Genomic DNA, 70303 nt, shown 5'->3' with positions numbered 1-70303 from the left:
GTTGTCTATAATTCCACCACTTAGCACACACTGGCATTTATTGAGAACTTACTTTGTGCTAGGATTGTTTTAAATACTTTATGCATGTTACATCATCACCTAGGAAGTAGGCAATATTTTTCCAGGCAACTGAGATCCAGAAAAATTAATATCCTGCCCAGGATCACACAGCTAGTACAAGGCGGAAGTTAGCTTGAGATCTGAGTGGTCTGCTCCAGAGCCAGTCCTTAACGATTTTATGGAGCGGAATTTTCCTTTACTCCTCTAATCCATGCCCCAGAGATCATCGCTAGTAATACGCTGGTGTATGTTCATCTAGTCTTTTTCCTCTGGTCACACACAGGGACACAAATGCAAATGAGCTCATGCTGGGTGCATTATTTTGTGGGCTGCATTCTTTCATTTACTGCATCCCCAGAACATCTTTCCATATCAAACAGAGTTTCACTTCGCTTTTTGTAATGTCTACATAATATTCTTTGGTGTGAGTATAGCATGATTTATTTAATCAGCCTCCTATTAATGGAGATTGAGAGTTTCTAAGAACCGACTCTTGCAAATTGTGTCAAGCACAACTTACCTTTCCTTATATTAAAATATATGGAGAAAATACATTACTAGCATGGATTATTTTCACGTGACACTCACCAACATCTCTTAAAACATTAATGTTTTGTGGAGCCTTCGGAAGCAGATCTCAATACGTCACTAGCTGTAGTAAGTTCCAGCCTGCGGTCCTCTCCCTTTGTGCTCCAAGGCTACGGTCTAAAGAAGCCACCTTTAGTACCTCCTGCCCCGTATCTCCAAACCATCCCCACAACCTCGAATATCTCGACTCCTAAAAGACAAGACCTGAAACATCAGGGACCAGAGGGATGTGGAGGATCCGTACTTCCTAAGTTTTTGGCTGAGGGGACATGGCTTCTTCAGGGCAGACTCTAATGACCACTGGTGGGTGACAAAGGACTAACGAGCCAGGAAGACTGGCTCAAGGAGAGATGTGGTTGGGGGATGTGAGTGAGAAGGTAGCTGCCAGGTATTGCCAGCCAGATAAATGCGGACTTTGAAAATGTGCTCTTGTGTGTCTCCCTGAGGGACACAGGAAAGTTTCAGATGATTTTGATGACCTTCTTTTGGTGTCAGCCTGGATTTCCTCTAACGAAACTCCTTAAAAGACAGAAACATCAAGATGTCCAGCTTGTATGCTGGTTACACATGTGTCAGCTGCAGGAGGTGGAAGGAGGGACTTGTTCTCAGAAATCCAGCAAGGATTCCGGAGAGAAAGAAGCTCAGGCAGGAGAAGAGGTGGTAGCAGTTAGCAAAGAGAAGACAGGCCAAACTTCTGAACCCTAGAGAAGTGGCCCCAAGACTTAGAATTTGCAGTAAGAACTTTTTATTTTTAATTTTTATTGAGATTATGATAGTTTACAACCTTGTGAACTTTCAGTTGTACATTATTGTTTGTCAGTCGTGTTGTAGGTGCACCGCTTCACCCTCTGTGCCCACCCCCTACCCCCCTTCCCTGGAAGCCACTAATCTGTCCTCTTTGTCTACATGTTTAACTTCCACACATGAGTGGAGTCATACAGAGATTGTCCTTCTCTATCTGGCTTATTTCACTTAACATAATACCCTCAAGGCCCATCCATGTTGTTGTGAATGGGATGATTTTATTCTTTTTTTATGGCTGAGTGGTATTCCATTGTATATATATACCATATCTTCTTTATCCAATCATCAGTTGATGGGCACTTAGATTGCTTCCACGTCTTGGCTATTGTAAATAATGCTGCGATGAACATAGAGGTGCCTGGGACTTTTGCAATTGCTGATTTCAAGTTCTTTGGATAGATACCCAGTAGTGGGATGGCTGGGTCGTATGGTATTTCTATTTTTAATTTTTTGAGAAATCTCCATACTGTTTTCCATAGTGGCTGCACCAGTTTGCATTCCCACCAGCAGTGTATGAGGGTTTCTTCTTCTCCACAACCTATCCAACATTTGTGGCTTTTTGTGTTGGTTATTTTTGCCATTCTAATGGGTGTAAGGTGATATCTTAGTATAGTTTTGATTTGCATTTCCCTGATGATCAGTGATGATGAACATCTTTTCATGTGCCTATTGGCCATCCGTATATCTTCTTTGGAGAAATGTCTGTTCATGTCTCCTGCCCACTTTTTGATCAGGTTGTTTGGTTTTTTGTTGTTGAGTTGTGTGAGTTCTTTATATATTATGGAGAGTAACCTTTTGTCGCATATATTACTTGCAGATATTTTTTCCTAATTAGTGAGTTGTTTCTTTGCTTCAATCCTGTTTTCCCTTGCCTTGAAGAAGCTCTTTAGTCTGATGAAGTCCCATTTGTTTATTCTTTCTATTGTTTCCCTTGTCTGAGAAGACATGGTATCCGAAAATGTCCTTTTAATACTAATGTCAAATAGTGTACTGCCTATATTTTCTTCTAGAAGCCTTATGGTTTCAGGTCTTACCTTTAGGTGCTTGATCCATTTTGAATTTATTATTGTGAATGGTGAAAAAGAAAGGTCAATATTCATTCTTTCACATGTGGCTGTCCAGTTTTCCCAGCACCGTTTATTGAAAAGACTTTCTTTCCTCCATTGTAGGCCCTCAGCTCCTTTGTCAAAGATTAGCTGTCCATAGATGTGTGGTTTTATTTCTGGGCTTTCCATTTTGTTCCATTGATCTCTGCACCTGTTTTTGTACCAGTACCATGCTGTTTTGATTACTATAGCTTTGTAGTATATTTTCAAGTCAGGGATTGTGATGCCTGCAGCTTTGTTCTTTTTTCCCATGATTGTTTTAGCAATTCGGGGTCTTTTGTTGCCCCATATGAATTTTAGGATTCTTTGTTCTATTTCTGTAAAGAATGTCATTGGGATACTGATTGGGATTGCATTGAATCTGTAGATTGCTTTAGGTATTATGGACATTTTAACTATGTTTATTCTTTCAATTCATGTGCATGGAATGTCTTTACAGCATTAAGAACTCTTATTTCACATGTCTTGATTCTTGGAAGGGACTAGATAGTTGTTCATCAAACTATTTCTCTCTGAGAGCACAGCCAGGCTGTCTCATCCAGCCTCTCTTGCATGAGAAGCAGCCAAGTGACTGGGTTCTGGAAGAAATGAAGTTTGCTCCTCCCAGGCCTGGCCCTTAAAGCTGCCTGTGCAACCTTCAGTGTTCTCTCTTCTCTTATTTGCTGCCCAGAGGGAGACAGTCCAGCGGAGGGCTCTGAGGCCCTAGAGGAGTTATATATATATATACATGTTTGGGTTTTTTAAAAAATAAAACATTACAGACATATTTGAAGCTCCCTACTGATACACTGAGTATAAATGTATCTAGTTGAGATCTGAATTCCTTTGATGGCTAATGACGTTGAACATTAGTGTCTTTCAACTTCCCTGTGTGGGATTTTTTTTTAACCTATAATTTGCCAATTAAAAATGGCTTATCCTTTTTTATTGATTTTTAAATTCTGGCTACTAATCCTTTATCAGTCCCGTGCATTACAAATGCCATCTGCCTGTCTGTGGCTCATTCTTCCACTTAATTTCTGGTGTCGTCCTTTGTCTTGAAGTTTCCATCTTAATACAGTCAAATGTCACGTTTCCCCTTTCTGATTGGTGCTTATGACGTCTGGCTGCAGAAATCTTCCTGTATCTTAAAGTCATAAAAACTCTTATGTTTTTGTCTAAACATTTTATTGTTTGGTTATTGACATCTAGGTTTATAATCCACCTGGAATTTATTTTCGCATAAGACAGAGGTAGGAATCTAATTTTCTTTTTCCCCGTGTGGGTAGACATTTGTGCCATGACACATTCTCTTCTTCCCCGAGACTCCAGTGCCTGCCCTGGCAAATACCAAGTTTCCCTCTGTACACGGGTCTGTTCCTTGCCTCTTGGTTCAGTGGCCCTGGCGGACTTTCTATTCCAGGATGTTAGAACCTCACAGTGAGGCTTGGGTTCTGGTCAGGTAAGTCATCCCCTTTCCCCATGGCTTTGAACTTCAAATTTGTCTTGGCTATTTGTTTTGATTGTTTATTGCCGCATGAAAAACTATCCACAAACTTAGTGGCTTAAAACAACAATCAAAAGATAAAATAGGCGAGTCGATGGATAAAATCTTTACCTACAGCGTCATGTGCATTAAGAGCGTGAGGGGCAAAGCGAAGGCAGGCCCCATGTTGTGCTGGGTGGGCAGCCCTCAGGGAGAAGGATGGTGCCCAAAGGGTGGGGAGCTCAGGCATATGCAATGGGGCCAAAGCCTGCTGGCGTCCAAAGGCCAAGGAGAAGCACCCCCTCCTGTGGGGCCCGCGTCTTGGGGTGGCTTGGTTGCCATGGCTGCCTCAGTGCTGAGATGCGGGGAAGATGTACATCCCTGAGGCCACAGCTCTGGAAGGTGCCTCCAGGCCTCTGCTGGCGGCCGAAGGGGCAGCCCTCTCCCTGGGCCAGGGCGGGCAGGAGGAGCTCAAGTCCTCTTATCTGGGGCCCCCAGTTAACTGGGAAACACTTCCCTTGGACTCCCTAGCCGAGTCAGCTGCACTCTTACTATCCTCTCGTGGCTCCTGGGGCTTCTATCAGAAAAGGTCGTGCATCCCGCCCATTCTCTCCTAGCACCATGAGCATTCCTCTAGCTGTAGCCATATTGCTTTGTACTGTCATTGGTTTTCATACATCTATCCAACACATGCACACATGTGCGCACACACACACACACACACACACAACAACGAGATCCTCACAGTAACGGGGACCAAGAATCATTGTGGTTAACACTTCAGGGTCTAGGATCCACCATCTACTAGCTGTGTGACTTTGGGAAATCACTTAATCTCTCTATGCCTCAATTTCTCCATCTATAAAATGGAGGCAAGTACTTAACTTAGAGGGATGTTTGAGCCATTAATGCATGTAGAGGAATGCGGCCCAGAAGAAGCACTCCATCAATGCTGGCTTACTCTGTTAACCTCTGATCCCCAACTCTGAGCAGTGCCTGGCAGTCAGGAGGCACCCATAAGTACTTGTCTAATGAAAATAACCCCAGGAGCTCTAGGCTGAGTAAATCCTTTGGGTTTTAACAGTTCACGAGGAAGCTGACCCCTGGGATGTCTCCTGGTACTGCAGCCAGAGCAATGCAGGCAGGAAGTCCAAGTTGGGGGGAACATGATAAAGACGGGCTTGCCCAGTGGGCAGGTAGGCTAAAATATAGACCGAGAGTGGAGGTGCTGTCAGATGCCTGGAACTATGAAGAACCAGAGGTCAAAGGAGGGCACAGGTCAGTGCCAATGACCTTCTCAGAGCAAGACCGAGTTGGGTGGGAGGTCAGGGTGCAGCAATTGCCCAGCCTCTGGAAGGAGAAGGACTCAGGCAGGAAGGCTGGGACAGACCCCTGAGGAGCCAGGATGATGCTCAGAGCATCCTGCTCCCTCCCTGCTCCTCGCCTCCCTCCACCCCAGTGTCTGGTCCTGCAGGTGTGCACCCATCAGTTGTGTCCCCATGGAGCTACAGACGGGACAGAACCAAATCCTCAACACTAGGAACCTGGGAGGTGGATGATGGCAGCAGAGATGTCACAAGTGACAGGCACTTCCTGCCACTTTCTTCCCAGAGGAAGACCTCATCCTTGCACACAAGCCTGCCAGACCTCAAACCATCCACCCCTCTCTCCAACTCCTCACTCTCTTTCTGGCCATGATGCAACTTGACCCTCAGGTCCCATCTGTGGGCAAGGCTGATGTCTCATTGTCACTGAGGGGAAGCAAGGTCCGTCTGACAAAAACATTCACAAACGAGCTGCCCGAGCAGGAGGTGGTGAGACCCCTGTCCTTCAGTTGTAGCAGAGACTTCATGACTCACCGGGGTTTCACAGAGGGGTTCTCACATGCCATTGGCAGTTGGATTCGATGACCTATAATGTCACTCCCTTGAGAAACGATGAATCCACAATTCCAAGGAACCTTGCCCACAATGGGGCAGGACACAAGCCTCCTGCCCACGTGGCCTGGAGTTCCCAGAGTTCAGAGTCGCTCCTTGGGGGCACACATTACCTTCTGTCTCCAGAAGGGCCCTGTGAAATTATGCTTCAGCCAGGCAGGAGGTGTCCCGCAGCCTCCTCTGCTGGACCGAGACACAGTTAGCAGAGTGGAGGATAGTTTCCGGGGAGGCAGAGGAGCCCAAGTCAGTTCTGATGGAGCCATGTGGGAGACAGAGGGAAGGAAGCTCCCCTGTGAGAGCCCGGCAAGGCCCAGGATGAGGAGTGACCCCTGAGTGGCGGGCACTGCCTATGTCCTGGCAGGGTCTTTAGTGAGGATTATTTAGAATTGGGAGACCAGGAAGGAGAGGGGGATCTGGGCTGGGAGAGACGGAACCTTCCAGCTTGGCTTAGAGGCCCTGAGAGGACAGTTAAGGGAGGGGACTCTCGCAGAGACAGCCACCAGTAGAGGAACTTGCACAATCTGTCAGGATTTCGTAGCCCCTGGTCAGGAAGGAAGTGAGTGTCGGAGAGGGAGGTGAGGCACTGGGTCCCAGACCCGGGGGAGGCGAGTGGGGAGGTGTCCCTAAACCCCATTTGTTGTCCCCACAGCCTGCCCCTTGAAGCCCTCACACTTAAAGCTTCTCCCCTCTGGGGTGACCAGGACTTTCCTTCCTTTGCTCCCCCTTCCTCACCTCCTTTACAGGAAGGGGTGACCTCTTGCAGGTTTGGGACCGTCTGTGCCACACTAAAGTCACCCCATTGCTGGTCGAGCAGCCCTGTGCCTCACAGGCATTTGATAGGTGCTCACTGCCCAGTGAATTCTGCCTTCAGGTCCTGTTCCCCCTCCAGGGCTGCGGACTCGGAGGGCTGGGGTCTGTTTCTAGCGATGCTGGCATATTCCACAGCCAGAAGGGGGTCAGGCGTGGGCTTCGGATTGGGGGCGGTATTGACATAGATGGAGTCCTCAAGGCCGAGGTGGTTCAGGTGGATAAGTGAGGCATAGCAGATCGTCCCGGTGTCCTCGCTGGAGCCCATCCGCTGATTGGAGCCCTGGGAAGCAAAGAAGACAGGTGTTCATTGTATGGATCACAGCTGGGAGTGGTCAGTGGCCCCCTGAGTCCCAGAGCTGAGTAGAGGGCAAGGACAGGGTTAAGGTGTGGGACAGGATATGGATCCTGCAGAGTCTCTGGGAATGGCAGAAGTCAGCAAGGGTGCCATCACTGAGCATGCTTGAGAATAAGGAAGGCTATTTAGAGTGTGGCCCATGGACCAGCAGCTCACCCAGAAGGTTGTTGAAAATGCACAGTCTCAGGCTCCGCCCCAGATCTATTAAAGCAAGGTCTCTGGAGTGGGGCCCAGGAAATTCTATTTTAACAAGCTCTCCGGGGGATTTTTGTGCACGCTCAAGTTTGAGTAGCGTTGAGCTGGAAGAGCTCTTGGTAGAGATGTTAGAGTCGATTCCAGCCATACAGAGGGTTGGACCAGACGACTTTAGATCCTCCCAATCCTGCAATTCTGTGATCTCAAGAGTCTCAGCCCCTTAATAAGACAGACCTACCCAAGGGAAACAGCCCAGTCTCCAGCCCCCAATGAGAAAGCACCCTCGGGAGCCATGTCTTTTATCACGCGAGACTTCCATGCAGCTCGTTGGACCAATGGCAGCCGAGCCATCAGCTGGCTAATAACCCACGAGATGGGCCCACGTGAAAAGCTGTAACTCGTGGGAGTCATGGTCAAAAGCTGAGTCAGTCAGTTCTCTTTCTGTCTACATGATTTGAATTGGGAAATAAGGGAAAGGACGCAGGCAGTGAGGCAGCAGGGGCGTGAGGAGTCAGGAGTGAGTCCAGGTTCAGGGGAAACAGAAACTATGAGCAAACACAAGCCAGGAAGTTAAATAAAAACAACGATGACAACCAAGTTACCCTGGAAAGCTGAGATTCCCTCTGTCCTGGTGACGGGTCCTTGCTACGCACAGGACACTCTGCCTCCTGGGCTGAAATGTTGTCATAGTTGTGGTGGGATTCATCCTCACCTGCGAGGAAAACAGTCAAGGTTGGGGGAGGGACCTCTCCCTACCCACCTCCCATGGAAATACGGGGTGGCTGGAGATCCCTAATGGGGACGGGCAGGGGCTTGGTCAAGACCTGCCATGGTGCCGGGGGACATCCCAAGCGGAAAGTACAGAGGAGTGTCCAGGGATGCAGGGAGCAATCACATTGACTGCCTGAAGCTAATGTGTCTAAGACCGGTAAACTCAATCAATTCCAGGTCGCTGAAAGTTCCAAATTTAAACATCAAGGTGAAGTATAATCTATGTGCTGGGGAAGTTATATATAATGTCTTTCAAAATTTTTGGACCAGGAACCACAATGAAAAACATTTTATCTTATTACCACATATACAAACACACACACTCACTCTCTCTCTCACACACACATACAAACACTCCTAAAATAAAAGTTCAATGAAAAAAATACTTATCCTTCCAATGTGCAAATAATTTTGAATTTTGTTTTATAAAAATACTATTGTGACCCACTAAATCGACTTTATGTGGTTTGAAAAATATATAAATAAAGTTTCACAATCCACTACTACTTTAGTATTTTTATAGCTTGAAAAATTAAAATCCATGAGGTCCAGTATAACTCTGACCCGCCCACTCCCACATTCCAATCTTGCTGTCAACAGACACATCCCTGGGTTATGTGGTTAGTAGACACCCAGCACTTACGTGCTGGACAGACTGACCAACAGAAACGAGGCAGGAATCACCAAAAGGCACTAATCTGAGAAATCTTGTGCAAAATGCTGTAGATTTTACATGTGATTAATGCTAGAAACTTAAAACTTAGAAGATTAAAAAGTCTTCCAACTGCTTTTAGGAAGACAAAATGTTAAAATGATAGCAACAATTAAAAAACAATACTGGTAACCTGAAAGTTCTTTAGATAAAGTTGTTAAAAAGTCCATAACTATGAAAAGATGGCAAAATAGGGGCTAGCCCCAGGGGATAGTGGTTACACTTCAACACGCCCTACTTCGGTGGCCCAGGTTCGCGGGTTTGGATCCCAGGTGTGGACCTACTCCACTCAACAGCCATGCCATGGTCGCGTCCCACATACAAAAATAAAGGGAGACTGGCGCAGATGTTGGCTCAGGGCTAATCTTCCTCAAGCAAAAAAAGAGGAAGATCGGCAACAAATGTTAGCTCAGAGCCAATCTTCCTCACACCCTCCCCCCCAAAAAAGATGGTAAAATAGATGATCCCTAATGGGTCCTAGAATACCAGCCTTGGGCAAATTGGCACTGAGATGAAGTGGCTTTCGGCAAGCTGACCTCGAAAGTCAGACTAAAAGAGAATTGGCCCGTCCTCAGCACTGTGGGCCCTGCCGCCCTGGCAAAGCAGGAGCGGAGCCATTGGAGAGCCCAGGGGATCTTGGCCACGTCACCTCTCGGCCTCAGTTTCCTTGTTGGTAAAAAAAATGGGCACAATAAGCCTTGACCCCATGGCTCGCGGGCGCTTTATCATGGCTAAGCACTCGCTGGTCTGCTTGGCCAGCGGGGGTTTACCTTTCCTGGCCCTTCCTCGGGCTTTCCTGAGGTACAGGATCAGGAAGAGAGTGAGCACCAGCAGCAGGACAGCCACCACCACGCCCGAGATGACGTCCCAGTAATCTGTGGGGCTTTGGAATAAGGACCAGCCAGGTGAGGAAGGTCAGAGCCAACCTTCTGCTGTGACACCACCCCGTCCCCATGCCTGTCCTGGGGACAGACTTTCCTGCTGAGCTGGCCGCAGGGCAGCCTCATGGTCAAGGGCTCTGCCCCATAAGCCATGCAGTGTCACTGTGTCCTTCGATCTCCGGCTTGTTTCCTTCCCTGTAAGATGGGAATGTTGACCGTGTCTCCAGTCTGCTCCTTTCCCCTTTCTGACTGCCGTCCCTCTACTGGCCTTCTGGGCCCTTGTTGTGGGATCTGTGCTCACTTTGCCTGATCCTTCCCTAGCTGTCCTTGGTCTGAGCCCCTTACCCTCAGCCCTTTGTTCTGAGCTGCACTTAATGCAGAGAATGCCGGTGTCATCTGGCAAACAGCTCTGCCACATAATCACTGAATTTTAACAGGTCCCATTTTAAGCCAAAGGAAGAGCACAAAGGTAGTCTTTCTTATACCATAGCAGGCTCCCCGGGAAGGTGCCTGGGGTGTCAAGGGTCAAAGGGGGTGAGGCAGTGGCTCTAGGACACCTTTCAGCTCCCTTGGCCAGCACCACCTGGTTTATGGTGCCATGCCTGGAAGAGGGAACTGTGGTTTGCAGGACCCCAAGGTTCACACCCACAGTGATGGTGGGTGGAGAGAGGGCAGAGGCAGGAAGAGAAACAGCTATCAGGCCAGTCCTGGGCGGGGGCCTGGAAACCTTCAGACAGGGGTAGAGGAAATCAGGCCATGGGCTGTAGCAACTACACAGTGCGCCCTTTCCCTGGACCCCGGTGGCCCTGGGACAGCTCCCCTTCTCGTACTGAGAGAGGAGGGCTAGAAGAGAGGAAGAGGAAAAAGAAGCAGCCTTGTGCACGTGCCTAGTACAGGGCCCTTCGAATCCTCAATTTCATTTAATCTTCGCAACAACCCTGGAAAGCAGTGGTGCCCAACCGGGGAAGTTGTGTCCCCAAGGCGAACTTGGTGATGTCTGGAGATCTCTACGGTTGCCACAACGGGGCGGTCTGGGGACGTTTGGGCTACTGCTCTCTAATGGGTAGAGGCTATTTAGAGGCAGCTAAATATCCTACAGTCACAGGACAGCCCCTCACGACAGAGAAGTATTCGGCCCCAAATATCAGCAGTGTGAAAGGTAAGAAACCCTAACGTAAGCTGGGAATGTTATTGGCCCCATTTTGCAGATGAGAGAACAGAGGCTCAAAGAGGTGAAGTGGCCGGAAGCAGCTGTCTGATTCCCATTCATCCTTTAAGGGCTGGGTGCCCGTGGGAACGTGGTAGATGGAGGCATTTGGCAGAGTCGGCAAAGGGCAGGAGGGGATGGGGCTCTGAGAGGACAGGGGAGGGGGTGACAGTACCTGTCAAGGACAGGGCTGATGGCAGAGGTCCAGGCTGTGGTCCTCCTGGTGCTCCTGGGGGTGGGCAGGGTTGAAGCTGTAAGAGACAATGAGGGGGGCACTCCTGTCTGTTAGCCCCCAGGCCAGGGCTTCCCACTTCTAGCCCCCAACCCTGGGAAGGAGGAGCCCACACATGGCCCTGGACCAGGTGAGGTCTCTGAGAAGCACCGTATGCCCTGCACACGCAGAGGCGTGCTGGATTTCCTTCATGTGGAGGTGCCACAGTGCATGTGGCTTTCGATTAGGTATCACACTGTCACTCGTATATTGGATATATTCTGCAGTCTCTTCTGTTTTCATTATTTTTGAACATGTCATGCACTTTCAATCTCTAATGCCTCCCTTCCAATCCTTCTTGCTCCCCTGGATAAATTCCTGCTCATCCAACAAGGCCCATGTGGTGTCACCTCCTCTGGGAAGTCCTCCAGGAGAGTCCAAACCTCTGTCCTTCTCCAGCAACCTGGTCTCTCCCTTCACTGGCCTCCATACCACATGCTTCCATTATGCCACCTGCCACCCTGCATCACAGTCCTTTATGGATGTGTCTGTCCTCCTGGCTGGCCTGTGGGCTCCTCCAGCACAGCATGAGGTCTCAAGGTTTTTGATTCTCCTCTCAGAGCCTGGCCCCATGCCCTACATAGAGTGGGCAATGAGCCAAGGTGGGGCGGTGGACGACAGGGCAGCTGATCTGGATCCTCCAGGTGCCCTGCTGACCAAGTGGCTGGGAAGGCTGGGCAGCAGGGCCAGGGGCCGGGAAGGCACAGTTCCAGCCCTGACCGTCATAGAGAAACGCAGGGGACTTGGCAATGTTGAAGTTTTCGGGAGGAATACGTGCGGCCGTCGGGAGAGGGGTAACCCCAAACTTCCCATTCTGAGACTTAAGGTCTCTCAACTATTAGGGGCAGGTCCAGGGTGAGGCCACAGACCCTCTGAGCCCTTGGCCACCACACCTCCCAGCCTCATCCCCGAAGTCTCATGTCTGCCTCACTAGCTGGCCATCTCCCGTCTGTCCCCACTTCTTGACCCCCATCCAGTTACTCATGACCCATCTTGAGCCCAGCCCTTTGAGAGAAGGTTGGGGGTTCGGTCAGGGGTAGGGATGTCTGGGATGGACCATTAAGCCAGTCTCACTGAAGCCTGAGGAAACTTTATGGCTACCACAAATCAGCGGAGGAGTTCTGTCAGCAGCAACAGAAATGTTCAAGGAAATGTGTGCGATGGGGAAGGAACAACAGCCGAAAGCCAGCAGGTCTGAGCTCTGGAGCTGGTTCTGCCCTGAACCCCGAGAGGCTCCAGTTTTCGGGTATGAGAAGGTTGAAGGAAATGATTTTTAGGAATCTTTCCAGCTCTAACACCTTGTGATTCAGAAAGTCTGAGAAGCACAGATAAGAAGGGAAAAACTCACCCTGAGATACCACCAGATGGATGGCTCTTAGAACAAAGATCCCGTAAGATTCTCTGATTCCACACCAATAGATTCCTGAGTCCTCCACCCTGAGTTCAGTCATGGTGACGAAGAAGAAGCCAGACCCGGGATAATCCTGGAGGGAGTGTCGAGCCCCTTTCTGGATCCTGGCATTGCTGACGATTATGTTACAAGTATATTCTCTTATTACCTTACACCAGTGTTTCATCTTGTTCCAACCTTGCTGGAGCTGGTACTGGCATGTCACGGTGATTGACTCGCCCTCCAGTTTATGCAGCATCTCTGGCTTCTGTTCCCAGGAGCCTGAGAATAAACCCTCAGGTCAGGGAGCCCCCCAGCTGCCACTGCACAGCCATGAGATGGGGCCTCCATCCTCGGGAGCCCCCTCCGTGTGTCTGCATTCAGAAGGTGCCCTCAAACCGGCCTCTGGCCACAACTCCAGCTGCCTTGTGCCCTTCCCCACAGGGCCCTCTCCACGCCCACCTCACCTAGCCATCTCCCCCTCCTCCTGCCCTGTTCCCCTCCCTCTGCCTACCTCGCCTGCCCCTCACCTGAGGCCAGGAGCACCAGCAGGACAGGTGACAGCAGGTGTGTGGCCTCCCAGGCCATGGGCTCTCTTGTTGAGCTGGGGTAAGGGGAGGGAAGCGAGGGAGCAGGGAAGCCCCCAAGGAGAGGGAGCCAGAGCCGGGGACTCGGTGCAGCCACCCCAGCCTGCCTGGGAAGAAGAGCTGAGGGAGGCAAAGGCCTCCGAGGGGCAGTGGGGTGCCTGGGGAGGAGGCGGAGGTCTTGGCCTGTAGGCTGGACCCTCCAGCTGCAGATGCTACCTCTGGGCCTGGACAGACCTCAGCCTGGGACTGGACTGAGACTCTAGGGGACTCTGTAGCTACTGCTCAGCTCTCTTCAACCTCTTCCTCTTGGTCAGGCCATCCCCCTCCCACTGGGGTTGGGGTGGGGAAAGCCCAGGAGGAAACTATGGTGAAATAAGAACTATTTCTGGGCCACCCCACAGCTGAGTGGTTAAGGTCCCAAGCTTGTCTTCGGCAGCCTGGGGTTTGCCAGTTCGGATCCTGCGCATGGTCTACACACCGCTCATCAAGCCATGCTGTGGCATCATCCCACATAGAAGAACTAGAATGACCTACAGCTAGGATATGCAACTAGGTCCTGGAGCTTTGTGGAAAAAAAGAAAAAAAAGAGGAACATTGGCAACAGCTCAGGGCCAGTCTTCCTCATCAAAAAAAAAAAAAGGACTATTTCTCCTCAGTCTTACTCTCCTCTATTCTACTCCTTCCTCCCCAGATGACCAGAGCCCAGAGCCCCACTGGTCCCCAGTGGTCAGAAACCTCCTGCCCAGGGCTACCTGGGAATTGGGAAATTCCACAGAGACTAGAGGAGAAAGGAGATGGAGAGTCTTTTTCAGCAATGGAGGTGTAGGGAAGGTCCCTGGCAAGGGTGGGGGAGAGCCAAGCTGGGGGCATGACCATCAGAGGTGGGGAGGAGAAGAGAGGTGCAGAAGGAGAGGGGAGGAGAAAGGGGCACCTCCGCCCCCAGGTCACCCCATGTCCCCAGGGCTGGCCATAGTTACAGTTATTGAAAGACCACACGAATCAAGCACATTTTAAAAAATAATTGTTATCAGATGAGCTGCAGAAACAATTGTCACAGGCTGTCTGTAGTTAATAGATAAAACAACAAAGCAAAGGAAAGCCCTGTAAAATGCAGTGTTGCGGCCTGTGAGAGGAAGCGCAGCATAAGAGGGTTAAAGTGCCCGGGGACCCAGGACAGCAAAAGAAGAAGTGGGGCTGCCCCAGGCCAACAGGAAGCTAGGCTACCTGGCGAGGTGTTCTGTACCAGGATACCCTTCTGGACTTGCACGGGGCGACAGTGGGTGATGGGTCTAAGACCCCTGTGTCAATTGGTCAGGGCGTCAGGGCAGTGGGCTGCCCTGGGAGAGGATCTGCCCTTGGCAAGGCTGCTCTCTGCAGCTGAAGCCGCCCCCAAGGAGGGCTGGCAGAGGAGGCCTTCCACTCGGCTCCCAAGACAGGGGCAAGCAGTCCATGAGTCCTGCAGGAGGAGCTGGGCAGCACAGCCTGGTGTCCACTGACCGGGTGTGATCTAGAGTGGAAAGCACATTTTGCAGGCATTCGGGAGAACTATGAACCTAAGGCTCGCTGGCTGGCCTCACAGTTGGGAGCGTGTGTCTGCTGTGGTGACAGATCGGCCTGACAGGCTCCTCAGCGCAAACATCCCGTGGGTGCTGGGTTGTCTTTCTTTGTTCCTTTCTTGGTCGTGACAGGAAGCCTTCACAGGTGTGTCCCGTCGTCTCAGCCTATTGCTCAGGAAGCTTTGTTGTCTCACCCACCAAAGGCAGCACCCGCCGTGGCCTGTCTGATGCCCCCCACCCCCACCCCTGCACCTCCCTGCCAGGATCTGCTGGGGATCTGGGTCCTCCTGGAGCTCCAGGCAGAAGGGTAAGAACACCCTTAAGTGAGAGGCTGGAGTTCGGGGCGAAAGGTCCTGGAGGCCTGGAGGTCCAAAGACACCACCCAGGCCCATAGTTGCTGGGGAGCCGGGGTACCGGGTCTGAACCTCCTTCTCGGCTCCCTGTGTTGCTGCCATGGAGGTCACATGGGCGCAGGCTCCATGGCTGAGCAGCTCGTGCTGGTTACCCCGGTTCCGGGAACCCTCCTCCTGGGCAAACAGGGACGGTTGGTCCCTAACAGCTACCTGGCCTGACAGCAGGGCGCAGCCGAAGGCCTCTGCCTGGGTCCTGCCCTGACCACCTGGGGCCTGACCACGTGCCCCTCCTCCCTCCCTAACAACTTCCAATCGAGGACAAAACAGAGAAATAGGGTCTGAAGGTCTTCAGTGTGGAATGTGACAATATCAGAACCGGAAAAGAACTCGAGGACCAACAACCATGAGGCGTTTGCTTAGTTGTATAAGGTTCACATTATTTCGTTTTATCCTGAAAACAGTCTTGAGAGGTAGGAATTAGTTTCCCTTTTCACAAGAGAGTAAAAATGACACCAAATAGCAGTGGTGACTTGCACAGGGTCACAAGTGACAGGTGGCATCACGGGGTCCCAGTCCTGAGCCCTCTGCAGCGCTCTCCCAACCGACATCCTGCTCTCAGAAGAGGCAGAGCTGTCGGGGTGCAGTTGTGGCATCACAGTGGAGGGGGCTCTCCGGGAGCTTTTTTCCCCCAGGTGAGTTAAGTGGCCTCCTAGTTACACACCAGGGTCGTGGCACACCCTCCTGATAGGGAAGACAGATGGGTGTCGCTGTGTGTGTGTGTGTGTGTGTGTGTGCTCACGCCCTGGCACCAGGTCGGTCTGTTCCTCAGTCTGAGTCTCCCCTCTAGTGCCCTCTCCTGGACATAGGGAATGGGTGCCTCCTCCCTGCTGCCCCCCAGGATTACCCCCTGCCCCTTCCTCTCTCCCCACATCCACCTTGGAGTAGCCGTGCTGGCGGCCCACCGAGGCCCCAGCTGTGTCACTCTCCTGACTGTCACCTTTGTTCTCCCACCTGGGAGGGCCCTGTCCCTGTCCCAGGGCCAAGAGTGAAAATGTCATATATTTCCCCAGGTGCATGTTCCAGTTGCTCCAGGCTGGTGGACAGTTTCCTCCAGCGGAGAAATCCAGCCCATATTCTCCAGCCTTCAGAGGCTGAGTCTGAGCCACGAGCTGATGAGGCAGGAGCAGGCACCTCCTGCCCCTGGGTCCCTGGCTGAGTCTCCTCGCCTCCATCCTCCCCCTCCCCTCCCGGCCCTGCAGTCCTCCAGGCTGTGGGCAGCTCTGAGTTGTCTTGGCTGTGTCACAAGTGGATCCTCTCTCCCCAGGGCACAATGAGTCCCGGGGGCGGGGATCTACCCTGTCTCTGAGCCGTGGCCTCTCCCCTGGGGACTGACTCTGGAGGGCCCTCAGTCCCCTCCGGGAGCTCAGACCTGGAGCCTGGGTGGGGATCTGGGGGACAGAGCCCTGAGCTCAGCCTCTGCACAGGCTGGTCCTGCAGCAGACCAGCTCTCGCCTGCCTGCTCACAACTGCCCCGGGAGGGGCCGGCCAGCAGGGGGCAGCAGTGGGAGCGCGGGCCCTGCTGGCTCCCAGGGCTTGAGGGACAAGCCGCCGCAGTCAGGGCGGGGCACATCCAGGGGCCCGTCAGAGGATGCATGGCCCGGGGGTTGGGGGGCTTGGACAGCTCTGGGGTCTCCTGCTGCCGACCCCTTTGTGGACCCCCAGCTCTTAATCACTGTTCCTTCTTCTCCAGGGCGCAGCCGTTGGGACATAGGCTGCCTCTGGGACCCTTTCTTCTCCAAGCGCATAGGGAAGCTTGAGGGAAGCTGAGGACACAGGGTCCCAGGTGGGGAGAAGGCAGCCTCCACCCCTGCCCTCCCCTCAGCTCTACAGTAGGGCTTCCGAGGCCGACGGGTGCTGACGTTCTTCGTCTGTATCGGCACCACTGGGCTTCTCTGCCATCCAGCAGGAGCCAGGGGGCCTGTGACCTGAGCAGAGTCCCCTCATGGCTTTCTCTGGGACTTCCTGCCTGGTGCCCTCCTCCCTGGGCCCCTCCTGGCAGCCCGGGGAGCTGAGGGGGTGAAGCGCAGCCTCCGGTTCTGGGAAGGCCTGAGTCCAGCGCTGCCCAAGTCCTTACCCCCCAACCTGGCTCCGATCCAGACAGGCCCCCTCTTCACTCCTCCTCTGGCCTCCTGGGGCCCCTCTGGGAGAAGCTCCCTGCTCCACAGCTAGGTGGCCTCAAACCAAGTAGTCTTCCACGGAGGATCCGGTCTTCCAGGTGGGTACCTCCAGGGTCTTGCGGGATCGCCGCACACGCTGTAGCCTGTGAGGATGCGGAGCGAGAGATGGAGGGGGGCGGTGCTCCGGCTCGCCCCGCGCCGCCCGCGCGCTCCCGGGCCGGTCCAGCCCCTATTCTGGCTCCGCCCTCCACCTCCTGCTAAGTCAACCCGGAGGGTTAGGCTGTGCCTGCCACTCTCCTCCCTTGCCTGGCTGCCTCACGGTCGTCCTGACTGGACACAGGCAAGGACACACCGCCTGGGGACGGAGTGCAGTCGGGCGCTTTGGAAAGCATGTCACGCCCCCAGTTCTCTGCCCGCGGGAGGCTGGGGGTGGGGGTGGGGGGTCGGGAGGGCTTCCGGCCGCCCTCTACTCACTGCCTATGTGTCTCCTCTTCCAGAACCCATAGACCACGATCAGCATCACAGCCACTGGGAGCACCGTCAGCACCCCAACGAGCACAGTGGGATAAGGATCCTGGTGCCTGAGGAGAGGAGGAGATGGGACAGAGCGGGGAGGAGGTGAGCACCAAGTTCCCCCACCCCGACCCACATCTTTCTGCATGCCAGGCGACAGGAGTCAGACCAGGGAAACCCTGATGGCCTCCCTTCCTTGGGGACCCAGCCATAGGAGAAGGAAGAGAGACGTTCAGAGGTCGGTCCGAAGTCTCCAGGGAGAGGGGAGCATCTCTCCACTCTAGCGCCTCTCCTGCATTATCGCTGAGGACAAGGACTCTAAGAGACCCCACTTGTGATGGGAGACCAAGATTCCTGCTCTCCTCACAGTGACTGAGGATGGCCCTCCTGCCTTTGTCCTCTGTGACAGATGCTGTAGGGGCCCTGCCTGTATCCCCTCAGCTCTGTCACTTCCATGTACACTGGTCCTCAGCACTTCCATTTTGGGGGGAGGGGGCTGAGGACTTTCTCTTGTCATTCGCACCCTCTACTGATGACCGTCAGGAGTGGGTGTATAAATACCCCAGCTCCCTTGCCCTTCAGGTGGGAGTTTGACACTGGAGCTGAGTTTCTCCAGTGGACTGAGCTCTGGAGTGGCAGCCGGCTTGACTGAGTGCTCCATTGGCTGCCTTCCCTTCCCCACGCTCTTCCCAGTGTTCCAAATAGGACACAAATCCTGGTCTCAGAATCTCCTTCCGGAAAAACCTAAATTAAAAGTGAAAAATTCCCACTTTTCACCCCCAAGCCACATCCTAGTCCAGTCCCTCGCCTCTCGTCTCCATCCACAGACTCGTATGCCCAGCCATCCCCTGCCCTCATTCCCCATTGCCATCCTTTATGTCACATCTCCATCCCAGCTCCCGGTCTCCCATTCAGCCACAGGCCAGACTGACTTCCTGGGGGCCAAAGGGAAAGGTCTGCTATGATATTGGCACCTTGAGATGTGTTCAGGCACCGAGAACTGTTGCCGTATCTGGTAAAATGGCATTCAACCCCAGGACCCACAGGTACCTGATGGGGGATAGTCTGTTGAGGAGAGATTGGCTGGTGTGGCACATTCTTGTGCTGGGCAATCTGGCGTGCAGGCGCCCAGCCTGGGTGGAGGTGGATGCTGGGCCGTCAGAAGAAGCTGTGGCATTCCTGGGAGATGCAGTCACTGTCTGGGGCCCCGTGGTGGAAGGGCTGGTGCTGATGAAGCTGTGTTCTGTCATGGAGGTCAGTCTGATGGTCCCTGAGGCAGCAGAGAGCAGGAGTCTGGCCAAGGTGAGGGGTCCAGGTGTGAACACCGTCACACTGGTGGTGAGAGGGGCGTCAGAGCCTGAGGTGGGGGCTTGGCCTGTTGTCACAACAATTCCACTCTGGAAGATGTTGGCCAGCTGTGTAGGAGGAGTGTTTCTCTTGGGTGTGGATGCTGAGGGACCAGACAGGGAGGAACATTAGACTGAGCTGGGGGCTTTGGTGCTGGGAGCAGATCTTGGCAGCCCACACACTTGTCTGGATGCTGGGGTAGGGCCTGTCCTCATCTCCCATCCTTGACCTTGGACCTAGGATTCTGCTCTGCTGAGGGACCACATGTGTGTTTGTTCAGAAGATGATGTCAGAGAGAAGTAGGCACAGTAAAGAAGGAAGAGATCTTCACAGTTTCTTTAGCTTCCCCCGTCAGCCACCTGGGCCCAGAGGACACTCCCCTGCCTCTCCCCATCTCTCACTGCCACACCCTCCTCATTCCTGTGGGTCAAAGAGATTTCTCTAATATGATGTTGAACAGGGACTTTTCCAGTTGCTCCATGATCGGCAGCTGGGATCTGGAGATGAGGACAACGAAACGTCAGAGGCCCAAATTCCAAAGACCACTGCAAGCGGCAGAGTCAGACCCTTCCCTGGGGGCTTACACGAGACACCCAAACCAGCCCTGATACCCTTGTCCATCAACTCAGCCCTTTACCATCCCGTTTTCTGGAAGGCTGGCATTTGCATGGAGGAAGAGGAGGGACTCGTGGGCATTGTGAGGTCTCAGTCTAGGGGGCAGTGCTGGGTCTCTCTCAGCAGGGAACAAGCCAATCGGAGCAGGAAGAGGGAGAGAGAGGGCTGCTGCATCCCACGCCTGGGCATGGCAAGGATGTGTTCCTGAGGGCCAGATGGTCACCATGGAAGGCCCAGAACAAGTGGCATTGGTGAGGGTGGGGATAGGGAAGAGCCTGACCTGCGGCCAGATCTTCCACACCGTCCTGCTCAGCAGTGGGGAGACCCCCAAAGACCCTTCAAAGAACTCACACATGGGTGCCTGGGGAGAGTCAGCATTTGGACACCCACCTCATAGTGGCTCTCACAGTGCTGGGCAGAAAAGGAGTGACGTCCAAAAGAGAGAACGCTGGCAAGGGTCAGTCAGTCACACTTTTCTTCTCCTTCTGTCCTGCCTCAATACCACAGGCGGTTGGGAGCAGGAGGACCAGGAGGAGGCCACCAAGGGGACCTTCCCCCTTCCCCATCCCCCGAGATGAAAGGGGAAGTTAGGCAGCAGCCACCCCCCGTTCCCCGCTTCAGGTGCCGTGGACCCTAAAACCTGGTCTTCAAGGGGCAATGGAAGAGCCTACATTGCTAGAAGATTTGAGTTTTTAATTGGGCTGAGGAGGTTTTATTTCCCAATAGCTGAAAATGTCTGCAAAGTTGGCATCTTCCCAAATCATCGTTAAGAGACGGACAGTGAGATTTGACCTGGTTCAATGGGTGGATATGATGAGAGAAAAATAAAACCATCTCCTGTTCGTATCCCTACCTATTAAGATTTTGATAAACTGGTTTCACTAATTCCCGGGGCTCAAACCAAAACTGGAGGGGGGAGGAAGGAGTGACTCCACATCTTAGAGACAGCAGTTGCCCGAGTTCAGACAGACCCAGCAGGAGAGAGGGACGCGGGTGGGTTAGGGGAACAGGGAAGGGAGGATCGTAAACTTCACAATCATCGGCTGCTTCTTTCAGGCTCTTTCGCTGGCTCCTTTCCTGTCTTACAAACGTCGGAGGAGCTTGGGGCTCGGTCCTTGGCCCTCCTCTCTTCTTTTTCTACACTCCAGGGAGAGCTTTTATATCTCCTTCATGTTTAACCGCTTTATTGAGATATTATTCACATTCCATATAACACACCCGTCTATAGTGTCTAATTCACTGGTTTTTAGTAGACAGTCAGGCAACTGTCCGCACAGTCAATTTTAGAGTATTTTCATCATCTCAAAGGGAAACTCTTCACCCATTAGCTATCACCCCTCTATCCCCCTCGCCTTCCCACCAGCCCTAAGCAACCTCTAATCTACTTTCTATCTCTATAGATTTGTCTAGTCCCAGACTTTAAACTATCTTTACAGAGATACTTTCAAATATATCCCCAGCTCTGACCTCTCACCCGAGCTCCAGGCTGATCCATCGACTGCCTGCTTCATTGCTCCCCTTGGGGGTCTAGGGGGCATCCTGAACTTAACGTGACAAAATACAGCTCTTGATTTTTCTCCTCCCAACCAGCTCCTCTTTCAGGGTTACCTCACCCGATGGATGGCCCCATCACCCACCGTGCTGATGAAATAGAAAACCGTGGAGTCATCCTTGATTCCTCCCTTTTGCTCACCTCCCTCATGAGCAAATCCTGTCTTACCTCCAAACCATACAGGGTGGGCAGGAAGTCTGAACAACATAGATTTGAGCCTCTCCACCTCCAGTGCTCACATCCTACTCCAAGACACTGTCATCTCCAGCCAGGATGCCCGCAATGGTCTCTCTGTCCATGCTCTTACCCTTCCACAATCCATCCTCCATGCAGCAGCCATTTTAATTTTACAACAAGATGCAAAACACCCCTCTAAACTTTCCAGTAGCTTCCTATTGTACTCAGATTAAAACTCAAACTCCATATCATGGACTTTAGAGCTGCTGTTTGACTCTCCGACCTCGTCTCCTATCACTTGGCCCTACACTCAATAGGAACCAGCCACACAGGCCTTCTTTATACAGGCCCAGCTCCTTCTCACCTCAGGGCCTTTGCACGTGCAGTTCTCCCCACATGGAATGCCCTTTGAAGCACCCACATTTCAACAGAGCTAGAAAGCTCTCACCACACAGGGTCCTGCTTGATGTCATCTGCTCAGGCAGGTCTTCTCTGATCCCGGTGCTCCAGCACCTCCCCCACCATTGAGTTACTCTCTAGTTCATCGCATTCTTTTATTTTCTTATGAACGTTTACTGTTATCTGCAATTGTTTGTCTGCTACCTGTCGTCTCCCATACAGCAGGACTGTGGTTTTGCTCACCGCTGTATCCTCAGAGCCGAGAAGAGTGCCTGGCCCATGATCAGGGCTCAATGACTAGATCTTAAACAGATGACTGACTAACACAAAGCATAGAGAGTCCTGAGTTTGAATCTTGTCTCTGCCACTTGCTAGCTCTGTGTCCCTGGACGAGATCAGAGCCACATAGGGCTTCTTAGGTCCCATTTTCTTCATCTGTAAAATGGGGACACTAATGCCCATGAAGATGACTGCATAAGAAGTGTGGAAACCCTACTGTGCACCAGCATACTACTGGTTTATTATTGGGTTATTATTCTATATTAATGAATTATTATTCTCATTATATCTGCCGTTAGCGGCATGCAGGGCAGGGAGGACCCCCCCACCCCATCCCAGTGCCCCGGCAGGCCCGCTCACCTGGAGACACTTCCAGCTGAAAGCCCATCAGAGGGTAGAGGGTCCCGGAGCTATTGCGCATGCACCAGTACCGGCCCGAGTCCTGGCGCCTGAGGGCCACCATGGTGATGTTGACCACCTTGGCCTGGACGTCGTCCTGCAGCAAGTAGCGTGGCCCCTGCACCCAGCCACGGGGGAAGCCAGGCTCACACTTCTTCCTCCTGATTTTGCACCACACCTTGCCCTCCACGCGGTTTTTGCGGTTCTTATAGGAGCACTGTACAGACAGAGTCTCCCCTTCCAGGTGCCTCACTTTGGAGTACACGCCCTCGGCAGGGACACCTGGGGAGACACAACTTGTTGAGAGAGGAGCAAGGAGGCATCTGGAAACTCAAAGCTCCTGGTGAAGGGAGAGCAGGTGGCTATTGCCCTGGTGTCGTGGAACTCAGATTGCGGGAGAAACATCCCATCTGCAGGAGCGCTCCCCAGTCTGTTGGAGGAGACATTAGCCCTGCCATCTAGGAGTTTCCAGACTGACGGGGAAGACAGTAGTCCTGTGTCCTTGGGGAGTCCTAACAGGATGAGGAAGACACAAGGCTGGCCCTCAGGGAACTCCCAGCCTGATGGTGGAGACCCAGGCATCGCCCTCAGGGAGCACCTAGTCCAATGGAGGAAACTCCAGCAGACACAGGCCTTTCTTCACGGTATTTTCTAGTCTGATGGGAGAGTGGTAAGCCCTGTCTTCAGGGTCTTGTGGGAAAGATGCAGGTCCTGCCCTCAATGAGACAGATGCACAGACACAAACACAGGTCATTACATCACAAAATGCCAGAGCACTACAACTTAGGGAGATAAGAAAATCCAGGATCTGCAAAAATTAAGGGTAGTTATTTCACAAGTAGGCACTGTAGTCATCTTTTAAACAGCAAGTTGTCTTAGTTCATTCTAGGTGATGTTTAATTTTAAAATATCCTCAATGGAAAAAAATTAGACTGCTGGTGGTGAGCACGATGCAGGCTATACAGAAATTGACAAATGATGTACACCCAAAATTACACAGTTATAAGCCTTTATGATTTCAATAAAATAATTGGAAAAAAAAGAAAAAAATATTCCAGTTACATAAAACCCAGAGATTAATTCTGCCCAAACATGCCTGTAAACTCCCAATGGAGTGCAAACCAAGAATTCTCCAGCGGTTCACTGTCCGCCTGCAATGCGTCGCACTCTGTCTGGGAGGAAGATGGGGTCCATGGACTTCATCACCCACGGTGTGATGGAGAGAGAGGAGAAATAGGACTGGAGGGGGTGACTCGGGACAAGGAGAGGGAGAAAGGTGCTGTGGGGTCCCCCACCCCTCTGCCCACACAAGCCCAGCACTTACTCCTCCAATACCCCAGAGCCTTCTGCAAACGCACACACACGTTTCTCCCCAGTAGCACAGAGTAGAGGGCACACATTTTGGAGTCTAAATAAACATGGATGGAAAGTCTGGCTCTACCACTGATGAACCATGTGAGCAGATCACTTAGCATCTCTGTTTCCCTAACTGTCTCAGGTTGGCTGTGAGATCTCTGCCCCAGGACAGTGCCGTGACTGTAGTACTTGCTCAATGCATACTTCTGCTCCCCAAATGCAGGGAGCTCTAGATTTCTCCAGTGGAACCCAGAGCTCCGATAGCCAAGGGCCCGGCACCCAAGACGTCTGCCTCAGTTGCCAACCCAGCTGCCACCATCATCGAGGCTCAGAGTAAGGTAACACCCTCTCTGAGCGTCACTGTGTCCCATGCAAACTAAACAGAATGATCCAACTCAATTATCTGGCCAGTGGGACTTCTGGGGGGCCCCGGGATTGCTCAGCACAGGAGACACTCTTCTGCCCTGGCAGAGGGAGGGGCCTCTCTGTGGTCAGGGGAGATGCATGGGTGGGGCGACCTTGGAAACGGTCTCCAGGTCCCATGTTCGTTTGTGCCCACCTTCCACCCCTCTCACAAGCGGTGCCCGACGCTGAACAGGAAGTGGGAACTTGGTTGCCATGGCAGTGGGGGAGGCAGGATTGGGTGAGGCCCCCTCAAGGAGCTTCAGCAGCTGTGGGGTGGGAGAGGCCTTCAGGACAGGGGTGGCAAGTTCAAAGTGCACACACATGGTGCAATGATTCCCGTAAGAACCCAACAGGGCTTTCCTGACAGAGGCCGAGGGGCTCTTTGTGTGAGGAGATGGAGTGTCCCCGGCCAGAGGTCCTGAGGAAGCCTAGCAGATAAAAGGGCCCTCGTGGAGAGGGTCCAGAGCTTTATCTTAGTTTGCGAGCCTAAATTAGCTTTGCCTGGGGCCAGATATTAAGATGGAACTTCTCACTGGTCTCTGATAAGGAGGTACTAGGTCAGCCCCAACCTCTCCCCCACCCCCAACCCCACGAAACATTAAAATCATTGGGCAAGGAAAAGCAGGAAGGGAGGGCCAGGGAAAGGCCATTCCCTGCCCACTGAGCCAGCACAACCCGCCTCTCACCTGAGACACAGCCCTGGAGCCACAGCAGCAGCAGCAGCAGGAACGCGGGAGCCATGGCTCCATCCATTGGGGACAGTCACAAGCCCAGCAGGGGGCCGAGACAGCCCAGGGATCCAAGGTTACAGTCCCCTGGGGCCTATGCAGGACGTGCCACTTGGGTCTGCCGGGGAAGGACCTGGGTTCTGAAAGTGAAGTTGCCCATTTAGGGAAGTGAGGAAGTTGTGGAACACGCTGTGACCAGCAGACCGCAGGGCCCGCAGAGGCTACGAGAGGGCGGTGCTGGCTGCCGTTTCCGCCCTCTTCCTCGAAACTTCAGGCAGGTGTGGCTGCTCCACCCAGTCTGGGGCCCCCCAGCCAGGGGAGGGCTCTCAGGGTCAGAAGACTCCCCACCCTCTCCTGATTCCTTCCCAGAAACTGGTCCAATAGGGGTGCCTCCTAGTCTGAGGTGGAGGATTCTAGGGGGCTGGTGTGAAGTTTCTAGAACCTCAGGTACAGACCTCCTTGGAATCCTCTGGGTCCAGAGAACCGGGGGTAGGGGCTATGGGGCTGGGGGGGGGGCATCTTGGACCCTGCATTTTTCACAGACATACATTCACAAGGAGGATCTTATAAATTCACATTCATTCATTCAATCCTCACAGAATGCATTCATTCTGGTGCCCTGCCTCTCTCTCTTCCAGACTCCTGGCTGCTGCCAACAGTCACTCATGCTCACTTACAAATAACCTCTTCCACACTCACATGCAATCTTATTTTTGTCCCCGTTAGAGTGATGAGGAAAACAGATGCAGATTGTAATACTCAGAGCATCAAGTTCGTGTTCAGGGAGGAGCTCACTCTCTCTCTCTCTCTCTCTCTCTCTCTCTCTCACACACACACACACACACACACACACACAAACATGTGCCAGCACACGCCTCCGAGCTGCCTCTTCTTTTTGCTCCCACATGTCTCCTTATCTTTATCCCTCTCTCTGCCCCTCCTACCGTCTTCTCCAGTCACCCAGCAGCTCTCTCTAGACTCCTGCTCCCCCTTGCAGGCTTCCTAAAGCGACACCAATGCTTCCCCTCCCCCATCTCTTCTCCAGAAACCACGCCCCCATCCCCTTCTTCCCCTAGATCTGGCCCCCAGCCAGCACACAGGCATGCCCACTCCACTTCCTCTCAATCAACCCTATCTTGCCTATACAGCCGCCCAGCTCCTGCTGAAATGACCCAGCAGTTGGCCAAGACCCCACCCTTCACTTAGTCCCCAGGGCTGAGAATCAGGATAGACTTCTGACATCCAGGAGCTGTGTCATCTGCTCCTTAGGGGTACAGGGAGCCAGGTGGATCCCTACAACAGTGTGTGCCCCCCACCGACTCACCTGGGCCAACTTTCTTCTCCTTAGATGGGACCCGGAGTATAAAAGTCCTCAAGTTTTCATGGACACAGTGTTAAACTGAGCTTGAACCCCCAAATCCCAAACCAAGGGAGCTTTTTCTTTGCTCACCCCAAACTTTCATAGTCTCTTAACATTCATTCATTCATTCGTTCGTTCGTTCGTTCTTACAAGCTTATGTGCTATGCGTGGTGCTAGGCTCTGGGGGTACAGGAATGAGGTACAGTTGTCTCTTCAGACCTCTCAGCTCCCAGAAGACATGATGAGTTCCTTATTCACTCTTCCTTTTCAGTGTCTGCCCCAGTCCTCAGGTCCCTGAGTTCAGAGGCTATTTCTCCTCTGAACACACATGGTATCTTCCTTCCTTTGCTTCATCAGAACAGTAAATGGCTTCCGGAGTGGAGCATCTCACTGATCTCTCGTGGGGACTTCATATACCTGGAATCCATGCTTCCATTAGGCTCCGACAGTGTGCCCAGCACCGAGTGAGGCTCTGTGGAAGGTCCGACCACTGGGACAGCTGTGTTGGCCAGAACCCAAATGCTCTCATTCCACCGATGGAGGAAGTATAAACTGGACTCAACATTTCTTGAGGAAAATTTGGAAGGATTTAGCAAAACCTATAAAATTGTATACGTTAGGCTTTTATGGACAAAATAATTTAACACAGCACTATATTTTTTGTTTATTTATATTTATTTTTCCCATGCAAAAATTAAGGTCTAATTTACATAGAGTAAAGTTCACCCTTTTCCGTGGGAAGTCCTGGGACTTTGACAAACCCCTAGTGACTTGTAACCACCACCATAATCAAGATATAAAAGCATTCCATTACCCCCAAAAGTATAATCATCCCCACCCTCCACCCTCAGTTCCAGGAAAACCCTGATCTTGTTCTTTTCCCTCTACAGTTCACTCTTTCCAGAATGTTACAAAAATGGGATGGTACAGTATGTAGCATACTGAGTTGGCTTCTTTCACTAAATATAATGCATTTGCGATGTTGTGTGTTGGGTGTGTCGGTACTCTGTTCCTTTGATTGCTCAGTCAGATCCCATTGTATGGATGTACCACAACTGTTTATCCATATCCCTGTCGAGAGACATTTAGGCTGGTTTCCGGTTTGGGATTATTCCAAACAAAACTACTACAAATATGTGTACACAGGTTTCTGTGTGAACAGAAGTTCACATTTCACTTGGGTCAATACCTAGAGTGGGGTTGCTGGGTTGTATGGTAAGATGATATTTAATTTTAAAGAAACTGACAAATTGTTTTCCAAAGTGGCTGCACCATTTTGCATTTCTACCAGCAATGTTGCAGTTGCTCCCTAGCCTGCTAGCATTTTGGTTTTTTTCAGCGTTGTATTTTCCCCCCTCATTCTAATAGGGTGTAGTAGTATCCACTGTCGTTTTAGTTCACATTTCTCTAATGACTAATGATATTGAGCATCTTTTAATGTGCTTATTTGCCATTAATATGTCTTCTTTGAGGTAGGGTCTGTTCAAATCTTTTCCTCATTTTTTGTTTGTTTTCTTCTTATTGAATTTTGAGAGCTCTTTGTATATTCTAAGTCCTTAATCAAATAGGTGCTTTGCAAATATTTTTCCCAGTCTATAGTTCACCTTTTTTGTACTTTTTATCTTTTTAATTGCAGTAATATTGGATTATAACATTATATAGCTTTCAGATGTACATCGTAATATATTTCAAATTCTGTGTAGATTACATCATGTTCACCACCCAAAAACTAATTATATTCCATCCCCTCACCTGTGAGCCTAATCACCCATTTTGCCCTTCCCCTTTCCCCTATGGTAACCACCAATCCAATCTCCTTTGCTATGTGTTTGTTTGTCATTGTTTTTATCTTCCACTTATGAGTGAGATCATACAGTATTGGACTTTCTCCCTCTGACTAATTTCACTCAGCATAATACCCTCCAGGTCCATCCATGTTGTCACAAATGGCTGGATTTCATCAATTCTTATGGCTGAGTAGTATTCCATTGTGTATATATACCACATCTTCTTTATCCATTCGTCCCTCGATGGGCACCTAGGTTGCTTCCACGTCTTGGCTATTGTGTATAATGCTGCAGTGAACATAGAGGTGTATGTATCTTATTAGTTTCTTTCAGATGCAAAAGTTTTTAATTTTGGTGGAGTCTAATATATCATGTTTTATGGATCATACTTTTTGTGTCATAGCTAAGAAATCTTTGTTTAACCCAAGGTCATAAAGATTTTTTGACAGCCTTACTGAGATATAATTCACATAGTAAAAAACTGACCCACTTAAAGTGCACATTCAGTGATTTTTAGCATATTCATGAGTTGGGCAACCATCACCACAATCCAATTTTAGAACATTACATCTCTCCAGAATGAAACCGCATACCCGTTAGCAGTCACACCCTGTATGAGTTTTCTATTACTGCAAACTTGGTAGCTTAAAACAACAGAAACTTATTCTCTCACAGTTCTGGAGGCCAGAGGTCCTAAGTCAGTATCACTGGACCAAGATCAAGGTATTGGCAAGGCTTCGATCTCTCCAGAGACCCTAGGGAAGAATCGGTTCCTTGACTCTTCCAGTATAAGGTGGTTGCCAGCATTCCTTGGTTTGTGACTATTTTACTCCCATCTTCCAGGCCAGCATCTTCAAATCTCTCTCTGCTCCATCTTCACATCACCTTCTCCTGTGTGGGTGTTCCAATGTCCCTCTTCCTTCCTCTCATAAGGATACGTGTAATTGCATTTAGTGTCCAGCCACATAATCCAGGATAATCGTTCCACCTCAAACTCCTAACTTCATCACATCTGCAAAGACTCTTTTGTTGCCATATGAGATAATATGCATAGGCCCCAGGGACTAGGACATAGATATCTTTGGGGCCGTTTTTCAGCTTATTACATGCCCCATTCCTGCCTCTCCTCCCACTGCAGCCCCAGGCAACCACTCATCTACTTTCTATCTTTATAGATTTGCCTATTCTGGACATTTCAGAAAAGCATAATCATACAATATATGGTCCTTTGTGACTGGCTGTTTTCATTTGCCATAGTGTTTTCAAGGTTCATCCATGTTATAGCAGTACTTAACTCCTTTAAATAGCTGAACAGGATTCCATTGTATGGATATACATTTTGTTTATCCATTCATTGGTCGATGGACGTTTTATTTGTTTCCATTGTTTGGCTATTATGAACAATGCTGCTGTAGACATTTGAGCACAAGTTTTTGTGTGGACATATTTTTTATTTCTCTTGGGTATATAACTAGGAGTAGAATTGCTGCATCATAGGCCAATTCTGTGCTTACCATGTTGAAGAACTGCCTATAGTTTTCCAAGATGGCTGCACCATTTCACACACTCACCATCAATGTGAGAGATCTAATTTCTCTACAATCTCTCCAACACTTGTCACTTGTCTGTCTTTTGGATTATAGCCATCCTGGTGGATGTGAAGTTGTATCTCTTTGTGGTTTTGATTTCTGCTTACCTAATGAGTGATGATGTTGGGCATCTTTTCGTGTGCTTTTTGGCCATTTGTATAGCTTCTTTAGATAAATGTCTATTCAAATCCTTTGCCCAATTTTTAGTTGGGTTATTTGTCTTTTTGGCACTTGGAAAATGTATCACTTCATTCTAGCTTCCATGGTTTCAAGATGAGAAGTTCTCTGTAATTTGAATTGGTGTTCCTTTATAGGTAATGCATCATTTCTGTCTGCCTGTTTTTAAGATTTTTTCTTTGCCTTTAGTTTCTAGAAGTTTATTTATGATATGTCTTGGTGGGTGTTCCTTTGGGTTTATTCTTATTCGGAGCTCACTCAGCTTCCTGAATCTGTAGGTTTGTGTCTTTTGCCAAATTTGGGGAGTTTTAAGCCATTATTTCTTCAAATACCTTTTCAGTCCCACACTCTTTCTCCTCTCCTGGGACTCTGATGATGCAAATGTTAGCTCTCTAGTTATTGTCCCACCGATCACTGAGGCTCTGCTAAGTTTTTTCAGTTTATTTGCTCTCTGTTACTCAGGTGGAATAAGTTCTATTGATCTGTCTTCAAGTTTAGTAACTCTGTCCTGTCATCGCCACTCTCCTATGGCGTCCATTCAGTGAGCTTTTTATTCTGGTTATTGTATTTTTCAGTTCCGAAATTTCCTTCTGTTCCTGATTTCTAATTTAATTCCACTGTGGTTGGAGAACACACTCGTTATAGTTTCAAAGAGCTTTGTTGTTGCTGCCACTGAAGCTATATGGAAATGTGTGCAGGTGCCCTAGTCGTGGAAGCGGGTCTGGGACGACCTAGGGCCCGGCTGCTGTTGCTGCTGCTAGTGGATCAGACCACATGCTGGCCTCTCCAGCACCCAGTCCAGGGAAATGAGGGATTAAAGGAAACTCAAGGAAGTGACCACGTTGTTGTGTCACAAGTCCTGAGGTCTCTAGCCGGCTGCCTCCTCTGCCCTGCTTTTAGAGTCCTTTTATCATCGTTGAGTAATTAGGTGTTATTTAGAAGAGAGGAGCAGGAGACAGTGAGTCTACTCCATCTTGTTTTGCATCCAAAACTCTATTTGTATTTTTATTATTGAATTGTAAGAGTTCTTTATATATTCTAGATATGAGATATATGATTTGCAAACGTATTCTCCAGTTCTGGGGGTTACATTTTCACTTTCATGATAGTATCATTTTTCAGCACCAAAGTTTTTAATTTTGATGAAGTTCAATTTATCTATTTTTCTCTTTTGTCACTTATGCTTTCAGTGTCATATTTAAGAAACTATTGCCTAACCTAAGGTCACAAAGATTTACTCCTCTGTCTTCTGAAAGTTTTACAGTTTTAGCTCTTCCATTTAAGTCTCTGGTCTATTTTGAGTCAATTTTTGTGTATGATGAGATATGGATTCACCTTCATTCTTTTGCATATGGATATCCGGTTGTTCCAATCTGTTCAAACCACTTCTTGAAATGACAATTCCTTCCCCATTGAATTTTTTACACCATGGTCAAAAATCAATTGACCATAAATGTTAGGGTTTATTTCTGGACTCTGAATTCTATTCCATCGGTCTATATGTCTAGCTTGGAGCCAGTACCACACTGTTTTGATTACTGTAATTTTGTAGTAAGCTTTGAAATCAGGAATTATGAGTTCTCCAATTTTGTTGTTCTTTTTCAAGATTACTTTGGCTGTTCTGGATCCCTTGCATTTCCATATGAATTTTAGGATCAGCTTGTCAATTTCTGCAACAGAGCCACCTACAATTTTTGTAGGGATCGTGTTGAATCTGTGGATCCGTTTGGGGACTGTTGTCATGTTAACAATATTAAGTGTTCTAATCCATAAACACGATATGCATTTATTTAGATCTTTCATTTCTTTCAAGAATCTTTTGTAGTTTTCAGTGTACAAGTCTTGAACTTCTATTGTTAATTTTATTTCTATTTTATTCCTTTTCATGCTATTGTAAGGGAATTGCTTTCTTAATTTCAGATTGTTCATTGCTAATGTGTAGAAATACAAGTTGATTGATGTATATTGACCTTGTATCTTGCAATCTTGCTGAACTTATTTATTGTTTCAATAGTTTTTTGTGTATTTTTAAGGATTTTTATATACAAGACCATGTCCTCTGCTAATATAGTTTTACTTCTTCTGTTCCACTCTAGATGACTTTTATTTTTATTTTTTCCTAATTAATTGCCCTAGCTGGAACCTGCAGTACAATGTTGAAGGGAAGAGATAACAGTATACGTCCTTGTCTTGTTCCTGATCTGAGGGGGAAAGCTTTCAGTCTCTCAACATTAAGCATGTTATCTGTGGGATTTTCATAGATGCCCTTTATGAAAATCCCTCTATCAGGTTAAAGAAGTTCCCTTCTATTCCTCATTGTTAAGTGTTTGGGTTTTCTTAAATAATGATAGGATACTGGATTTTATCAAATGCTGTTTTTGCATCTATTGAGATGATAACGTGGTTTTTCTCCTCTATTCTATTTCTATGGCCTGTTACATTGATTTTCACCTGTTGAACCAACCCTGCATTCCTGGGATAAATCCCATGTGTCATGGTGTATAATGCTTTTTTATGTGTTGCTGGATTTTGTTGCTAGTATTTTGTTGAGGATTTTTATATGTATTTTGATAACAGATATTGGTCTGTGGTTTTCTCTTTTTCACGACATCTTTGTCTGGTTTTATATCAGGGTAATAGTGGCCTCATATAATGAGTTGGGGTATGTTCTCTTCTCTTCTATTATTTTGGAAAAATTTGTAAAGAATTCATATTAACTGTTCTTTAATATTGAATAGAACTCACCAGTGAAGACATCAAGGCTGGGATTTCTTAGTGGGAACTTCTTTCTATCACTAATTCAATCTCTTTATTGTTATAGGTCTATTCAGATTTTCTGTTTTTCTTGAGTCAAATTTCAGTCGTTTGTGTCTTTCTACTAAGTTGTCCATTTCATCCAAGTTAGATAATATCTTGGCATACAGTTGTTCACAGTATTCTTTTATAATCCTTTTTATCTCTCTAAGGTCAGTAGTAACACCCACCTCTCTCTCATCCTTGAATTTAGTAATTTGAGTCTTCTCTCTCTTTCTTGACCAGTCCAGCTAAAAACTTGTCAATTTTATTGATCTTTTTAAAGAACCAACTTTTGGTTTCATTGATGTTCTCTATTGTTTCTTTATTTTCCACTTCCCTCATTTCCTATCTAATCTTTGTTTCCTTCCTTCAGCTTGATTTTGGTTTAGTTTTCACTTCCTTTTTCTAGTTGCTTAAAATGGAAAATTAGGTAATCAATTTGAGATCTTTCTTCTTTTTATAATATGGACATTTCCAGCTGTAAACTTCCTTCTAAGCACTGATTTAGCGACATCCTACAAGTTTTAGCGTGTTGTGTTTTTGTTTGTCAGAACATACTTTGTATGATTTCAATCCTTTTAAATTTATTGAGGCTTGTTTCATAACCTAGTAGATGATCAATCCTGTGCCACAGGCACTGGAAGAGAGTCTGTTTTCTGCTATTTGGGGGTAGAGTATTTTATAGATGTTTGTTAGGTCTAGTTGGTTTATAGTGTTGTTCAAGTCTTCTATTTCATTGTTGATCTTCTGCCTAGTCGTTTTATCATATCGAAAGTGGGATATTAAAGTCTCCAATTAGTGTTGTTTATTGTCTCTTTCTCCCTTCATTTTTGTCAGTTTTTGCTTCATGTATTTTGGAGCTCTGTTGTTCTGTGTATATATGTTTATAACTGATATATCTTCCTGAAAGATTAACTCTCTTGTTATGAAATATGCCTGTTTGTTTCTAATAACAATTTTTATATTAAAACTTATTTTATCTGATATTGATATAGCCATGCCAGCTCTCTTTTACTGTTGGTTACTGTTTCCATTGTATAACTTTTTCCATCTTTTTACACGTAATGTAATTGTGTCTTTGATCTAAAATGTGTCGTATGTAGAAAGCATATGGTTGGCTCATGTTCTTTTTTCCATTCTTCCAATCTCTACTTTTTTTTTCTTGGTGAGGAAGATTGGCCCTGAGCTAACATCTGTTGCCATTCTTCCTCTTTTTGCTTGAGGAAGATTGTCATCAAACTAATATCTGTGCCACTCCTCCTCTATTTTGTATGTGGGATGCCACCACAGCATGGCTTGATGAGCAGTGTGTAGGTCCACACCTGGGAGCCAAACCTGCAAACCCCGGGCCGCCAAAGCAGAGCACATGAACTCAACAACCATGCCACTGGTCCGGCCCCCAATCTCTGCTTTTTGAATGGAATGTTTAATCCATTTACATTTAATGTAATTATTGATAAATTAGGATCTATGTCTTCCATTTTGCTATTTCTTTTCTACATATCTTACATAATTTTTATTCCCCTCTTCATCCATTACTGTCTTCTCTTATGTTAAATAGATACTTATTGTGTACCATTTTAATGCCCATATTGTTTTTTCTCTCATTATTTAAAAAAAATTTAGTATTAGTATTGCATCTGGCATCTTAAGAATTTTTGCTCCACTATAGCTTCATTTCCTCTCCCCTCCTTTTTGCTATTATTGCCGTACAATTTACATCTTTATACATTATAAGCCCATCACGTAGTTTTATAGTTATTGCTAAGGGCAGTTGTCTTTTAATCAAGTAGGAGAAGAGTAATAAACCAAAAAATGCATTTATACTGTCTTTTATATTTACCTATGTAATTACCTTTCTAGTGCTCTGTATTTCTTCATGTGGATTTGAGTTATTTTCTAGTGTCTCATTTCAGCCTAGTGGATTCCCTTTAGTATTTCTTGTAGGACAAGTCTGCTAGCATGGAATTCCCTTGGATCTCTTTTAATTTTTCCTTCATTTTAGAAGGATAGTTTTCTAGATACATAATTCTTGGTTTACAGTTTCTTCCTGCTAGAACAACAAATCCATAAGCATAGTTGGAAGTGTTTAACACTCTTCTATTGGTAATGAGCAGAACACGTAGACAAAAAGAAAATCAGTAAGATATAAAATATTTTAACAAGACTGTCAATCAACTTGACCTAGTTGACATTTATAGACCATTACACCTAAAAACTACAGAATACACATTCTTTTCAAGTACATACTTTATGACGTTTTATGTTTTAAAATATTGTAGTCATATTAAGTATGTTCTGTAACCACAATGCAATTAAATTACAAATCAAAAGGAATATGACATCTATAAGACCCTTAAATCACTTGAAATTAATCAACACATTTATTTCCAAATAAACCCATGGGCCAAAGAAGAAATCACAGGAGAAATTAAAATATAGTTTGAATTTAAAGATAATGTAAACACAATATGTGACAATTTTTAGGATCTAGATGAAGCTGTCCTTAGACAGAAAGATAAGGTTTAAATGCTTGTATTAGAAAAGTAGAAACATTTCCTTAAGGGTATTATGCTAAGGGAAATAAGTCAGACAGAGAAAGACAAATAGTGTATGATATCACTTATATGTGGAACCTAAAAAAGCCAAACTCATAGAAACAGAGAGTAGAGTGGTATTTACCAGGGTCTGGGGGATGCGGGAAATGGGGAGATGTTGGTCAAAGGTACAAACTTCCAGTTATAAGATGAACAGGTTCTGCGGATCTCATCTACAGCATGGTGCCTATAGCTAATGCTACTGCATTATATACTTAGAAGTTGCGAAGAGAGTAGATCTTAAATGTTCTCACCACATAAAAGAAATGGTTATTATGTGATGGGATGGAGGTGCTAGCTAATGCCATGTTGGTAATCATTTTGCAATATTTAAGTATATCAAATCAACACATTGTACACCTTAAACCTACACAATGTTATACATCAGTTATATCTCAATAAAGTGGGCAGGGAAGGGGGAAAAAGAGTAAAAAGGTTTAAAATCAATGTTCTAAGCTTTCATATTAAGAAGCTTGAAAAGAAGAGCAAATTTTAAATGAAAATATATAGAAAAAAAGTAAAAAATAAAAAGTGAGTGGAAATCAGTGAAATAGAAGACCAGTCACAGAGAAAACTAACAAAGCTAAAAGTTTGTTCTTTGAAAAAAAATTAATAAATTTGTTAAACTAGACTGATTAAGAAAAAAGAAAGAAAACATAAATGATAGCAGGGACATTTCTACAGATCCCTATAGATATAAAGGGATGGAATTTTAGGAAGATCTTTATGCTTATTAATTGACAACTCATGTGAAATGGACAAAGTAATTGAAACATACAACTTACCAAAATGAACACAAGAAGAAATTAAAAATCCGGATAGCTTCATATTTATTAAAGAAACTGAATATGAAACCTTCGCACAGAGAAAACTCCAGGCCCAGTTTTCTTCATCAACTTCACTGGGGAGCTGTATCAAATACTTTAAAAGAAATAACACCAATGTTACAGAAACCATTTTAGAAAATAGAGAAGGGGGAGACATAGTCCAACTTGTTTTACAAAGTCAGAATATCCTTGATACTAAAACCTGACAAGGATGTTACAGGAAAAGAAAATTATAGATGTGCATGCCTTGTGAACATAGATACAACCTATTAGTAAATCGAATCCACTGATGTATATAATAATTATAATACAACGTGACCAAGTGGTGTTTACCTGGGGAATGCATCTTATGTTCAACATTGGAAAGTCAGTCTACCTAACTCACCACATTACCAGAATAAGGGACAATAAGTACATGATTACGTCAACAGATGCAGAAAAAGCATTTGCTCTGCCTCCCTCTCCTGCATTCATGAGAAAAATCCTCAGCAAACTAGGAATAGAAGAGAACTTGCTCATTCTGACAGGGGCGTTTACACAAAACCTACCGCTGACATGATACTTATGGCAAAATATTGACGGCATTTTCCTTAAGATTGAAAAAAAAAGCAAGGATAGCCCACGCTTGTCACTTCTGTTCAATACTCTACAGAAGGTCCAAGTCATTGCAAGAAGACGAGGAAAAGAATAAAAATATAAAGATTCAAAGGAAGAAGGAAAACAGCCTTTATTTGCAGATGACATAGCCATTTATGTAGAAAACTTCACGAAACCTACAAAAAATTATTGGCACTAACAAGTAAATTTGTTAAAGTCAGAGTGCATTTACGAATTATGTTTCTACATACTATCAACAAATAATTGGGAATCGAATTTGAAAATATGCCATTGCAAATAGCATCAAAACCATAATGTATCTACTAATATTTTTTTTAATATCCAAAACATCTACATTGAACACTATAAAACCTTGCAGAGATAAGTTTAAATAGACCTACAGAAATTATGAGATATGCCATGTCCATCAATTGGAATGTTCAGTTCTCCCCAAATTCATCTATTAATTCAATACCATCCCAAATTCCTAGCTGATTTTCTTGTTGAAATTGACAATATGATCCTAAAATTTATATGGAAGTGCAAAGATTATAGAATAGACAAAACAATCTTGAAAAAGAAAAACAAAGCTATGTACTTACATTATCTGATGTAAATATTTGCTATGAAGCTACAGTAATCAAGACAGTGTGGTATTACTGTTAGGACAAATCAATCAATGGGATAAAACAGAGGGTCCAGAAATAGGCCCACATATATGGTTAATCAATTTTTGCTTAAGGTAATTAAATGAGAAAATACAAGTCTTTTTTAAAAAATGGATGCTTAAAAAACTGGAGATCCTTTAGGACGAAAGTGAACCTCAGCTCTTACTTTACACAATATATGAAAATTAATTCAAAATGGATCATAAACCAAACTGTAAAGCTTCTAGAATAAAACATTGGAGAATATCTTCATGACTTTGGGGTAGACAAGCATTCCTAGATAGGACACAAAAAACACTAACCACAAAAATTTTAAATTTTGATAAAATGGACTTAATGACAATTTAAAATTTGCCCATCAAAACACCTATCTAAGAAAACGAAAAGCCAAGCTCCAGACTTAGAGAAAATATTATATATATAGTAATATATATATAAAACAAAGGACATGAATCAGGAATATATAAATAACTCTAACAACTCACAAATAAAAAGACAAATGCTGAAAATAAAAATAGGCAAAGACTTGGACAGACACAAAAGAGGATAAAGAAGCAATACGCACCTCACACCCGTCAGAATGGCTATTCTTAACAAGACAAGAAATAGCAAGTGTTGGAGAGGATGTGGAGCAAAGGGAGCCCTTATGCGCTGCTGGTGGGAATGCAAACTGGTGCAGCCACTGGGGAAATTGGCATGGAGATCTCTCAAAAAATTAAAAATAGAACTACCATACGATCCAGCTATCCCACTACTGAGTATTTATCCAAAGAAAATGAAATCAGTGATCCAAAAAGATAAACGCACCCCTATGTTCATTGCAGCACTATTCACGATAAACAAGATGTGGAAGCAACCCAGATGCCCATCAACAAATGGAAGGCTAAAGAAGATGTGGGAGAGATATATATATATAATGAAATACTACTCAGCCATAAAACAGACAAAATTGTGCCATTTGTGACAACATGGATGGACCTTGAGGGTATTATGCTAAGCAAAATAAGTCAGACAGAGAAAAACAAATACCATATGATTTCACTCATATGTGGAAGATAAACAAACACATAGATGAGGAGAACAGATTAGTGGTTACCAGAGAAGAAGGAGGTGGGTGGAGGGCAAAAGGGGTATAGAGGCACATATGTGTGGTGAAAAATAAAAACTGCAGTGAACATGATGCAGTCTATACAGAAACTGAAATATAGTGACATCCACCTGAAATTTACACAATGTTGTAAGCCAATATGACTCCAATAAAATAGTTTTTTAAAAAAGAAACAATATTTACAACTGTAAAAAAAAAAAGAAACTATATGAATAGCTCATAAGCACATGAAAAGATATGCTCACCATGAGCTACCACTTCATACCCACTAGAATAGCTAAAATTAAAAAGCCTTTCAATGCTAACTAAATGCCAGGGAGGATGCAGAGCAGCTGGAACTCTCTGTGTTGCTGAGGGGAATGTGAAGCAGTGTGACCACTTTGGGAAGTAGTTTGGCAGTTTCTTATAAAGTTAACCACATGCTCAACCTATGACCCAGCAATACCGCTCTGAGGTATTTATCCTAAGTGATGAAAATACATGTCCACAAAAAGACATATAAAAATGTCCATAGCGATTTTATTCATAATAGCCAAACAATTCAAATGTCTACCAACAAGATGACCAAATTATAGTATAATCATACAATGGAATACTACTGAGGAATGAAAAAGGAACAAAGCATGGATCCACACAGCAAAATGGATGGATCTATAAAAACATCATGCTGGGGCTGGCCCTGTAGCCAAGTGGTTAAGATCGCGCGCTCTGCTTCGGCGGCCCAGGGTTTCGCCGGTTCAAATCCTGGGCATGGACATGGCACCGCACATCAGGCCATGCTGAGGAGGCATCCCACATGCCACAACTAGAAGGACCCACAACTAAAATACACAACTATGTACCGGGGGGCCTTGGGGAGAAAAAGAAAAAGAAAATCTTTAAAAAAAAACAAAAAAACATCATGCTGAGTAAGCGAAGCCACCCGTAGAAGAATACATACTCTGCCTCCATTTTTAGCACCTTCTAGAACAGGCAAAAGTAATCTAAGGCGATAGAAGCCACAACAGCAGTGGTCTCTGGTGGGAGATATTGACTGGAAAGGGCAGAAGGAAGCTCTCTCAGGTGATGGCACTGTTCTTTATGTTGGTTTCAGTCATGTTTACATGGCTATACTCATTTGTCACAACTCCTTTAACTGTACACTTGAAGTCCATGGATTTTATTGCATGGAAATTATGTATCAACAATAAAAATATTTAAAAATTGCCACCTGACTGTTAATTGACCTATTCTAGGCTGCGTCTCCCTTCTCCCTGAGGCCTGGACGCCTCAGCCTCAATGGCAGAGACACATGTTGTCAGTAACAATGAATATATCAGATAATATTGCAAAGGTAATGTCCCACTCTCTCTCCTTATTTCCTTTATGCATGTCCCTTTTAGGGTATGTATCTTTATCCTATTCATTTGTAAGAAGTCCTTATAATTAAAATTTTTAATTCCTTGACATAAATATCGCAAAAAACTCTTTTCTATTTATTCTTTGCTTTTTTATTCTCTTTATAGTGTTTTCTGACACAGAGAGTTTAAAATTCTTATTTTTGGCAAATCTCCCAGCCTTTTTCTCTATGGTTTCTGCCTCTGTTGTATTGCTTACATATGCCTGCCCCGACCAGACATTGGATCCATATACGGTTCTTTCTTTTAGTTCTTTTATATTTTCTTATTTAACATTTATCTCTTTAATCCACTTAGAATTTATTTTAGTTTAGAGTATGAAGAGAGGGTAAAACATAACTTTTTCCAAATAGTTAAATCTGCTCCATTTCCCTTTGTTAAATAAGCCCACCGATGTGGATGGCTCTCTTTGTGATATACCAAATGTCTATACACATTTGGACTGATTCTGGCAACCCATCGCCTCTATTCTCCTCTGGGGCTGCCTGATGTGGTGAAATCTATGGGGATCCACTGATCTTCAAAGAAGAAGGGAATAAAAGACGGGATCATGAGAAAAATTACCAAGTGCTATAAAAAAAAGGATGACAAGTTAAACGAATCTATTACAGAGAAGCAAATTGAACAATCTATTACAGCGGAAGAACAACTAATGGGAGAGTAATTTAAATTAAGTCTAATATTCTCAGAGAGATAAGGGACAACACCTGAAGCATGAAACCAGAGCAAGCAATAATGGAAAAGAACAAATTAGAGATCTCATCTATGAAAAGAATAATTGTTGAGATAAGGAACTCAGTGAATGGAATGAATAACAAAGGAATGAATTGGTGAGGGAAAGACAGGATCAAGGAATACTACCAGAGGCATTGGGAAGGGATAAAGTAACAGAAAGTAGAAGAGAAAGATTAAGAGGCATGGAGGACAGAAAGAGAAACGCAACATCTCCTCAAAGAAGTCACAAAAGGAGAAAAAAAGAAGGAACTACTTGAAAAATAATACTGAGAATTCAAAGAAATATATAAGACATCAGATTGAATGTGTCCACACAGTTCCAAATAGAATGCACAAGGAAATACCTCACATTAAGACAGATTATAATAAAAATTTCAAAGAGAAATTTCTAAAATGTTCCAGAGAGATAAAACAGGCCAGCTAAAAGGAACGAAAATCAGATTGGTATCAGAATTTTACACAGCAGTACTGGAGGTAAAAAGATGATGTAACACTATTTTTTAACTTTTGAAGACAAATAACTCTTCTAAACATCAGCTTAAAGCATAGAATTTATCCCAATTTAAAAATAGTGGTGAAGGGAATTAGAGAGTTTTGAGACCAAGGAAGTTAAGATAAAATATTAAAAAGTTATAGCTAAATGCTAGGTCTTAGTGTCTGAACGGATGAAGATGCGCTTTTGTTCAGTACACCTTTATCCCATTGCTAGTGTTCTTTAAATGAATCTCACATTTCTGTATTGTAAATGTGGATTCGTCCAAATCCACTGCAGTTGGATAAGGTGAATAAATCAAGAAAGGATTGGGCTCAGCCAAATATAACTGAAAATCAACTAGCCGCGCCTTCAACACATGAGTGTTTATATGCATTTATTATTTTTACTATGAATATTTCCAAGTACACACAAAAGCAGAGATGATAACACATCTAACCCCCATGTACCAGCACCCAGCTTCATCTATTCTCACCTCTGTTTTGTTTTTGTTTTTTCAAAAACGTTCTATGGGTGCTGCCCTCTACTTCAATAGAATCACACCAGGAAGCACATGGTCTCTAGTTTCTAGATTAGTGATTCAGGTGACACAAGAAGTCAGCATTCATTAGATGTCTGAGATCCTACTGCCCAGGTAGTCCCACCCAGGTATAAATCCTACAGGAAGTTTCACGTGGTTCCATGAAGGAACACAGTGAGGATACTCATCCCAGCATCGTTGGCAATGCGGGAAGTGGAGGCAGAGCAACAGATCCGGGCCGGGCTCTGAATGATGCGCTTCGGCGGATGCATGCACACAGGGGATGGCTGCAGCACTGAAGAGCAGCAGGCTCCGGACATGCGCCCCAGCAACGAGTGAAGCCAGCTTACGAAGAAGGTGTATCATCATCTCTTATACAGGAGTGAAAAATACAGTCACGGAAAACAATATCTCATGTTTTACAAGGATACACTCAAATTCAAGGTTACATGACAAATGCACTGGAGGGGTTGCCTTGAAGGGGAGGCAAGTGGGAATAGGAAATGGGGATACAAAGAATAAATTAAAGAAATGAAGCAAAAATGGTGCCTCACACAGACAGGTGGCGGTCGTGTGGCATGAGCTGAAATACAGGTGAGAAACTTCTTTTTTGACCTCCCCATCCCCCAAAAAAGGAAAGTGCCCTGTGCTCTCTGGATGGTGGCCTTGTCCTGGCTGGTGTTCAGCTGGGACGCCCTGGGACCCCCGTATCGGTTGTTTGAATGGCGGACGCAGATTCTGAGGGGTCACTGTCCGGGCCTTACGGGGTGTTACATGTTCTGAATATTTCTCTGGCCGTTTTTTGTTTTATGGAGGTGATATCCTGTCTGTTATCTAAAACATTTATCTTTCACCCACAGTCGATTATTGTTCTTCACCTTGACTCCTGTTTAGGCCGAGAACCTCCTCACATATCGAGCAAGCAGCATAAGGGACCCTGGCTGTCAGATCTTATCTGTCCACCATGCATTTTGCAGTCATTGTCTTCTGCTCCTGTTTTGAGCTGCTGAGTCATCAGCTCTTGCCATTTTAATTGCTTCTAATTTTTTTGTTTAACTTCTGGGAATTCCTCAGCTTCTGGTCTGCTGATTATGGCTTTTCTTATTTTCACTTTTAGGGTTTATTTATTTATTTATTTATTTATTTTTGAGGAAGATTAGCCCTGAGCTAACATCCGCTGCCAATCCTCCTCTTTTTTGCTGAGGAAGGCTGGCCCTGCACTAACATCTGTGCCAATCTTCCTCTACTCTCTATGTGGGATGCCTACCACAGCATGGCTTGCCAAGCGGTGCCACGTCCACACCCGGGATCTGAACCGGTGAACCCCAGGCCAAGGAAGCAGAACGTGCACACTTAACGGCTGCATCCTGGGGCCAGCCCCTAGGGTTTATTTTTAAGTCATTTTTTAATCTCATTTTAAGATATCTGGGGTGGAAGGAGGGAAGACTGGCAGGATTCACATACCATCTTTTTTTTCTTTTTGAGGAAAATTAGCTCTGAGCTGACATCCACTGCCCATCCTCCTCTTTTTGTGTGTGTGCTGAGGAAGATTGGCCCTGAGCTAACATCTGTGCCCATCCTCCCCTATTTCATACATGGGACACCTGCCACAGCATGGCTTCATAAGCGGTGCCTAGGTCCATGCCTGGGATCCGGATGCGAAACCATGGGGCTAAAGTAGAGCGCGTGAGCTTAACTGCTGCGCCACTGGACAGGTCCCCCACGTGCCATCTTGCTCAGCTTCCCCCTTGCACGTTTCAGTCCAAGGGCTTGAATTTAAGGGCAAGAGGAAACACACACACACACACAGGGTGCTCAGGCAGCGCAGAGGCAAGAAACAGAGAAAAGGTGGGGCCCCGCTGAGGTGGAGGTGAGAGACAACAGGAGTCCCAGGAGAGAAGGAGCAGGGGCGGAGTTAGGGAAGGCTGGCAGATAAAGGGGAGGGTTGACCGATGCAAATAAACCTCGCATGGGTGCCCAGTTTGCGGGGAGGCGAGGGCTGGGGAAGCAGAGTGCTCAGTACCAGGGTGAAGGGTCACCACAGCTGAACTCGGAGCCGGGGGTTGTCTCCAGCACGCTTGGGCGCTGGTGTTTTCCTCACAGGGCTGTGGTGTTCAGTGGTTAGGGGCGGCTCCCAATAGCTGGGTAGGGGGAGAACAGATATTCATCCCGGATCCACGGATGAGGCTAAAGGCACCCAAGAGTCCCGGGGCCAGGCTGGGCGGGCACGATCAGAAACGCGCATCACTGCTGTCCCCACAGTGTCCTAATGACCTTGAGGAGGGAGGATGAGGAGGGAATTCCTAAAGTGAAGTGAATCCTTTCCCCACCCTCTTCCCTGCCCCTCCCTCCTACCCTGTCCCTGGCACTGGCCCCTCCTCTCCCCTTTCTCCTCCCTCCCATCTACTTCCAGCCGCCCCCCTCCGTACACCTTCTCCCCAGTCCAGCTGCCCCCCTTCCTGCCCCTGCACCTTCCGCCCACTCTCAGCTCTCCCCGCTGCCCTCCTTGCTCTCAGGATGGAGAAGGAGGCAGAGCCCGGGGTGGAGACTCTGGGAAGGCCTCTGTGTTTCTCTGAGGTTCCATTTCTTTTGAATGGGAGCAAATGACATGGAAGTGAAAGGTGGAAATTGCGAGAAACAATGAATATTTAGGTTAGACTCAGTTACAATCTCTCACCTCTGTGCTCTCTGGCTGCCTCTTCCTGGCCACCTTTCCTGGAACAGAAGCTGTCCCCAGCTCTGTTGCCCCCAAGTCCAACCCAGGTCCACTCACCAGCACCTGCAGCTCAGGAGCACAAACAGGGCTGACAGCACCAGGTCCTGGGCATGAGGAGTCCACACAGCATGGTGACCAGGGAGCTGGGGGCAGCCGAACCAGGAGAGAAGGGGGGACTTGAATTCTGGGCAGGAGGAGAGAGAAGGGAGGAGGGACCTGGGCTAGGATGTCAGCTGCTCCTGCAGTGTCCCTGAGCCAGGCCCCCTGTGGGGAGAGCTTGTTGGTATGAGGACCACCCTGAACTGACTGTGCAGAGGCAATGGACACAGGAGAGGGGGACAGGTCACAGGGTCTCTCTAGGCCTGTGAGAAGACCCGGTCATAGGGAACCAGAAGTCTTGGATGGAGGAAAAGGCAGGTTAGGGGAAGAGACAGGGATGGGAGCTCCCGGGGGGGGGGGGGGGAGGGGGGGGGGCTCCGGGGGAGCCCGGGCGGGGGGAGGGGAGTGTTACCGAGCAATGGGCTGGCTCTGCTCACCACGATCTGAAGCCAATCGATCAATCACAAGTTAGGGATCGAGAAAGGAAGTTTTAATTCGATTAGCTGCTATAATCGGGAAGATGGCAGACTAATGTCTCAAAAGAAAACCACCTTCAAAAATTACAGAATCTTGAGGCAGGTAGATAGGGAAAATGGGCAGGAAGCAGGGGGTTTCCTTCAGGCATGATTGACTCCAGGGTCTTTGATTGTTCCATTCTTCTGTCAGCTGGGATGGATGCCTTGTAGGTGTGTTTCCCACTTGTGCTCATCCTGTTCCTGGAGAGAAACTCATAGAACAAAGTTTTAATTTATCAAGCTAGCGGGGAGTACATACGTAAGCGGAGGCCCTAAATCAGGAGAAGATGTGAATTTTTTAGAGTAGTGCAGAGCAGGGAGTAGTCACACGGAGGAGGGGCTGGGGCCATTTAGCGTAACAAAATGGCCTCACTTATGTTCGCTTACAGGAGGGACAGAGCCAGGGGAGCAGGAACAATCCCACAGGTCAGAAAGGACAGGGCGTCAGGCTGGACCATCAGTTGGAGCTACTGAGGCCAGAAGAGAGGGCAGATTTGCTGGGGTGAGGTTGGGGGGGAGAAGGCCCCAGAATCAGAGCTGGGCACACAAGGTGTGAGGACCACCTAGAGGGGCCAAGGAGGGCTCTCGGGACCCAGCAGTCAGGAGCCTGGGCTTTGCCCTGTCTCTGCTCCTAAGTGTCCGGGTGACGGTTTGGGACAGGCCCCATGCGATCTCTGGGCCTCGTTTCCTCAGCTGCAATGACTTGGATGACTCGTAAGATGCTGGGCTCTGAATTCCAGCAGGCTCCTCCTCACACCTGTAGGGCTGTCAGAGAGGAAGGAACGACTACGACCATCCGTGCTCTCATCAGGGTTCCTATGTGTCACATCCCTAACGACACCCAGCACCTGACAGCATCCTCATTTCGCTGGTTGAAAAGGTGTAAAGTGGCATCTCAGGGTTGTTTTAATTGACATTTCTTTGATTACTAACAAGCGTGACCATCAGTTGTGTGCCTTTTGGCTTTCCTCTTCTGCAAACTGTCTTTCACATACTGTATCTGTTTTCCACTGAGAGTCCTGTCTTCTTCCTGTTGGTTAGCATTAGCTCCTTGTGCATCATGGGTCCTATTGCGGTGTTAGTGTTAGACATTTTCAGTTAATTTTTCCCAGTCTATCATCTGCTGGATAACTTTTTCCATAGTGTTGTTCATTGAACAGAATTCCTCAGTCTTGGTGTAATCAAATTAATGACTTTTTGCCTGATGATTTATGCTTTCGAAGTTTTGTATAGGAAGCCGTTCCTCAGCCCTAGGTCACACAGGCATTCATCTGTTTCCTTTTCATATTACCATAATAATTTTATTTTTCATAAATATATCTTAGATCCATCTGAGGTTCATCTTTGACTATTGTGTTAGGTACAGATCTAGTTTTTTTGGTTGGTTGGTTTATTTTTTTTATCCACTCTGCCAGTTTTCTCATGGATGTCCAACAAATAATAAGCCTTTTGCCTCATCGATTCCTGGTGTTACCTTCTCATAAAGTATGTTCCCGTATGTACATGGACCTGTCTGGAACTCTTTAGTGTGTCCACTGTTCCATTTATCAGTTTTTGCACCAGCACCACTGTGATCAGTTGTATTACTTGCTAGTATATCCTAATATTTGGTAGGACAAGTCCTCTCTTTTTATTTTTCCTTTTTCATGGTTGACATAGTTATTCATGCATCTTTATTTTTCCATGTCATTTTAGAGTAAGTTTATGAAGTTCTTCAAAAAACTAAACTCCAATTGTGTTTAGGATTACATTTAGAGACTTGCAATTTGGGGGAAATTGACATCTTTATAATATTCTTATCTCATCCAAGATCGTAGATTATTTCTATTTACCTGTGTCGTTAATTAGCATCCCAAAGTTCTCTCCAAAGAGGTTTTGTTTACATTAATTCTTTCTAGATACTTTATAGATTTTGTTACTATTCTGAATAGTATCTTATTTTGATTAGATTTTCTAAGTGATTAGTTCTAGTGTAGAGAAACGCTTTTGACCATTGTCAGTTCATCTTGTATCTGGCAGACTTGCTAAACTCCCTCATGAAATCTAATGGTTTGTGGATTCTGCTTATTTTTTTCTAGGTAGATGATCCCCTCATCTCAAATTGTGACGATCTTCACTCTTCCTGTCTCATCTCCTTCCCTCTTATCTGTTTTCTGTTTCTTTAGAGCACTGGCCAGGACCTCTCATACTATATTAAGCATTAGTAGTAGCTGTGGAAATCCTTAATTTGAATTTCTACTTTCTCCACTAAGTAATATTTACTGTGGTCATTGGTATTCAGTTTCTACCAGGTTCTTTCTCCCCATTTCTAGTTTATTAAGGGTTTTCCCCTATAATAATAACTGTGTTGAACTTTTCCAGATGTTTTTTCTGCATCAGTTGACTTTTTTCCTTTAGTTTATTAATTTGGTTCGTTCACATGGATAGATTTTCTGAAGTTGGACAATCCTTTTGGTCCTGGGATAAACCCCACAGGATCATAATACATTCTTTTTTTAATACACTGTTGAGTTGAGTTAGCTAATATTTATTTTGGTTTTGACTCTGTTCATCAGAGAAACGAACCTATAATTTAATTTTCTTGTATTATCCTTAACTGGTTTTGAGATTAAGATGACTGTAGCCTCTTAAAATAAGCTGGGCAGCTTTTGTTTCTTTTCTGTTTTCTGCATCATCTTGTATAAAATATGAATCAAATGTTTCTTAAAAGATTGATGATACCTGTAAAACCATCTGAGTCTAGAATTTTCTGTGAGGTTGGCTCTTTATCTAACGTTTCAGTGTCTTTAATATTTATTCATCTATTCAAATCTATTTCCTCTCATGCTAATCTTGGCATTTTATATTTTTAAGGAATTTGTCCATTTCTAGGATTTCAAACAAGTGTTTATTCAGGATTTATTTATTTAAAAATCTTTTCAAGTGAGTGTGTGGTTATTTTCTTCTTTTCCTTCAATTTATTGTTCATTTATATCTTCTTTTATCTTGATCAGTCTCATCAGAAGGAGGTCTGTCTTATTAGACTTTTCACAGCACAAATTATGTGTTTTCTTATTCACCATTTTAAAAAAATCCATTTAGGGGCTGGTCCCGTGGCCGAGTGGCTGGGTTCTCACACTCCGCTGCAGGCGGCCCAGTGTTTCGTTTGTTCGAGTCCTGGGTGCGGACATGGCACTGCTCATCAGGCCATGCTGAGGCGGCGTCCCACATGCCACAACTAGAGGGACCCACAACGAAGAATGTACAGCTATGTACTGGGGGGCCTTGGGGAGAAAAGGGAAAAAAATAAAATCTTTAAAAAAAAATCCATTTAACTGATTTCAGGCCCTCATCGTTATTATTTTCCTCCTTTATATTTCTTTGGGTTGACTATGTAGCTCAGTTTACATCTTCCAGAGTTGAGTGCTTAGCTGATTTATTTAATTAATTAACTAACTTATTTTGGTGAGGAAGATTGTCACTGAGCTAACATCTGTGCCAATCTTCCTCTATTTTATGTGGGATGCCGCCACAGCGTAGCTTGACAAGAGGTGCTAAATCTGCCCCAGGATCTGAACCTGCGAACCCCAGGCCATCCAAGTGGAGCACAGGAACTTAACCACTATGCCACCTGGCTGGCCCTTAGCTCATTTATCTTTAACTTTTTGTATTTTCCAACAAATATACTTAAAGTTGTTAATTTTCCCTCTAAATATTAGCTATGCCCTATAAATTTTGATATAGTGTTTATACTATCATAATATACTTTATTGTATATTTAATGATTTATATAACAAATATATTAATAAATATTTAGTTTCAAATATGCTATTATAGCTTTACTTCCATGCATTCTTAACTTTATTGCATTATCCCTGGAGAATATATTCTGTAGATATTAATTCTTTGGAATTTATTCAAGCTTCTTTTATTTCCTCATCCAAGGTTTACTTTTCTAACTATTCTCTGTGTATTGGAGAGAATGTTTACTACCTGTTTTTATTTATGTAGAATGTTATATATGTGTGTATACATGTACACAGTTTATATATATTTATAAATAATGTATTTTATTGAATATTCATATTGCATTTATATAGTTGAAAATATTTTAAGCATGTAAATACATACTTTCAAAAATTATTTCTTTTATAATATATTCCCATAAATATATATCATAATGTACCTAACATATTTATAAGTATTACATAAATATGTATAATACCTGGATTTTATTGATTATCTGGTTTAGAACATAGATTCCCTCGTTTACTTTTTTATCTCACTGATCTATGATCTTCTGAGAGGGATGTGACTTTCCAACAGCAATTATTAATTATTTATTTCTCTTTGCTTTTCTGATAGTGTTACTTGGTATATTTTATGGCCATATATTTAGGTACACATGTTTATGATGGCTCTATTTTCTTATTAAGTGTACATTTTATCAGTATTTATTGTATGTCTTTGTCTCAGAATATTATTTTACCTTAAATTCTATTTTGTTCAATATTAAGATCGCTACTACAGTTTACTCTGTTTCATATTAGCCAGATATATTTTTCCAATTTTTTGATTTTAACCTTTTAAAATCTTTTTTTCAAGTTTATCTCTTGTGGACAATATATTGTTGCAATTTTTAAAAACCCAAACTGAGTCTTTATCCTTGTTTTGTGGGTTTAACCCACTTAAATTTATTGAAACTGCTTTTATAATAGGACCCGTTTCTGCCTTCTTATTTCATTCTCTCCGTCGGCTGTGATTTATTTAAAAATGAGTTATTTTCCTATTTTCCTTTGGAGAGAGTTTTATTTTGCTGGTGAAGGGTATACCTTCCATTTCCTTAACTGAAGACCCATATTTATATTGATTTACTCCAGTTGCTGCCTCAGACCTATCAACATCTGCCTGTTGCCTCCCTGAGACAAGTACTCAACCCTCCTTTCACGGCCCTCTGCTCTCTCCTCCCCATCCCAAGTTGGTGTTGTCTAAAATGTTATTTTCCAATTGTCATGGATACGTTTTCTCTTTCTCTTCATTTTGGTTCTAGCCGCTTTTTTTTTAAAGATAAAAACAGACTTTGCCATGGTGCTTGCTCACGCTTACTTCCTCACCTCTTGCAGCATCTCCTGAATTTGTTTTTCATCTTAACCGAGTACTTCCTCCAAGAGCGTTTTCAGTGGGGATCTCTGCATGTGGCAAACCTTCTGAGGTCTTAGAAGTCCCAAAGCATCGTGATCTCACATTTGGATGACACTTTGGCTGGATATAAAACTCTAGGTACTAAGTTCTTTAATACTTTAATAATTTTACTTAATTGTCTTGCAGCTGGTGTTCTTCTTAAGAAATCTGATGTAGACCTAATTCTTGTTCTTTTATAGGTGATCTGAAAGTCTTCTTGTCTTTGATTGTCTTACATTTCACATAGTGGGGCTAGGGCTGTGTGTGTGTGTGTGTGTCCTATTTTCCTCTCTTGGCAATGTACAAGTCTTTTTGATCTGAGATCTTTTTCTACAATTCTGAGAGATCAATATTAATTTTTTCTTCAAATATTTCTCCTTTCCATCTTTTCTCTCCCACAGGGATTCTTTTTTTTTTTTTTTTTAAGATTTTATTTTTTTCCTTTTTCTCCCCAAAGCCCCCCGGTACATAGTTGTATATTCTTCGTTGTGGGTCCTTCTAGTTGTGGCATGTGGGCCGCCACCTCAGCGTGGTTTGATGAGCAGTGCCATGTCCGCGCCCAGGAATCGAACCAATGAAACACTGGGCCGCCTGCAGCGGAGCGCGCAAACTTAACCACTCGGCCACGGGGCCAGCCCATCTCCCACAGGGATTCTTAATGACCGTATGCTAGTAGATGCACTTTTCCATGTCTCTTCACTTCTCTTTGATTTTTTAATCACTTATTGCTTTCCAGGAACTTTCCGGGAGAATTCCTCAACCTCTCTTCCAGTTTGCTCTCCAGCCACATCTACCCTTTATTTATCACGTGTGATGGTCTTTATTTCAACTATAATATTTGTCACAGCTAGTATGACCATTTAGCTCTGTTTACTGGCTCTTCTCTTGATTCAGGTTTCTGTCTCCCCTCACCCCTCTAGCTCTCCTGATCATATTCACTTGGAATTACTGTACTGTCAGTTCCCATAGTTCTGCTTCAGATCACTTCTATTATTTGGTGTGTTGTCATTCTTTTAAGATAATAGTTCTCCAAAGATGCCAAGTTATTTTGGCTTGTGAATTCAGATTCCCCTGAGATGATCGTATACTCAGTCTGGTAACAGATAATGTGGAAGAATGGAAGGCTAAATCCTTCTATCTAGTGAGTTTTATGTGGGAGCATAAGCCACAGAGCATAAGGGAACCCCCTAATGTACCCACATTGCTGCTGTTCCCATCCTCTGGTCAGGGTTTCACCTTTAAACTCTTTGGGAGATCCTCCCTAGTGTGTAACCCACCTGCCTTGGAGTTTGGAGAAGGAAGTGGTTATGGAGCAAATGCCCATGGGCAGCTGGCCATCTATCTTCACCAATATCCCACTGCTCTGGCTGTGCCTCGTGGTCCCTAGAGTACCTGCGATCTAGGCTGCTGCAGCCCATTTCTGTGGTGAAGGAGAAGCCATGGAAGTCTCAAGGCCCATGACTGCAAGAATGAAGAGCAGAAGCAAGTTTCCTCTCACCTATTTCGTGCTTTGTCTCCAGCCGCCATCTGCCGCAGGCTGTGGTCACTCTCTCCACACTCACCCCTCACCCTTCAACATATTTCAGCACAGGCTTCAGCTCCCACACTGTTTTGGTTCCATTTGTTCTCATTCCAGAAATCTGTGTCTTACTGTCTTTACTATAGTTCCTCCCAAATTAATGGCCTGTACCCTCTTCCGCATTCCTCTCTCCCCAACTTTGTATCTGAGCCCTGAGAACTCCTCTGCAGGACTCTGTGCCTCAACCGTCTTGGAAAGAATCCATGGGTCCCCCTCTCCCTGACTCTGAGGCCACATGAGCTATCTGGCCATCCCTTCCCAGGACCCTCCCTCCTGGTAACATTCCTGACTTACCTGTGCTCAGAGCCAGAGGTCCCCTCTGGAGAAATGATCAGAACTAAGGCGGACACAAAGAAGATAGTGGCTGCCTGGGAGACCAGAACAGAGAATAGGATTGGCCCCAAAAACCCTTGAGAAAGTGGAGAGGGGACAGAGCAGCTCCTTAGGGTCCCTCAGGCCAGCTGAAGTCCAGACTGGTACTGTGCCCTAAGGGGGGCAGTTTCTCCCCAGGTTGGTGGGAAGCGAGGGGCAGAGCTGGGACATGCAGGTCTGGGGTCTTCCAGGACAGGCATGCCCCTTGGGACACCCAGCCCATCCATGGCTATCTTTGTGATCTGATCAGATTGTGCACATTTATCTCCCTGGGTCTTGAGCCCAGTAAGCCCTGGACATAGCTTCCCACCAGCCCAGGCCCCAGGAGCTCAGCCCTCAGAGCCGGGCCCCCCGGTGCTCCCATCCCTGAATCAGAGGTTACCCAAGCTGCCTGGCCACCCTTCTTCCCTCCCCACACTGAGACCCCAGACCTACCTGTACTTGGTAGGAGTGAGGTGGGGGTCCACACAGGAAAGTGGTTGGGGCTGAAGAGAAAAGAAAGTAGACAATGACTGTCCAGAGGACCGGAAGACAGAATGGGGTCTGGCCTCAAAGCTGTGAGGGGAAGCGGGGGACCTAGAGACAATCCCTCAGGGCCCCTTAGGCCAGAGGTGACCTGTGCCTAAGGTCTACACACTAGAGCTATTGGGGTGTGTGTGTAAGCAAGGGACAGGCAGAATCAGAGAGAGACTCGGGACTCCTCTCTGGTGAGCCCCGGGCATACCTTCCTGCTAGTTGGGGCCAGGACTGGCAAAGTGGAGAAGAGGTGAGAGCCCTTCTCTGGAGACCAGGGCCCCCGCTCCCCTTGGATCAGAGCAGAAGACCTGGTAGGATCTGGGGTGATGGAGTCACACAAAGTGGGTGAGTGACATTTCCCGCAGGCCTGGGAGGGAGGGGGGCATTTCCTTAAGAAAGGAGCTCTTCCGGAGACAAGACCAGGCTGATGTTTCTGAGAATAGTGACCAAGTTCCTGGAAGAGTTGTAGCTTCTAGACCATTAGGACCCGAAGTCCTCCTCCATCCGCTGAATCATGGTGATGATGAAGAAACCAGCACCCAATGCATCCCAGATCATGTGTCCAGAGTCCTGAGCTGCTGTCGGGAGCTTGGAGCTGGTGACTGATCAGGTACACTCATGTGAGGATGTCTGCTGACACCGAGTTCTCCTGTTGTAGGGCCCTCCCTCGGGAGGGTACTGCCACTGCACGGAGAGTGTCTGCCCCGCCACTTCATGAAACTCTTCAGGCATGACTGTCTTTCCCCAGGAACCTGGATAACAAGCTCTCAGTTCAGGGCCCTGGCCGGACCCAGCCACACCTCTCCCAGGGCCAGGGAAAGGGGACAGGGAGCAACTTCTGATGCCCACATCCAGAACACGGTCTTCAAAGCCAGCCCTCTGGTCACAGAGTCACCCTGCTCCCTGCCCCACCCTCTCCTTCACCCCCTCCATCTCACCTGAGGCCAGGAGCACCAGGAGGACAGGTGGCAGGAGCAGGTGTGGGGCTCCCCAAGCCATGTCATCCCCAACCTGTTTCTGACAATGGAGGAGTGGAGAAAAGGGGAGGCCTCTGGGGAGAGAAAACCAGAAGCTGGGCCTGATTCTGCCTCAGTTTCCCAGCCTCTCTCAGTTGGAAGAACTGAGAAAGAGCAACACCTTGACTGGGGAAGCCATTGGCCTGAGAGGCGGGCTGTGTGGGCAGAGGGGAGGGAGGGGCAGCCAGGCCTGCATGGGGGGCCACCAGCTGCAGGGTCTGTCTCTGGGCCTGGAGACCTCAGCCCTGTCTCAGTTGTTCTCTTTGCCCAACTTCTCCCCATCTCCATCACTCCACACCTTTCCCTCTCTCACAGTCCTTCATTGTTGCTGGGGAAAGCTCTGAGAATGTCCAAGAAGAAACTGGGGGGAAATAAGAGGCTGTTCCTCCTTTCTTTCTCTCTGTGCACTGCCTATGAATGGTCAGAGGGCCATGAAGGCCTGACCAGAGACCTGAATCCCTCTGGGCCTCAGGCAAGACAGGGACCCCACTCCCAGGCATGATGGGTCAATGGTGTGTTTTCGCCCTGGGAGTGTTTGAGCGGGAGACAGTTTCCATTCCAGGAGCTATAAGAATGGTCCCTGGGAAAAGTGGGGCCAGGAGGGATGGGAGAAAGAGAGCACTGAGCAAGGAGTATCAGAGGGGAAGGCAGGAGGGAGCAGATCAGTTAGGAGGAGAAAGCAGAGTGAGGAGTCAGCCTCATCTCTGTATCTTCAGTTCTCATTCCCCAAAGGTGCTCATTCAGTGTCGGGTGGAGGAATACATGAGTGGGCGAAAAGATGACAAATCCTTTCATTGTAACAACATGTGTGTAAAAATGTGTGGAGGAACAAAACAGCCAAAATTGGAACAACCTGAGCAAGAAAATTAAGTGGTATGGAATTAAAACCCAAAGTATAAAATAAATATCCATGACTCCATACCGATATAATAAACGATTGAATAAATAAAATAGTGGGGGAAATAGGCACATCTCCCATGCAGAGGAATTCCAAATAGTTGATGTAGATCTCTGCCCTCACGGAGGGGCAGCATCACTCCCGCCCCTTCAGTGTGGGCTGTGCACAGTAACTTTCCTCCAAAGAGGACAGCATGGATGGGGGGAAAGAGTCACTTTACAGTGGAGAACCTCACAGCCACCCACCACAGTCTGGTGACCAAGGTCAACATCAACAGTCATAAGTCACGTTGATGGCATGTACCCTTGATATGATGTGATGAGAAGGACACTTGACCTCTCTGGTCTTCCTCCCCCAAAACCCTAAGCCCATGAGAAGAAACATCAAACAACTCTTGAGTGAGGGACATTACTAATCCCTGACCGGCCCTCCCCAAAGCTGTCAAAGTCTTCAAAGATAAGGAACTACTGAGAAACTGTCACAGCCAAGAGGAGCCTAAAGAGATGTGATGACTAAATGTAACGAGGTGTCCTGGATGGGATCCTGGAACAGAAAAAGGACATTAGGTGAAAGCTAAGGAAATATGAATGAAGTATGGACTTCGGTCAATAATAATACATCATTATTGGTTCATTAATTGTGACAAATGCACCATACTAATGTAAGAGATTACTAATAGGGGAAACTGAGTGTGGGGTATCTGGGAACTCTGCAATGTCTTCATAACTTTTCTAAAATCTAAAACTATCCTAAAATAAAAGGTTCATGTAAAAATGTAGAGAGATATTTATATAAAATCTGTATAAAAAATTTGATAACTAACAAAGAAAAAAATTTTTTTTAACTTGGTTTGATGCCATTTAAAAGACTAGTTTATCAGAGGTCTGCTTGCCATGCTGCACTCTGACCACATACAGCCATGTGTCACTTAATGACGGGGCCACGTTCTGAGAAATGCGTCCTTAGGTGATCTCATCGTTGGGAGAATATCAAAGAGAACTCTTACACACACCTAGATGGTAGAGCCTACTACATACCCAGGCTATGCTCATCTTATGGGACCACCAGCCCATATGCGGTCCATCATTGACCAAAAGGTCATTATGTGGCGTGCAACTGTACATATCCCTCTGGGTGTTGAATTCCCATCGCAGGTTTTCCCAGCTGGTTATCACCTAGCTCTCCCTAACTGTGTTCAGTCTTCGGAGCATCCTGTTCAGGTAATGTGATTGTCCCACCTCCCTAAAATGAACAGACACTCTGGTCTGCTCAAGACCCTACATGTCCCTGGACCTCCCTGCCCTGGTCCTGCTGTGGAACTGAGCCCTGGGGATCCCCAGGGAGAAGGGTGATAAAAGGAGGGAGGAGACGGGAAGTTGGACTTTCTGAGGAAAACGACCACAAGGCCTGGAGCCCAAGCTGTCACTAGGCACCAGGAGGCTGCCCAGGGAAGAGGGGACAAAAGGAGGAGGGGTCTGCAGCTACTTCCTGTCTGTGACAATGTGTCCTGGCTGCCGAGTTCATGTGAGCCCATAGCTATCCTGCCTTAACTGGACTTCTCGGCTCAGAGGCCTCAGCCTGCGTTAAGACCCCATTATCTGTGCCCACCCCTGTCTCTGGGCCCCAGTGTGCCTAGTTCCCCCCACGGCCGTTCCTGACTGCCATGCTGGTCCTGCCTCAGACTGTGCTGGCGCTTGTCCTGCTTCCCCAGCCTCCGGAATGCCTCCCGGGCTGCTCCCCAACGAGCCTCACTTACATGGGGCCACAAGCGGACCCTCTTGCAAGAAGCTGGCGCAGAGGACTCCAGCCTGCCGCCACCACCCCTACCCCTGCACGAGCACGGAGTGTCTGGCTGCTCACTATGGCTCCTGATCCTGTGCTGTGTTCTGTCGCACCATACTGTGGACACTCTTCGCTCCTATCCAGACGGCGTGCGAGTCCCCTGAGAGCCAGGCTGCCTTCTCTCATTCATTGAGTGAGCCTCGCCTTGCTCAACCCTGCGGAGCTGTTGGCGCATGCTCCTTGACCTGATGGGGCGGGGCCACAGAGCGCCTCTCCAGCCTCTTGCTGTTTCCCGCTGTGGAGGCTGAGCTGCAGAGCAGACCAGTGACTTGCCCAAAGTTTTGCCAAGATTTCACAACTGAGCTGGGCATTTGAACCCTGTCCTCCAACACACACCTAGCGCTTTACCCACCGCTGAGCAGACCCCATCGCCCTCGCTTCCAGCAGTGTATCACCATCATCCATTCAAATGGGCCACACTTCCACTTGCTGGTTCAAGGACAAGGAAGCCTCAGAGGAGACTCGGGGGTGGGGTGGGGGAGGGGGGAGACAAAAGGACGCAGGCACCAAAATAATATAAACCCTTTCTTGGAGAAAGGAAAATAAAAATCAGAAGTATGATTCTCTCTTTAAGAGGAAAATCTGCTTGAGTTAAATGGAAACTATAAATCAAACTACCCAGGTGTGAAAGTACAATGTGCTATAAGTTTTTATTCAGTATTAATAAGAAGCTAAATTTATAACAAGGAACTGAAAGCTTTGTAGCCAACCAGCTGTATTGAAGGAAAAATCTAGGAAGCAGTGCTGTCAGACAGAATTTCCTGTGATTATACAAATGTTCTAGACCTCTCCATCCAACACAGCAGCCACTAGCCCCATGCAGCTGTTGAGCACCTGACACACAGCAAGTGCAACTGAGGAACTGAATTCTTATTTTCCATTTAATTTTAATTACTTTAAGTATAAATAGCCACATATGTCTAGTTGGAGTGTTACATAGCGCAGCTCTGGATGCCTGAGATGAACTTGCACACCCTGCCCCCTCACAGGGGCAGATCTCTTTGCTGTGTCATGTTTGTGAATGTCAAAACTGTAAAGGTGATAGGAGATAATGTATGATAATATCTTTGCACGTTGTCTAAAAGACAACATTCAAAATATTATTGTGCTTCAGATTGGGAAGAGCATGGTAAATAAGATCCCCAAACATAAATCACAAGGAGAAAATGGATGGATTTAATTACATTGTCAAACACTGGCTTCCCAGATATCACCAACACAACCTGTTGATAAGAGAAAGCTGGGTTTATTGTGTATGGGGTCAAGGAGAACCCCGCCTCTGCAGAGCTGGGGGAGCATCTGAGAGGGGGGCAAGGTCAGAATTTATTGAGAAGTTTGGTCTAAGGCGGGTCTTTCCAAGGAGGGACTGAACCAGGATTGGAAAAGGCTCACAACACAATAGTCCAGGACCGGTAGAAACAGCAAGACAAGGATTTTGAGGCAGGAATTCAAAGAATCTTAGGGTGCAAGGTATCTCCTGATGCTTTCCATTGAAGAGTCGATGCGTCTTTCAGGAAGTTTCCATAGCAAAAAATCAAACCATTTGCCTGGGCAAGAAAACTCCTGGAAAAGTCAAGTCATCTAAGCAGGACGGCGGCATAGCGAAGTCACGTTCACTTAGATAGTTAGACGTGGCTTCAGTTCTCAGGGTCAAGATGGAATGTGCTTATGGATGGTTTCAGTTCACAACATAAAAATTTATTTTTCAAATAAAGCATATTGTGGACAAAAGCAACAGCGGGGAACAGCTCTGCGATGATGCTCTGGCCATCTTGCGCGCAGAAACTACTCAGGCAAAGGCTTGAACCACAGCTGATCTGAATCATGGCAGAATGCCCTTTGACCTTCCTGGGATGAGAGAGGATGGGAGGTCTGTGCCAACGTCTCCACTCACCTTCCCATCTCCCCTGGCAGACCATTTCTCATGACCCCCGAGTTGTGCTGTGGTGACAGGCTTTCTGCCTGACCCCCTCAGAAGACAACGGCAGAGAATGGGCTTTCAGCAGTGTTGTACTGAACGCAGAAATCGCTTGGCATTCCCTTGGCCTCTGATTATTCCCCATGGATCCCCTTCCGCCCACTCTCCACGCTTCCCCACTCATGACTCTTTTTCCCCCACTGTCTAGGAGAGGGGCTGGGCGGAGGTCTCACTAAAGGGGTCTAGGAAGCCTTTTATTTACCCCTGAACAGAGAGTAGCATGTGACGTTTGTTAGGGGAGGAAGGCGTGCCCATCCACTCCTGAAAGGGCGAGTCTGCTGCTCCCTGGGTTTGCCTTGTCCTGGGGACCCCTCTGGAGGCTGCCTCCCCTGAGCAGTGAGAGAAATGGACAGTGTTTGAAACTGATCCATCCACGCCAGGCCAGCTTGAAAAAAAGACTGGATCGTCAAAGAGCAAAAAGCCTCACCCTGCCCCGTCTGCCCCTGGGATTCCTGTCCTGGGGAGCCCAGCCAGCCCTGTTCACATTGCTCCCAGGGGGTGGCCCTGCCTCCTGTCCAAAGACTCCTGAGAACAGAATGGAGGAAAGGGAGGGGACAGGCTCTGGGGAACCCCTGGGAGACGGTCCCTCTAAACCCGCGTCTGCAGCCACTGCCTCTGTCCCCTCATTTTCGCCCCAAGCCTGGCTCCAGCCCCCACTCACCGGAGGCCCAGGCTTTCTGGAAGAGGACCAACAGGCCCTTGTCCAGGATGAATCCGCAGGTCAGAACAACAGCCAGCGCCAGCAGGCTGCGAGGTCAAGGGTGAGCATCAGCAACCTAGGTTTGACTCTCCTGAATCCGAAAGGGTGAGTGTCTGCCGAATGTTGTGCTCTGGAGTTCAGCCTGCTCCCTGCCTCCCGGCCAGAAGAGCAGCCAAGCAGGGGTCTGCACCCTTTGAAGATGGGGCCTCTGCCTTTCCCATGATCCTCAACCCAGGCTCTCACCCCAGAGGAATCTATCTGGTCTTCTGCCTCCCGTATCTCCCTTCTGCATACCTCCTGCACACGGCCACCGGGTCACTCTTCCACTCAAGGGGCCCAGAGGAAGCCTTCATGTTCCCCACTGCCTACAGGACAACATGCGTGCTGCATGGCATTGAAGGCCCTCCGAGATCTGAATCGTGACACTGCTTCAACCTCACCCATCTGCTCTCCGCTCTGCCAGACGGTCTTCCTTTGTAGCCGACCTCTCCGCATGCGCTCCCACCACCCTCCCCTGGCGTGGAAGGCCACGGCCTCTTCTACATTTATTACTCCTCCATTACTTTCAAAGTTTCTCCCTCCCATGTACTGTTCTCTGACACCCACCTCTGGCCCTCACTCCCCAACAACTCTGGGTACTGGACTCCTGTGGATCCCATTCCTTTAACTCCAAGGAAGAGGCTGCTGGTTGCTCAGATTCCATTTGCACCTGGGCCACATTTTCCAGGTGATGCCCTGTCGGCAGAGGTATAATATGCCTGTATGACCTTAGCTCCCCAACCCCCAGCTCCTTTCCTCTGGGGCTGGTGGATGGGACTTCACTGCCTTGAAGTGGTGACATTCAAGGCTTCAGTTAGGGCTTCGGGCTAGAAAGAGAAGCAAAGGTCATTCTCCCTGCTGGGGTTCAGGGCTCCCTTGGCCTGCCTGGAGCGGGAGAAAGTCCTCCACGTGGTCTAGCCTGTCTCTCTGGAGTCCACAGGTGGGGCGTGAGCCAAGGGCCCCAGCTAATCCCAAAGCATTTCTCTGCCCTGCTTTGGCCTCTGTGCAGCGACCCTCATTGAACACAGCTTACGGTGAATCCACATTCCCTCCCAGGGTAGGTTCTCTTTGGTAAATGCCTTGTTCTGGAAGAGACGAAAAGCTCTTCAAGGCCTTGACTGACACCAGGCCCCTACTGGGTGCCCAAATCCTTCTTGACAAAGAAGGGCCAGCACACCCTGAGCTTGTAGGGCTGTCCGCACAACATGGCTGGCCTAATCTGAGCCAGAGAGGGACTCCAAGATGTGTGGGACAATTTTTCTTCTCCTACAGGCTGAGCAGCCCCCTCCCAAGTTCACTGCCATGGGACTATACCCTGTTTAGAGGAAAAAAGTTCAAAGGGTCCTAGAAGGTCAAAAGTGGAAGGAGCATTCAACACCATCCAGTCCAGCCCCCCAAGGAACGGGGTGGACATGACATGCCCAAGGTCACTCAGCAGACGGCAGCAGCGCCAGCACTGGGACCCACGTCTCCTGACTCCATTCCCGTGTATTTCCATGACATCTTGCTGGTCTCAGCTTTCAGAGCCTCATCCAGTGAGCCTGGCCCACTTGTTCAGTTCTCAGCACCCGTGTGTACCAGCCCATCACAGTGAAGTGGCCTGCTCACCAAGCCCACGGTCCTTCTGCTCTAGCTTCTCCCCCATCATGAAGCTGCCCAACAGGCAGGGCACCTGTCTCCCCCTCTCCTTTCAGCCCCTTCCCTCCCTCATACTCCCACTCAGGCCTCTCTTCCTACAGTGGGGCTTGGCGGACAATATCCATCACCTCCAAATATCACCGCACTGTATAACTTTCTTTCCGTGGTCAGCCACTGCCATGCCCTTGCCCACCTGGCAAAGAAGAAAAAATAAAGAAGGATTCTCCACAAGCCTTTGAGGGAAAATCCATTTGTCTCCAGGCAGATCCAACATCACCCCGGAAAGAAACCTTCTCCATTCATTTGTTTTCACCTAACTAAAAAAACAGCCCCTGACAGCCCTTCCCTCTCCAGACAACCTCAGGTATCCTTTTCAGAGGATTAGATTCTCGTTTCCCCCGTGAGACCCACAATCCAGCAGGCAGGAACCATCTGCACTAGACTCAGTTTCCTGAGCCACATTAGCCTAAAGTTTGTCTCCAATTACTGGAGAGAAGGAATATGAAGCTGCTATCAAAACTCCACTGCCTGTTATTTGTGGTTTGATGAAAATAATTATGTTTACGTTTATCCTGTATTAAACCTGATACAGTTCTCATTCAATACTATGGGCTTAGTCATTCTCAATTATTTTTATTGTTGTTGCCTTTATTAAGATTTGAGTTAAAGAACCAGGCAGCTATCAAATGATGGATTCAGTAGAGGGTCCACGCCCCCTGCTGGTGCCTGGAGCGGGCAAACTGTGCCAAGTGCAAAATAGAAGGCCTTCGCTCCTCTGAGCTCAGTAAATACGCAGGAACCCAGAGAACTGGAGCCGTTGAACGTCGCCGTGCAGAAAGCCTAGAAGAGGACGAGGGACTTGTTCAGGGTCACTGAGTATGTTCAGGGCAGAGAGGGAATGCGAACCCAGGCCATCGCACTTCCCATTATCCTGCGACGGCTGCACTTAACCTTCATAAAGAGGGACGGTTTCCGTACTTCCATGGCGTACAGATGCTGAGCCCAGATTAATAAAGCCCTCCCGAGCAGAGGGCGGTGGAGCTGCTTAACTGACAGCATAAATCATTTATAACCAGCCTCTTATCTGGGTATCACTGGATGTTTGTAAAGTACTGGGAATTATTTTATTCTGTTCCACGGGTTCAGTAGCTTCCCTATAGGCCTGCCTACAGCACCGTCGTTCTCCTTGGTCAACTCTTTATTCCCAGACACTATGAAGTTCCACTTACGCCTAGCCCTGTGCCGCTATTCACATATTTGGGTCAGCAGGAGGTGGACTAGCAGAGTCCTGTGTGGCGGAGGCCTCTCCACCTCACTGGCTCATAAGGAGAACCTTATTGAGATGCTTGAGGCAGAAGAGTTGGGCTCCATCTCCCCATGTGGGGAGACAGGCTTTCCACTAAAGGAGGGGAGGACTGGCAGCGGCCCCACCAACGAGAAGCAACTCAAGGTCAGTCAAAGGCCTTTCAGTTTGCTCTCTAATATCAGTTCCTCATCTGCTACTTTTTAAATCCCTTGCAAAAGGGGACAGCTGTTTCTTGGCCACACTGGGCTCGTTTCCAGGATTCACCAGGGACAATTAATCAGATGGATCTCTGTGGGAGCCCAGCTGCACCACCTGTCTTCTGAAAGCCCCAGTGAGGAACTGAACCTCCTTGAGCCTTCTGTTACCGAACCTGAAGTGAGTTCGCTCACCCATTGCGCAGCAAGCCAATCTCTGATACCGGGGGTGGTGGAAGAAAGTAGGAACTTTATTTTTGCACAGTGCTGAGCAAGGAGAGAGGGCAGCTAATGCTCAAATCCCTAACTCCCCGAAAAAGCTAAAAGGAAGGGTTTTTATTTGGGGTTTTAGGTAGGGGAGGGGGAGCATATGGACTTGCTGGTCGGAGCTTTCCCACCAGCCTGTCTTTGGCCTTGAGACACTTGCAGAGAGGAGGGAGCTCATGACCTTGCTGGTCAGAAGCTTTCCCACCAGTCTGTATCTCTTTGTGGGGAGGAGATAGTCCAGGTGCTTGTCCTTGACGGTGTCTGTCTCCACGGAGCATAGTGGATTCTGGAGCCAGGAAGTCAGAGAGTAAGCAGGGAATTAGTGTTTTAGTTTTAACCCCATATATGCTGGGTTTAATGTGGGGAAACTGATACCAGGGTCGGTATCAGTTCTTCTCTTGTATGACGGAGACACAGCACTCACTTCCCAGCAGATTAACAAGTTACATGCTTGGCACATGGTCGATGCTCAGTTAGCTGGTTCCCCTAGAAGGTTCTCTGCCATAGCATGAGAGGATTTTTGGGTTCACCTAGTCCAACTTTCTTGTCTTGACAGATGAGAAAACTGGGGCCCAGAGAGGAGCTATGACTTTCTCAAAGCGAGAGAGTAGAAGACCCAGGTGCCCTGATTTCGGACCTAGAGCTCTTCCCGTTACTCTGCGCTCTCTCCAAGGCCTCAGGGTAGATGGGGCCCCAGCTTGTGGCTGAGGTCAGCCTCCGCTAAATCCCCTCCTTGCCCTGGGTCTCGCTGCTTCTCACCTTTGCGCAGTGCCCGCCCAATCCGATCACGCAGGACAGTGCGACTCTGCGGTGAGAGGTCAATCACACGTTGGTACAGCCCCAAGTCCCGCCTCTGGAGCTGTGACTATGGCTTCCACGGGAAAATCCTCCAGCAAGTACCTCTCGCCTCAGCCGGGTTTAGGGCCTTGTTTCTAGTGCGCATGCGCACCAGTGTCCCTGGGCATGGCCCTGGCTCCCCACCTGCTGCTGGCTCTCCACCCGCTGCTGGCTCCAGACCCGCTGCCTGGCTCGCCACCCACTGGCTGGCGTTCAGTCTGGACGCGATGGTATGATGGTGTAAAGACAGACTATGGTCAGGTTCTTTCCTTCTAGTCGGTACTCTTGCTTCTCTTTGCCTAGAATGAGAAGTCAAAGTGTTTCACTAAGTAAATGTTTCTTCCACCACCCCTACATCCCCAGACCACACAGCAGATACAAGACGCAGATCAAGAATATTAGTAACTGCATCAAGCATTTGGGAGTAATTAGAATTTCTGTAAATTATTCAGAAATGGTTCAATGATTATACCCACATACGGAGCAAAAAAGGCAAAATATTGATTGTGGTTGAACGTTTGAATCTAGGTGATGAGTTTATGGTGGCTATTCTTTCCATATTTTGTGAATTGGAAAATTTTCATAATAAAAAGGTTTAAAAAAGTAATAATAAAAAAAAAAAGAATAAGGGGGGATCAGCCTGGTGGTGTAGTGGTTAAGTTTGTGCGCTCTGCTTTGGTGGCCCAGGGTTCATGGGTTTGGATCCCAGGCGTGGGCCTACACACTGCTCATCAAGCCATGATGTGGCAGCATCCCACATACAAAATAGAGGAAGATTGGCACAGATGTTCACTCAGGGCCAATCTTCCTCACCAAAAGAAAAAATAAAGTAAAAGAGAAGTTAAGGAGTTTTTACCACCCATATTCTATTCTTCTCATGGTTCCGCAGACCTGACCCTTGCTCTCAGGCACACGGTACTTTATATGAGCTCTTGTTGTCCCCAAGTTGAATGCTCTTCCCCACTCCCCATCCCCTCCTCTACCCACACCCATCCCATTTTGTCCCAGAGGGGAGTCTGCTTGAAGACTTCACTTGGGCACTAGTCTCCTTCTCCTCTCAACTCTCAACACCATTGATAACTCTGCACCTCATTATATTATCATCCTCATCATCATCCACCATTACTTTTATTAAGCACTTACCATGCCCTAAATACCGAGCCAAGAATTTTACATCAGTCTGCTGTTTAACTCTTAGGACAGCCCTCTGAAGGAGGTGCTGTTTACAAATGAACACTTCTGAGCAGGTACTACTCACAAATGAGGAAACTGAGGCTCAGAGAGGTCAGAGGACCTCCTAAGGTCACCTATGTAGAAAGTGGCAGAGATAGGATGGGAACCCAGCTCTGTCTGATTCCAGAACACTTAACTTCTTTTCCACACCCCCTCTCTGTGCCTTGCTAGGGGGACTTCCCCTGATTCTTGTCTTCGTGTTGCTACTTGGCCCTTAAGTTGTTATTTACCTTTTCCTCTGCTTATGCCTCCTCTACCTCAGTGCCTGAATATTCCTTATCAGAATAACACTGCTTTATAGCATCATATATATTTCAGGTGTACATCATTATATTTCAATTTCTGTGCAGACCATATCACGTTCACCACCCAAAGACTATCCGTCACTGTACACATGTCCCTACCACCTCTTTCACTCCCCCCGCCCCGCTTTCCCCTCTGGTAACCACCAATGTAATCTCTGTATCCATGTGTTTGTTGTTGTTGTTTTTATTTTCCATTTATGAGTGAAATCATACAGTATTTGACTTTCTTCGTCTGTCTGACTTGTCTCACTTAGCGCAGTGCTCTCCAGGTCCATCCATGTTGTCACAAATGGCAAGATTTCATCTTTTCTATGGCCGAGTAGTATTCCATTGTGTAAATATACCACATCTTCTTTATCCATTCATCCATTGATGGGCACTTAGTTTGTTTCCAAGTCTTGGCTGTTGGTGAATAGTCCTGTAATGACCACAAGGGTGCAAATATCTTTTCAAATTAGTGCTTTGGTGTTCTTTGAATAAACACCCAATAGTGGAATAGTTGGATCATAGTAGTTCTATTCGTAATTTTTTGAGGAATCTCCATACTGTTTTCCATAGTGGCTGCACCAGTTTGCACTCCCACCAGCAGTGTGTGGGGGCTCCCTTTGCGCCATATCCTCTCCAACATTTGTTATTTCTTGTCTTGTTAATTATAGCCACTCTGATGGGCATGAGGTGATATCTCATTGTGTGTGGTTTTGATTTGCATTTCCCTAATAATTAGCGATGTTGAACATCCTTTCATGTGCCTGTTGGCCATCTGTATATCTTCTTTGGAAAAATGTCTGTTCAATTCCTATGCCATTTTTTGATTGGGTTGTTTGTTTTGTTGTTGTTGAGGCAATTTCTGTTTCACAGCCCAATCCCTGCTGGGTCAGGGTCAACCAGCACAATTTGCACTTGCTACCTTCCTTTTCCCTTTCCTGTCTCTAACACACGCCCTGATCCCGTTTTAGTTCCTCCTAAAGAGGTGAGAGAAAACCTCTCTAAGTAGGTACCTCCCCTCGGCCATCTACATCCTTCTCCCTGTTTCCCCTTACCTGAGACCCAGGGTGGCAGCAGCAGCAGCCATGGCTGCCCCCGGAGCCCTGTCCCTTCCATTCTATCCCACTCCCCAGATCTGCTGTGTGCCAGCCATCCCAGGGCCTCTTCCAGTTGCTGGAGGATGTTGCCCAAGTGATGTTGGCCAATGGTTTCCATTTTCCCTAAAAGGCTCGGCCATTATTTTGCGATTGAGAAACCCTAGGGGAAACGTGTTGAGAGGGAGCAGCTCAGGAAACTGCAGAAGGAGAAGGAGAAAAGAGAGATCACTGCCCTTGTGACATCTTCCTTCCTGCTTTCATTAGGTCACAGCCCTGTTGGGAAACACTCAGTAGCTCTCCATTCTCCATCATAGCAAGTCTAGACCCACCCAGCTGATGTCCCACCTCCACTTCACTCACTTCCAGGTTATCAAGATATTCTCATCACTGGCCACTGGCCACCACATCCCACAACCCCTCCCGCCATTCTCCCTTTCTGGAAAGGTATTGTGCATCCAAATTTGGCTTCCCTGTCTAGGTCTGGTTCAAACCTTCCTGATGACCTGCCTTCTTTAGTCTTCCTCCACACCAGGATTTTCAAGTATGGGCATGTGGCTGAATCGCTCAGGAAGCCTGGCAAACATACACATGCCTGGGCTCTACCCCTAGAGATTCTGATTTGCTAAGTCTGGGGAGGACCCAGGAATCTGCATTTTAACAAGTGGCCCAGGTGATTCTGAGGCAAGTGATCTAAACAGATGATGTCTGTAAAAGCTCTGAATGAGGTCAGATGGGCCCTGAGGCATTTCTCAGGTACTCTGCCTGCATAGGAGGTGTGTGCTCCCCTGAGCTCCCAGTCTAGGCACAGGCATGGAGCCCACAATTACAACAGTACTGGGAGTAACCATCACAGATTGAAGTCCTACTATGTGCCAGGTGCTTCACTCGGGTTCTCTCATTTAATTCTATCAGCTTTGGGAGGTTGTGTAATGAATATTTGTCATCTTTTGACTCTCCAGCACCCAACGCCTATTCCCTTTGGGGGACATACTCCAGTGTGCGGGTCTCACTAGGATGCAGAGCTCTCTCCCCCCTTCTGTGGAGTATGGAGGCAGACATTTCTCCTGCCCCTTCTCCCTGGTTCCTATGGTACAGGCATGTGACCTGACCTAAGCTTGACCAAATGCATGATTTGGCCCGGGATTCTGCATCTTAAGGGTGTGATACAAGAGGCAGGGCCAGTTGGAGACGACTTACACAGAGGTAATTTAAGCATTGGGAGTCCAGGAACAGCATCATGGCAAGTTCTTGGTGGCTTCAAGTGCGCAGGGGAAGTGCCATCAACAGCAACATCACTAGACTATCTCATGCTGTAACCTTTGCTGTGGCCTCTGCTGTCCATTTTCTCTTGGTTTCTGCTGGTTTCTAAACCTGGTCCTCCAGCCTTCTCATTGACTCTACAAGCTGCTGATATCCTTCTAAATTCCTTGGCTGTTTAAGACAGCCAGAACTGGATCCCATTGTTGACATCAGAATCATGACCGGCATTGGTTATTATGCACTTTGAGGCAATGAGGACGATCTCCCGGCTGAGGCCCAGAGAGATTAACTGAGTCACTCAAGATCAGACGTATTTCAAGGATATCGCAGAGCTGGGATTCAAACCGAGGTGTTGTTTAATGCCAAGGCCTATATAATTAACCACACAGCACTATTGTATCAGTCAAGGTCTCAGCAAGAAACGGGTGGCTCACTGAAACCGGGTAATTGAGAAACGTTTACTGAAAGTATGGGTAGAATTTGGGGAAACCAGAAGGAATGCTGCAGTGCCCTGAGGCTGGTGACAGTGGTGAGCCATCACCACCTCTAGGCCTAAAGGGGCAACAGGATGGAGCAGGGGTCCAAACTGGGAGATGGTAGCTGTTTGGTGAGGAGCTTGAAGGGGCTCCAAGGAATGAAGCCATTCATGCCACTCCACAGAGGGATAATAGCCCTGACGTCATTCTCGTCCCATCCTCTGTGCTCCTTTCATGCTGCCCACTGGCTAAACCCAACCAGAAGCTGGTGGGCAAGGCATTCTGTTCATTTAGCCCACACTGGTCAGGTTCCCAGGCTCAGAGCAGGGAGGAAAAGGGTGGAAAGCGGGCCTGCAGGTGCAAACAGGAGAGCATCCAGCACAGCAACGTGTCTTCCAACTGAGTGGATATAATTTCTCAGGCAAGTTTATTTAATATGTTGGACTTAAATACTGCTTCATCTATAATTAAATTAAGCACACAAGCACACTAAACCATGCAGTTGGTGACCTCAGGACGAACATATGAATGTTTGGTGCTGTTTGGTAAGGAGCATGCTGACTTCTTGGAACCCTATCTTCCAAAGAAGCTTGAGAAGCACTGAGAGAGCCGCCGACTGTGACTCAGTAGGTCTGGAGGGGCCCCAGGAATCTGAATTTTAAGCAATGCTCCAGAGGAGTCTGATGCAGTGGTCTAAGGACTACAGTGTGAGGAACACTGCCCTACAGCATCCTGCCCCTCCCGGATGGCATTTAACGACAGTCCCTCCCTTGCCCTGGCCTTTCTGTCAACTTCGCAAATGGGGGCAACACTGGAATTGCTGAAATGCAGGTCTCAGATTAGCAACCTCAAAAGCCAGCACTGTGTGCCATGCAGTCCCTGCCTCCGAGCTTCTTAGGCAGGAAAATGGCTGCGCTGAGATGAAGAGCTTCTGCATCAGCCCTGCTCACCAGAGTCCCAGGAAGACATGAATTCCCTTCACACATCTTGTAACGGATTCAGAATGGGAGGATCAGAGATGATCTCCCTGGGGTCAGTGCTATTTTCCTGGAGGGTTCAGACGGAGCAGTTCTCGGGCTGATGAGGAAGTCCTTGTGTGATGGCAGTGGGCTCAGGGTGGGGCGGACGGTGCCTTATACTCGGGTACCTTTTTTATAGGAGTGGGGGAAAGTCATGCTGATTGTAGGAACATGTTTTTCTAACATGAGTTGGATTATGTGTGGTAAGGTATGTTTGCTCTTGGGGAATTCAGGATGAAATTGGCCTTGGCCATTGCTGAATTAGAATGGAAGGACGCATCATCTTTTCCCTGCCAATGAGGCCGCACCTCTAGAGCCTGAAAAGATAGGAAATTGGAAAGTCCTGATTTAAATCTGTTGGACTTTGCAAGACACAGGTAGGCCTACATACCTATTTCATGGGTGAGTATGGGAGCTAAAGGGGAGTTATGGGGCAGACCGAGAGAGGAGGAAGGCAGAGTGGGGAATGAGGAGTGCACATAGGGGACACCTCCAGAAGCCTAAATGGTGAGATCTTGTCACCCCACCATCCCTGCCCCTTGTGTAATACAAGGAAAGAGGCATTTAGAAGCTTCATAGGCAGAACTCCTGGTTATTCTATTCTCTATATCTTTGAGGTGCTTAGTCTTCAGTAAAGGAACTCTTTAGATTTTGTTCCTGCCAGTAAACAGTGACTTACCACTCGTGTGGCCTCATTCTAGTCACATATTTCTCTGCCTTCATGGGGTTGTTCTGAAGATCCAGTGATAAATGCACCCCTGATAATGCACACAATAGACAAATGATATTCTCTATCCATCCCATCCTTTGGATCCTGTGTCATCCTCCCAGTATTTTCCCAGGATACAGCATTATAGTTAACTTGGTTTCTCTTTCCCAAATATGGAATTCTCACCGTGGTGTCATGTCTTCTCCTTGTTCCATGGTTTTCCCTACCCTTTTCTGGGAGTGTTGGAAAGGGCCACAGATGAAGGGAGAAACCTAAGCATCTGATTCTATAGGGAAGGAAGATCCCAGTGGCCGAGAGAGCAGGATGGTTCTGGAATGGGAGATCTGTCCAGGTCAGGCCAAAATCTTATGGTCCAGGCCAAGGACCAGGACAGACTTGGCAGCTGTGCCCTCTGTGCCTCACAACCCCCACAAGACAGTGACAGTGAAAAGCATTGGACTCTGTGTTTATTCAATGCAAACCCTAAGCTGTTGGTGGGATGGAGGGTCAAGGCATGTTTGGGGCTGTGTCTGCTCTTTTAAGGGGGCAAAGCACACCCCACGGTCATCAGTGAAATGAGGGGAGTCAGCAGAACTGGGAAGGCGAGATCCTGAGCCTCAGAAATAACCTTTGTAATGGATCCAACTCATGTCGCTGCCCCTTCCTTCCCGTCCCCCTCACATTCTTCTTCCAGCACAACTGCCAGATGGATGTAGATGGAGATCAGAGGTCATCCTCATGGGTCCATGGGCCTAGGATCCAAATGACTTCTGTGTGACAGCAAACAGGACAGTAAGGACCAGGCTCTTAGTCACAAGTGCGCACGCCACAGGAATGACAATGCTGAACACAGAGATCCTGTGGGAGAGAGGAGACATGTTGGTGCCCCTGGCAATGGGGC

General features: G+C 47.1%; 4 protein-coding genes across 6 annotated transcripts in view; all 4 read right to left on the bottom strand.

The window, feature by feature from the left end:
- Window positions 1-5132: 5132 nt before the first annotated feature.
- On the bottom strand, window positions 5133-13442 carry LOC106824574 (CMRF35-like molecule 7). 3 transcript variants are annotated; one of them, XR_006531934.2, is made up of 7 exons: window positions 13083-13427; window positions 12511-12834; window positions 11067-11142; window positions 9574-9686; window positions 7923-8032; window positions 6693-7050; window positions 5133-6501 (listed from the first exon to the last, which is right to left on the bottom strand). XR_006531934.2 is itself a non-coding variant. In XM_014830963.3 (6 exons), exons 1-6 carry the CDS (start codon window positions 13138-13140, stop codon window positions 6805-6807), a joined length of 927 nt encoding a protein of 308 aa, XP_014686449.1. In that variant the 5' UTR covers window positions 13141-13442; the 3' UTR covers window positions 5133-6804. The 3 variants fall into 3 exon arrangements, 2 of the variants coding, with proteins under 2 accessions (XP_014686449.1, XP_070371066.1); XM_014830963.3 differs by having other exon boundaries at window positions 5133-7050; window positions 13083-13442; XM_070514965.1 differs by having other exon boundaries at window positions 5133-7050; window positions 13067-13428.
- A 2016-nt stretch (window positions 13443-15458) lies between these two features.
- Window positions 15459-27335, bottom strand: TREML2 (triggering receptor expressed on myeloid cells like 2). The gene is made up of 5 exons (XM_014830962.3): window positions 24954-27335; window positions 22468-22788; window positions 18789-19188; window positions 17700-17806; window positions 15459-17368 (listed from the first exon to the last, which is right to left on the bottom strand). The coding sequence occupies exons 1-5, from the start codon at window positions 25018-25020 to the stop codon at window positions 17274-17276; spliced, it is 990 nt and encodes a 329-aa protein (XP_014686448.1). The 5' UTR covers window positions 25021-27335; the 3' UTR covers window positions 15459-17273.
- Window positions 27336-44924: 17589 nt separating this feature from the next.
- TREML4 (triggering receptor expressed on myeloid cells like 4) lies at window positions 44925-59390 on the bottom strand. The gene is given in 6 exon segments (XM_070516725.1): window positions 44925-45177; window positions 52010-53355; window positions 53542-53620; window positions 58765-58862; window positions 58999-59084; window positions 59332-59390. Coding segments are annotated over 5 exon segments (684 nt in total). The 3' UTR covers window positions 44925-45177; window positions 52010-52993.
- An 8149-nt stretch (window positions 59391-67539) lies between these two features.
- Window positions 67540-70303, bottom strand: part of TREM1 (triggering receptor expressed on myeloid cells 1) — a 12613-nt gene continuing 9849 nt past the window's right edge. The window contains exon 4 of the mRNA XM_014830972.3: window positions 67540-70260. Within this exon, the coding sequence (XP_014686458.1) occupies window positions 70155-70260 (106 nt within the window). The 3' untranslated portion in view covers window positions 67540-70154. The remainder of the gene's footprint in view (window positions 70261-70303) is intronic.

This window comes from Equus asinus, chromosome 8 (assembly GCF_041296235.1).
Source record: "Equus asinus isolate D_3611 breed Donkey chromosome 8, EquAss-T2T_v2, whole genome shotgun sequence".
NCBI classification, from domain to species: domain Eukaryota; kingdom Metazoa; phylum Chordata; class Mammalia; order Perissodactyla; family Equidae; genus Equus; species Equus asinus.
This window is presented reverse-complemented; position numbering and strand designations above follow the sequence as displayed.

What these genes read in the sequence shown, in the direction of transcription:
- LOC106824574 (XM_014830963.3), bottom strand. Translation starts at nt 13,140, where the DNA reads ATGGCCTGGGAGGCCACACACCTGCTGTCACCTGTCCTGCTGGTGCTC. An exon ending in CCATCTGGTGGTATCTCAGG is followed by an intron (nt 11,143 to 12,510) that starts GTGAGTTTTTCC and finishes TGTCTCTTACAG; the next exon opens with CTTCAACCCTGCCCACCCCC. An exon ending in CCGAGGAAGGGCCAGGAAAG is followed by an intron (nt 8,033 to 9,573) that starts GTAAACCCCCGC and finishes TTTTCCTCGCAG; the next exon opens with GTGAGGATGAATCCCACCAC.
- TREML2 (XM_014830962.3), bottom strand. Translation starts at nt 25,020, where the DNA reads ATGGATGGAGCCATGGCTCCCGCGTTCCTGCTGCTGCTGCTGCTGTGG. An exon ending in GCTCCAGGGCTGTGTCTCAG is followed by an intron (nt 22,789 to 24,953) that starts GTGAGAGGCGGG and finishes GTGTCTCCCCAG; the next exon opens with GTGTCCCTGCCGAGGGCGTG. An exon ending in AACAGACTATCCCCCATCAG is followed by an intron (nt 17,807 to 18,788) that starts GTACCTGTGGGT and finishes TCCTCTCCTCAG; the next exon opens with GCACCAGGATCCTTATCCCA.